At 33.5% G+C, this 72,089-nt stretch overlaps 4 protein-coding genes across 4 annotated transcripts; 1 reads left to right on the forward strand and 3 right to left on the reverse strand.

Moving 5' to 3' along the window:
- Positions 1-14,456: 14,456 nt before the first annotated feature.
- On the reverse strand, positions 14,457-17,754 carry LOC107952445 (PHD finger protein MALE MEIOCYTE DEATH 1). The gene is made up of 3 exons (XM_041086013.1): positions 17,314-17,754; positions 16,520-16,763; positions 14,457-16,437 (listed from the first exon to the last, which is right to left on the reverse strand). Exons 1-3 carry the CDS (start codon positions 17,603-17,605, stop codon positions 14,871-14,873), a joined length of 2,103 nt encoding a protein of 700 aa, XP_040941947.1. The 5' UTR covers positions 17,606-17,754; the 3' UTR covers positions 14,457-14,870.
- Positions 17,755-19,231: 1,477 nt separating this feature from the next.
- On the reverse strand, positions 19,232-20,182 carry LOC107951993 (urease accessory protein F). Its single transcript, XM_016887196.2, has one exon. It carries the CDS (start codon positions 20,180-20,182, stop codon positions 19,325-19,327), a length of 858 nt encoding a protein of 285 aa, XP_016742685.2. The 3' UTR covers positions 19,232-19,324.
- A 194-nt stretch (positions 20,183-20,376) lies between these two features.
- LOC107951992 (chaperone protein dnaJ 10) lies at positions 20,377-24,672 on the forward strand. Its single transcript, XM_016887195.2, has 11 exons — positions 20,377-20,473; positions 20,582-20,746; positions 21,250-21,309; positions 21,429-21,511; positions 21,848-22,001; positions 22,550-22,679; positions 23,075-23,233; positions 23,349-23,527; positions 23,717-23,797; positions 23,955-24,098; positions 24,467-24,672. Exons 2-11 carry the CDS (start codon positions 20,660-20,662, stop codon positions 24,545-24,547), a joined length of 1,158 nt encoding a protein of 385 aa, XP_016742684.2. The 5' UTR covers positions 20,377-20,473; positions 20,582-20,659; the 3' UTR covers positions 24,548-24,672.
- Positions 24,673-29,489: 4,817 nt separating this feature from the next.
- Positions 29,490-30,828, reverse strand: LOC107952642 (uncharacterized). The gene has a single exon (XM_016887834.2). The coding sequence runs from the start codon at positions 30,112-30,114 to the stop codon at positions 29,728-29,730; it is 387 nt and encodes a 128-aa protein (XP_016743323.1). The 5' UTR covers positions 30,115-30,828; the 3' UTR covers positions 29,490-29,727.
- Positions 30,829-72,089: the final 41,261 nt, after the last annotated feature.

The raw sequence follows: 72,089 nt of genomic DNA on the forward strand, positions 1-72,089 counted from the left end.
AGCAAGTAGCCTAGACCGACAAGTCACCATATTTTGTAATCCGAGGTAAGATGTAGTTATTTTATGTGCTGAACTGATATAGCATGAAATGCTTGTTTGTGGAAATGAGAATGCATGATGATAATTAAGATAGTAGAATTCCCAGTTAAACCATAAGAAATAAATCGGATATTCATGCCATGACATATGGGTTATTGTGAGCTAGTATAAGACATGTCTGGGACATGCATCGGCCACATTATGAAAGCCAGTGTAAGACCATGTCTAGGACATGGCATTGGCATTGAGATGAGAGCTAGTGTAAGACATGTCTAGGACATGCATTAGCCTCGTGAAGTAAGTTAGTGTAAGACATGTCTGGGATATACATCAGCTATGAGATGTGTCAATGTAAGACCATGTCTGGGACATGGCATCGGCATAGACATGCGAGAGCTAGTGTAAGACCATGCCTGGGACATGGCATCGGCCTCGATGATGATAGTCAGTGTAAGACCATTTCTGGGACATGGCATCGGCCTCGATGACAATAGTCAGTGTAAGACCATGTCTGGGACATGGCGTCAGTATTCTACCCCATGTTTGAGGCTTACTGAATATCTAGTATTGTTCCGAATGATTTAATGGTGAGAGTTTCAGTTTAAGTTAATGAGAAAAGTATAACCTTGTTGTGAGTGGTACAGGTACCTATTTAGTATGTATGAGATGTGAGCTCAATATATACTATATGATTTGTATTGGATAGTGATGAATAAGTTGTGCTTATGCCTTCTTTTGTATTATGAACATGTTGATGAAAGGTAGAGTTGTTGTTATATTTAATTGCATGCAACTTACTAAACTTTATACTTACTCCCTCTCCTTTCCATTTTCTTATAATGCCGCCTAATTTGCTCAAGGTTCATCAGACGTCGGAAGCATCGATCACACTATCAACCGAAGCACTTGGTATAGTTGGTTTTACTATTTGAAATATGGCATGTATAGGGCTTAGACTTTTGATGTTTATGTCATGTTAAATTGGAAAAATATGTTGGCTTGGAATGAATTCCTTCATTTTGTATTAAGCGTTGGAATAGTGGCTAATGTTCATTATTGATATATGCAAATGATGATATTTTCATGAATGAGATAATGCCTTGTGTGGCTAATTATACCTTGTATTTTTGAATGGATGTTGTTATATTGTGTTTCAGGGTGGCAAAGGGCTTGTTAGATAGCCCTATATTGTCCACATGGGTAGACCCATGGGCGTGTGTCTAGGCCGTGTGTGACACATGGCCAACCCCATGGGCGTGTTGTCCAGTCGTGTGTCCCCTACACGTAAAATTTTCAAGTCAGTACGCATGGTAGTAAACACACGGGCAGAGACACGGTCGTGTGTCTTAGTTGTATAAAGGGCACGGTCTAGTACACAGGTGTCTGCATGGCCGTGTGGCCCTTAAGAATTGCTGACGTCAGAAACAGAATGTCTAGGTTTTTTTCACATGGTTTAGGACACGGACGTGTCATGGCTGTGTGAGTGACATGAGCCATGGACACAGGCGTGTCTCAGGCCGTATGAAAACCCCTGTAAGTTCAAATTGGGAATTAATTCCACACGGATAAAGGACACCAGTGTGTCCCTAAATGCTTAAACCATGTGAACCACAACGGCCATCAGCACGACCATGTTGATATGGTCACACGGGCGTGTGCTCCTGTGTCAAGTGTTATTTTTCAAAGTTCTTTAAATGACCCAAATGGTTTCAAAGGAATGTTGTGAGCCTCGTAGGCCCATATTAAGGAGTTTATGGTGAATTTTGGAAAAGCTTTAAATTTGACCAATTCTTGGTGACTCGGATAACGTGTGAATGTATGTGTTCAAGTTAGGTAACGCCTCGTATTTCGTCCCGGCGTAGGGTACGGGTGTGGGGTGCTACACTTACACTGGCTCATCCATCAAGTCGATGCCATGTCCCAGACATGGTCTTACACTGACTCTCACATATCAGTGCCAATGCCATGTCCCAAACATGGTCTTACACTGACACATTTTGTAGCCAATGCATGTCCCGAACATGTCTTACACTGGCTTACATCTCGAGGCCAATGCATGTCCCAGACATGTCTTACACTAGCTCTCGTCTCAATGCCGATGCCATGTCCCAGACATGATCATACACTGGCTCTCATAATGTGGCCGATGCATGTCCCAGCATGTCTTACAATAGCACACAAATGACCCAAGTGTCATGGCATGAATAACCTATTTATTTCCTAAGGTTCAACGGGAGTTCTACTATCTCAATATTCATCATATATAATTATTTCCACAAATAAGCGATTTATGCCATATAAAATTAAACATATATAATAACAATGTAGTTGTATTATTTACATACAACTTACCTCGGTATACAAAATGTAGGCGACTAGTCAGTTTTAGTCCGCTAGCTCTGCTTTTCCCTGGTCTAGACCCGGATTTTGCTATTCTTGATCTATAATGATAAAAATTCACAAATTTAACCATTTTAATGATCTAGGTACTCAACAATTTATAATTGGGAAAAATGACCATTTTGCCCTTATACTTTTGCAAAATGACCATTTTACCCCTAGTTCCGAAAATTGATTTTTATCGAATTTTCTCATTAACCAAGCCTAGCCGAATACTTTTCATGCTAGGATCAGCCTACAATTCTCATTATTTCACACATTTATCACCTATTTTACAACTTATGCAAAATGGTCTTTAGTTATTAGGGTTTCCATAAAAACTACTTCACAAAAGTTGTTTATTTCACAACTATAACTCATATTCTTCCAAAAAATTTCAGAAATAATCATGTCTACTATCATGGAAAAACCCTAGACTTTCAATCATTTTGCAAAATAGTCCCCTTGTTAGAAAGCTCATGCTACAAGGATCTCCAAAGTACAAAAATATTCAAGAAAAACCCTCAAATCACTTACTTGCAAAGACTTTAAGTTGCTAGAAATTTTTCAAGCTTCCATAGCCATTTTCTTGGAGAAAAATCAGTGAATAAGAAAGACAAAGATGAAAAAAAAATTGACAACTTTTACTATTTATTTTATTTTATTTAATTTCAACACCTAATTCCACCAAATTTTTTACTTTTGACCACCTTTGTCTCCTACAGCCGGCCATGTTGTCCTAAAGGGTCTAATTGCCCTTTAAAAACCTCCAATTTAGGTTCTCTAGCTAATTGACACCCTTAGATATCAAAATAGAACTTTTGCACTTTATGCGATTTAGTCCTTTTTCACAATTAAGCATGCAATCACTAAAATTACTTCACCAAATTTTTCATGCACTAATATAAACATGTTCTAAATTAAAATTAATAATAAAATAATTTCTTTGACTTCGGATTAGTGGTCCCTACATCACTGTTCCGACTAGACCCAAAATCAGGTTGTTACAGACCATCAATCCAAATTTTAGAAACAAGAGGGTGTCTCAAATCAACATAGATTTCTATTTTAGTGAAATGGCTACAAGAACCACTATCCATCTTGTAATCAATACGAATGACCTTTCCAGCCAACTCTTCTTGTACATTGCTCCTCATAATTTTGGAAGATGAGTCAAAGATTTGATATTATGGAGAAAATTATACGATGTCTTAGAATTTGGAGTCCATGGATACACTATTAAGTAATGATAAAACACCACCCGAAGACCCCTAGAAAACACCTCAACATTGTAACACCCCTTACCCGTGTTTGATGCTAGAACAGGGTATGAGGCATTACCGGGCTTAAACACAAGAAAACATACATTTTCAAGTTATAAATTTTCATCCAAATTAAAACTTTTTGAAATCGAGCATAAATTCCCTAATACGAGCCTACATGACCCAAAACATGCTTTGGAAGCAGTTCGGGACTAAACCGAGAACTTTAGAAAATTTCACAACACTCAAAAAAATTTTCTTTCTTTAAGAGCCATACGCCCGTGTGGCTTGGGACACGCCCGTGTAGGCAGGCCGTATGGTCACACACGCCCGTGTCCCTACCCTGTGTAACTCTCTGTTTGTCACCCAAGAGCAAATTAAAGACACACAGCCAAGTCACACGCCCGTGTGCTAGACCATGTGGTCAATTTAAAAATTATGATTTTTCATAAAACAGGTGCAGACTTCACACACCAGGGCACACGCTCGTGTCTGAGGCCATGTCAAACATAGTTTTCTTTTTAATGGAATTTAGCGATACAATAACCTTTTTCGAGATACTTAAGTTGGATAGTCTAGGTTGGTTCAAAAGCGCCAAAATCTTACTTAACAAGGCATTAAAACCAATGTTTTATCCTAGCAACTAGACAATAACCATTTTTGACATACTATCCACGACAATTTGTTGAAGTCACTCTGAGAAATTTATTAAAAGGATTTCATTTTCGACATTTTTAACAACATTGTCTTCTTTCAATTTAATATCTTTTTCATTAATACCCTCTCTATTTGGTTGCATTCCACCCGAATGATTCATAAGTGTGTCATGAAAGGAAACAAACTCCTTTTCTGACATTGCCCTACTCCCACCAACTCCATCATCCTTCGTCGGCCTTTCCATATTGATATAACCATCGTCTGAAGGATCCTCCTTCTAGAGGCGGACCTTCTTAGTTTCTCTCCCAAAATTTTTCCTGGTAAATAATGTAACACCCAAAATCCGATCCTTAAAGAGGATCCAGGAATGGCATATCACTACTTTAAAAACACTATCTCTTCAAAACCATGTAGGCCGCAAACCACAACTTAAACACAACATTACTCATGTACATATATATATTTACTATAAGATACTTGAAACATTGATCAATCGAAGTTAAATAAATTTTGGTTTTATATAAAACATAATAAATTTACTGAATTTTTATCGAACCTACGGTTTCAAAAGCATAAGCTCAAATATACAAAGTTCATTATTCAAAAAGACACCGTCATGACAACACTTCCATGCCATACATAATACAAAATGCTTAGAAATCTCACGGTGATGATTTATCCTCTGATTTAGCCTTTGAAGGTCCCTTTTTACTTCGTTAGCAAGCCTGAGAAGGAAAGGTAACTAAGTAAGTTCGAAGAATTTATTGAGTTCCAAAAGGAAACAATTCAATAATCATATACAATTCAAGTAAGTCATTCCATCCCAGCACAATCACACAATTCGTCAGTTGGCGAATACCAAACACAGATAGATATTACGCTAGACTTAATCCATTTGATGTGTACACTACTCCCATATAGTCGTACACACAACCTTCTTTGTGTTAGCCAAAAACCATAGTCCATATTCAGAGTCATATCATTCATTTGTTTCTTTTCTTTTGTCATGTCTTGCCAATCTGGTTTGCAATAACACTTTCCCTACCTGATGCTACACAATCATTTTTATGTATCGTGATCTACCAGTTCAATGCTCATTTAATTGAAGGCATCACCATGAATCCATTTCCTTTTTCCTTTTATGTAATAACCCGATTTAGGTCCTAGTCTAAACTGTGGTCTCGGGACCACAAATTCGAAGATAAAAAAATTATTTTTATTATAATTATGATATTATAGCATGATTATATTAGTGCATGAAAAATTTAGTGAGTTAATTTTAATGTTTTCAAGCCCGATTGCGATAAGGGACTAAATCGCATAAAAGGCAAAAGTTACCTTTTAGTACACAAATGTGTTAAATAGTTAGAGAATCAAAATTTGGAGTATTTAAAGGGAAATTAAACCCTTTTTAGAGTGCTTGGCCAGCCATGAGAGATAAATTGGTCAAAAAGTCCAAGTTTGGTTGGGTTTGGTGGCTAATTTGACTAATATAGTAATAAAATAAGAAAAGATGATATCACCTTCTCATCTTCTTCTCTACCACCAAAAATATTAGCTAAAATGGGGGTTTGAAAGCTCAAAAATCTGTAGCAACTTAAAGCACTCATAAGTAAGTGATTTTAATGAGTTTTCTTCAAGATTTTTATATTTTTGAGACCCTTGAAGCATGAGCTTTCAAATGAGGGTGATATCTTACAAATTAGTCAAGAGTTTAGGATTTTTACATGGATGTATTTGTGTTATATGCTGAGTTTTTATGGAAAATATGAGTCCTAGTTGTGTTATAAACAACTTTTGTGAAAGGTGTTAGCATGAAAACACCTAAAGGGGCTAGTTTGCATAAGTTGCAAATTAAGTAATAAGTGTGTGATATAGTGAGAATTTGGGATTACCCTAGTAGTAAAAAGAGTTCAGCTAGGCTATAAATACAAAGAAATTTGATAAAAACTTATTTTCGAACATAGGGGTAAAATGGTCATTTTGCCAAGGCCTAGGAGCAAAATGGTCATTTTACCAAATTTGTAAATTTATGAATGTTTAATTGTGTTTAGTGACTAAAAGGATGTATATTGTTAATATAGATCAAGATTTGCCGAGACCAAGCCTAGATCGAGGCAAAGCCAAGCAATCCGATTAAGCCATTTAGTCAAGCACTTTTTGTAGTCCAAGTAAGTTGTTTGTAAATAGTACAACTACATTGTTAATACTTGTATTCATATTGTCATTGAATTGATATTGTACGAATTGTTAAGTTATAAATTGAGAATGCCTTGTAATATTTGAGATAGTAGAAATATCCCGTTGAACCTTAGGATATGAATTAGATATTCATGCCAAGACATTGGGTGATTTGTGCGCCAGTATAAGACATGTATGGGACATGCTTCGGCTGCACTATGAGAGCCAGTATAAGACCATGTCTGGGACATGGCATCGGCATCCAGACAAGGGCTAGTGTAAGACATGTTTGGGACATGCTTCAGCCATATTATGAGTGCCAGAGTAAGACATGTCTGGGACATGCATCGGCGTCGACAGAGATAGCCAGTGTAAGACATGTCTGGGACATGCATCAGCACGCATATATGAGAGCCAGTATAAGACCATGTCTGGGACATGGCATCCGCAATTTATCCCATGTCGAAGGTTCATAGAATATCCAGTAGTATCCCAAAATGGTTCAATGGTGAAAGTTGTAGTTCAATTTTGATAAAGAAAGGATGATCATGTTACGAGTGTTATAGGTACCTATATGATAAGCATGAGAAATGAGCTTAATTTAGAAATTGAGACTTGAGTAAGTTAAGTTATGTTTACCTTTGAGCTATAAGCATGATGGCAAATGGTGAGAATGTTGTTGTATACTTATTATATGCAACTTACTTAGCTTTATGCTTACTCTCTTTCATTTCCCTTTTTCTTTCAGTACTGCCAATTTACTCAAGGATCCTTTGAAGTCAGAGATATCGTTCACACTATCATCCATTATACCCGGTTTAGTTAGATTCATACTTTTTATTGTGGCATGTATAAGGCTAGGCTAGTAAGTTGTATTATTGAGAAATTGTTCATGTATTTTGGTTTAAGATAAAAGCCCTTCATTTTGATTAGGCCTGGAATAATGGCTATTATTCATTTTGATGAATGCATATAATGTTCTTTCTTTGAATGAATTGGTGTCTTTTGCGGTGAAATTTGTATATTGACATGATCTTGTGTAGGTTGTACAAAATGGGTGACAAAATGGCTTGGAAAATAGCCTAGTTTGTCCACACGGGTAAGACACACGGGAGTGTGTCTAGGCCGTGTGTGACACACGGCTCACACCCATGGGTATGTGTCATGGCCGTCGTCCCCTACACTTAAAACTTTCAAGTCATTTTCATACACGGGTAGGCCACACAGGCGTGTTCCCAGGCCGTGTCATAATGTAACACCCCGTACCCGAGACCGTTGCCGGAGTCGGACACGAGGGGTTCACAGACTAAATTCGCTTACTATCGCAGTCCATTTTAAAAATTTCCAGGCAGTTGGCTAACTGTGACACTGTCACCTTAAAAATCATATCTTGAGTTTCACAACTCGAAAATCAGTTTCGTAATTTTTCCCTGAAACTAGACTCATATGCCCATCTACATATTTTTCTAGAATTTTTGGTCGGGCCAATTAGTACAGTTTATTAGTCAAAGTCTCCCATGTTACAGGGATCGACTACACTGACCTTTGCGCATTACGACTTGGATATCTCCCTACACAGAGCTTCAATACTGATGTCGTTTGTTTCTATAGAAACTATACTCCGAGAGGAATCTATACATATATAGCATGACTCCTAATTATCTCTGGTTAATTTATAATGAATTTCCAAAGTCGGAACAGGGAATCCAGAAACCGTTCTGGCCCTATCTCACGAGAACCTGAATATCTCTTAACATACTATCCATATGATCATTTCGTTACTTTCCTATGAAAATAGATTCATCAAGGTTCATTTACATAATTTATTCATTATTTAATTGCAATCCTACTATTTTTAGTGATTTTCCAAATCTACATCACTGCTGCTGCCAGCATCTGCCTTTAAGGTAGACTTTACCTATTTCATAGTTTCCATGATTCAACTAGCCCTTTTAGCATAAATAGCACAAATTATGATAGTGATTAACCATTCCATACCAAATGATTATAACATTATGCTCAAACATATATAAGCCATTTTCGCATGGCTATATACATTAACCAAAATATTCTTCCGCCACTAGTCTATTTTATACATGCCATAAGATAATCCAAAACATAGCAGTACCAAACAGTGGATAATGATAGTGTGACTAGTTGCTGACGATCCCCGAGCCTGTAGCTTCGCAATGAGATCTATAAAACAGATGAAACAGAGTAAACGGAGTAAGCATTACAATGCTTAGTAAGTTTTAAGCAGTGTCAACAGATAACAATCAAATTATAACATAGTTGTTCGTATTTTTATTTCACTCTTCCTTCGGGCATACCATCCCTTTACCAAATATGCACATCTCATCATATACAATAGGCAGATAAACTTTCACATAAAAGTGAGCTCATGTGACATAGATATATCGTATGATTTCACATAACCTCTCACTCTGATCCGATGTCACATAATCATAGGAATAGTCTCATAGATTGCTCTCGTATGCGTCACATAACTACCTTATGATTTAGTGCAAATCAAGCTCACATATAAACTTGGAGTACATACCTATTTAACCTTTCGCATTGAATATATTTATAAGCAATTCTTATTACGAAGTCTTACCCGGACATAATCTCCACACGAAGTTATCGGGTCTTACCCGGACAAAATCCCCACACGTAGTCATCGGGTCTTACCTGGACAAAATCCCCACACGTAGTCATCGGGTCTTTAGAGCTCGGATATAGTACGAGCACGAAGCTTACGGACATTAATTAGTGATAATATTCTCGCATAAAGCCTGCGGGGTTTTAACCCGGATATAGTACTGACACAAATGCCCTTCGGGACTTATCACATTTATACACTTTCACATCCATCACGTTGGCCACTCGGCCCTGTCACATATATACACTTTCACATTCATCACATCGGCTATTAGGCCTTATCACATATATACACTTTCACATTCATCACATCGGCCATTAGGCCTTATCACATGTATACACTTTCACATTCATCACATCGGCTATTAGGCCTTATCACTTTCGCATTCATCACATCGGCCATTAGGCCTTATCTCATATATGCATGTTCACATCCATCACATAGAATCCTAAATCAAAATATAGATTTTCATGTATTCACATCACAATTATCCAAATATACTTCACATACCACATATACTTTCACGTATACATACTGTCTTGGCTGAATCTACATCTATCATTTTCCAATATCACAATTTAGAATTCACGTATGGGTTTAATCAATAGCTTATGAGCAACTAAAACAAGTTTATCAAGGTTTACAACACAATCTCAAATTCAGCACAAGCTGTTTTTCCTGAGCAATAGTCACTAAATTATTTATAACTGGAGCCACAAAACTCCAAATCACTTTCCGTTAATTTTTCCTGAATGTAGACTTGTATATCTTCCATCCATAAAATTTCCAGAATTTTAGGTTTGGCCAATCAATACCAGATTTTTCTTAAAGTTTCTCCTGTTTCACTGTTTGACTAATCTGACCACTCTTCACTACGAATCAAATTTCTCATTTTACAGAATTCAAAATGTTTTTATTTGATTTCATTTGAAACTAGACTCATTAAGGAGTCTAAGCATATAAATTTTATCTTATAACCATTTTTGTACAATTTATAATGATTTTCTAAATACAGAACAGAGGATTACAGTGTCATTCTGCGCTGTCTCACACAACTTTAAGTATCTCATTATCAGAAATTCCTTTGCTTTCACGGTTTCTTTTATAAGAAACTAGACTCATTAAGCTTTAATTTCATGTCTCATTCAGCCTCTAATTCAAATCCATAAATTTATGGTGATTTTCTAAAGTCACGTTACTGCTGCTGTCCTAAGCAGACTATTTCAAATTACCCTTAAATTCCCAAGCTCAAACACTTAAGAACTTACCATTTGAGCTTAGAACATATCATGGCCACATCATATCTTATTAAATCAACTCATCATGTCCTATTATAATTGAATTTACTCAACGTTTAATCACTTAAAACTTACCTCGGATGTTATCGAATTATCACGAATCGACTATTCAGCTACTTTCTCTTTCCCTTATCCGAAATTTGTGCCCCTTTTTGTCCTTGAGCTTAATTAAACAAATTCAACTTATCACATCTCTATTATTCAAAAAAAATCACATTCAGCACATTTAAAAAAACATTGATAAGTCTCAAAACACAAGCAACACTTATCAAAGTCATGTAATTTACGCACTTTACAAGGCACTACTACATTTATAATCTTACTTTCATACAACCATTCTTCTTTGACCGAATGCTTCCACACTCATGTCTTCATTAACAACCTCTAAAACTACAATTTATTCACATCCTTATTTATGTTACATTCGGCTATCATAATAAAAATATATAAATAGTTACACAATAACCACTTTAGCCTAAAGTCATTTTAGCATATAATGCACAAACATTATACCACCACCATTAAATACATGACATAACCGAATCAACAAAATCATGAGCAACGTGTCAAATATAATTCACACTTATCATTACACTTTGGTCAATTTATCAAAATCATTAATAACCATCATTTGATGAAATCACCATAACCAACTTAACAATATAAACAAGCCATTTAAACCCCCAATTTATCAACTTTGACAAGTTTAAAACTCACCTAATGACTAATTACAAATTAAAGCTTCAAGCAATCAAATTTAACTCATCAAGAACTTGGCCGAATACACATTCTTTGACCAAAATCGAAATTCAACGTGCGGTTTATAAGGGATTGCATCTAGCTCATAAATTAAGTTCACAATTTCCTATTCATATGAAATTTAACCTCATGGAGTCTATTAAGTACTCTTAATCCCTTTTCTAACAACAAATTTCAAACATAGGATTTTCTATACAAAACCGTACATGCTTCCATAAAAAAAATCTAAGAGAATAACTCATGGTTTAAGATAGAACTAAGATACAAACTCAATTTCACAAGTTTTCAAAAAAAATGACATAAACTCATACCTTAGAATCAATCTATGCTAATGGCCAAATGTGTCTCAAGCTTTTTTTTTTCCCTTCTTTCTCTTTTCTACTCACGGCAATGGAGAAGAAGAAAAAGATGAACCAACTTTGTTTTTATCACCCATTTCTTTTAATATATGTTCATATTTCATATTATTTATTCATTTAACATTTAGTTTATTAATATAAAAGGCATATATTTTGTATCCCATACTCCTTATTTTATTGTTCCTAACATCCATCACTAACATAACATGTTTGTGACATGTTTCCACTCATAGCATGGCCGGCCACTATGCCTTAATTTGGGTAAATTGACATGCAAACCCATCATTTTCACAATATGCATTAATAGGCCACTTTGCAATTGCCTAGCACATTTCTAAATTTTCTCACATAAGTCCTATTTGATAAAATTCACTTACAATTAACAAAATTCAAACATGAAATTTTCACACATGCACATGTACATATAATGAGCATCAATTATGACGGTTAATTATTTTTATGACTCGGTTTAGTGGTCCCGAAACCACTTCCCAACTAGGGTCAAATTAGGGGTGTCACACATAAAGTCAGTATGCATGCTTGTAGCACATGCATAAGAGATACGTCCGTGTGTATCGGTCATGTGAAGGACACGGTTATAGGGCAATGGGTGTGTGCTTGGGCCATATAGATTTGGCAGAATGCCCAGGTTTTTAGACATGGGTTCAGGACATGGGCATGTCCCTAGCACACGGTCGTGCGTTCTATACCCACACGGGCATGTGGAGCCTTGATGCATGAAATTTTCTAAGTTTTTCATAAGGTCCCGTTTGGGTTCCAAATCACCCAGGATCTATGTTTTGGGCCTCAAAAGCTCGCATACGAGATAGATTGCTTGTGAAAAGAGAAGTTTTTAAATTGTTTGAGATTTCACGGTCCAGTTTTATTCAGTTCGTTGAGTTTAAGGCAGGTAGCACTGCGAACCCTCTCCTAGCGTCGGATATGGATGAGGGGTGTTACATTTTAGACCATATGGTTCATTTCAAAAGAAAAAAAAAGGGATAATGACTTAACACAAAGAAAGGCCCTTACATCTTTCACACAGACATGCCAAAACAGACTATTAACAACAACTTTTTCCTCACTTGCACAAACATTTCATTTTCACAAGATGGGTATACTTACCTTAAATCAAATATAAACGAAAGCATACAGACACATGGAGTAAGAAAGAACCCACCAATAAAGTGCACCTAGGTTACACAACATGACCTTTGCCTTATCTCGAGAGTTTTCGTGAGTATCTTGAACTATAATATAAAAAGTTAACCTTTTTAGATCGTTTTAACAAAAAACTATGCAAGTTATCAAGAACATTAACAGGAAACTCAGAATCTGAATATTTCGTTCCTTACAATTAAAACTAACCTTAAAACATGAAACCCTAACGCTTTGTAAGCAACCGTGAAATAACCTGAGTTTCATCGATTTTTACTAAGTGCTAACAATGATAGAGTTGGCTAAGTATAGCTAACCTAACTCTTCCAACAAGCCTTAAATCTAGGGTTTTTGAGAGAAAAATGCAGAAAGAACTAGGAAGAAAAATATGGTGGCCAAAGAAAGCATAAACTTGCTTAGGATGTTAAGGCTCACTTTATACAGAAATACACGAAAGGTAAACCTAATGGGCATGCTAAACTACCCCACTACCCTTCCTTCAGTACTTGTGACTAAAAACTTTCTCTCTCATCTTAAATGTATATCCTGACATCTACAGTAACTTGTCCCATCTTGTCCCATTTTAACTAGTTTTCATCAGGCTAACTAAATCGTTCAATCAAAATAATAAAATAATAATAGGTTCCTCCAAATTGAGGACTTAACAGTAAGGACTTAACTCTAAAAGCTTAACATAAAGGATTCAACGTATTCGTCTAACCACTAGGGTGGTGTATACTTTACAAGAGAGTCTGCCAAACCACTGAGCTCGCCTAACACAAACTTCACCTGAAGGCACATCCATAGATTTCTTATACTTGTCTAGATTTAATACCATACTCATTCAGAACTTACTCTACATACTTTATTTCTATAAACAACGCTCAAACACTATGGTTTCATCAGGTGGAATGTTACAGACAGCATGACAATTCAAATTTAGCATGTTAATCTTTTTACAAACTTTCTTTATGGTAAAACAAAGGGTCATATTTTGAATAGTTTAGAGTTTCATATGGGTATCTAAAACAAATTTCAAGATTTTCTTTAATGACATGCAATCATGTAATATCTAAAATTGCCAATTAAAAGTCGATTGAGTCTAAATTTAATTGGCATCGTTGTTGTAGCAACAACTTAAGAACGTGGGTTCGAAAATATCCTCCACTCTAGGGAAATATCATACAACCGATTCATTTGAGTTAAGAGGGGAAATATAATGTAAATTTAAAATATTTAGATGGAAAGAAGTCAAACCCTGTTACCTTGAACGAAACTTGTTTTAATAGTTTAAATGTATTTTTAGTATTCTGATTAATAAAAACTTTTAGATATATAACTGTTTCCACAAAACATCGTGTGCAGTTCCATTATTTTGTTTCGAGAAGAGGGTATGAATAAAACTGAAGAAGCGTTCATAAATGGAGAAACTGTTTATGATGAAAATGATTGATTCATCTGCACAACTCAATGATTTGCAGAAAAAGCCTATGTAAATGCTTTTCGCTTATATTAAAAAGACTGAACCTATACCTGCAGGGGAGCTGTTCGGCATAGAAGTTGACTCTTTATTTTGATAGGGGATTGATCCTTGTGTTGAACGATCTTTTGGATATAATAATGTTTATGGATGATATGGCCATAAAAGACCAATATCCATAGCCAGATAGAAACAAAGAATGAAGGGCATAAAGGTGGAGGCTTGCACAATACAATTTGCTATAAAGAATCTTCAGAAGTCAAAAGAATTGAATTCGTTACATGAGTTTTACTTATCTCTACTGCCCAACCAAAAGGGCAAATGAACAGTAGCCGTTTCCCATGGCTCATGAGATGGTACAACAAGCTGTTGCCCAAGACTTCTGCCGGTTTATTCTTGTTTCAGTTGTTGAAAAGTATTTGAACGCCCTGTCTAGTGTAAGCCAACAAGCAGATTAGTATCTTTGACTATGATGAATCAATCAAAACTGTTCAACTCTGCGCTATTCCTATCTATGCTAGTGTATGACAAGGTGAAACTTCATAAGATGCCACCCTGATGAATCACCATGTTATGGAGATCACTCACAACGAGCTGCTGCGAAAGATCATTTAGTCCTTGGCTAACACTCCATGATCATTGTAGTAGCCCAATGCAGTTGTCATACTCGTAGTCCATCCCATACATAGTGGCCGAGTCCAATAGCAGATCATCAGAACACTGAAATTCTAGGGGAGAGTTGGTCATAGGTGGTCCAAAAGAAGTGCAGCACCCTGGGCACACAAACAATGGTGGCACAGCCTCAGAGTCCTCTATGCCACAGCAGCGTGTGTGCTGCCACACCTCACAAATGTCACATGCTATCATCCTCTCCCCATCATCATCTCGAGCCCCACATTCACATCTGACAATCCAATTGTCCGCACCGCCTTCATGCTTCAGATTACTGTCCAAATCTATTCCACTCCCTCTGACCAGAATTTCTGCACCTGACTCAAGTGCTCCAAACAGTACATCCCTATCTTCCATTTCACCTAGGTTGTCGACCTCTGTCACCACAAACTTATCCATAATACAATAAGTATCCCTCAATGCTTTTTCAGCAGCTTGTTTTAGGTCAAAAACTGTGGCATGTAATGGAACCATGACAAGTTCACCAGCAGGTGATGTCTCAGTTGCCATATTCTCTGCATCAAACAAACCTGGCATGACTTGGCAAAAGAATCTCAACAACTGGTCATCTTCATCTCTAAATGGCCGATCCTTCACGAAGTGTTTGCTATCTAGAACTGCCTGGGTGGCAAGTTCCAGCAATTCTGATTCTGGATAGTTCAATAGTGTGTTATTATACAAATACACCACATCATTATAAACATCAGTTCCAGGGACAGGAGCAGGAGCAGGCAAAAGTTCTGGTAGAGGTTTTTGATGTATTTCCTCTGTTGCTTCTAACAACTTAAGGTCCTTAACTGGATTGTCTACGTCGTCAATTGTGTATTCTAAAACCCGAGCTGAGTTAATTCCACGACGCACAATGTGACATCCAACGATTACATTGTTCATTGATTTCAATACGTAATCCAGCAAACCCGTATCACCAATATGCATCCGAGCTGCATCTCTTAGATCCTGCCTTGTCATCCCACCATGACCGACCTCAGATTTATGTTGCTTCAAAGCATCTACAATCACCTCTGCTGCAAATTCTAGCCTTTTTGCGGGCCATCTGCTATCCATATGAGCTATGACACTAGTAAACCTCTTGCATCTCAAATATTTTTCCTTCGAATTGTCCTTCTTATGGAATGATATTCTGATGGAATTTTTCTGTACAGAAGCTGAAGGAGAAGCAGTAGCTGCTACTAATTTCTTCTGCAATGCACTACGAGATTTGATAGTGAGCATAAACTTGAAAAGATCTCGGATTGTGACCAACTGGCTCTCACTAAGATCTCTATAATGCTGAACCATGCACTTGATTTGTCTGCTTTGCTCCCTGTCACTGAAATCTTGAATGATTTTGTCAAGTTTCTGGGAGCTGAGTATTTCAATTGCTCTATCATAATTTTCCTCTGAAACACCATAGCTTCCACGGCAGAACTTGTAACCCCAACGTCCAAACCATGTATGTCCATACGCGACTCCATGAAGCAAACGTAGATCCATACCGTGCTTCTTCGATGCATCCTCCACTGAGATTTTCCTGAAAAGCATGAAATGGTCATGAAGTCGCATCCTTAAATGTTTACTAGGCTAATTTGAAGCTAACACTTTTGAAGTTTTACCGAGCCTTAAGAATTTCACAAATACGATCCCAGAGATCCATGATTTCTCTGCCATAGAGATACTTAGAACCACCTTCAATTCCGTTGATGCAGAGTAGATGACCAAATCCATTACAGTGAATCAACCCATGTAAGAGATGGGAATGGATGTTTAATACATTATCCTCTAAAGGCTTATTCCAGTCTCGATCATTTGGTATTACCACATGATACTTCCTCTTGGAAACTAAATGGTTGCCCCAACCTTAAAGAAAACGAACAGCAGGAACAATAAATATCAGTTCCTTACTAGAAGAGCACGGCATTGGCCTCAAACTAAGAATAATTTAATCAAATTAGAGACACAGATGACGGGAAAATTTTGCAGACACTAGGAAATTCCAAAAGGAAAATCGAAACGTTGGTGGGATTGATTGGCATAAAGTTGGTTTCTCATGCTAACTACACTTGAACAATCAGAAAAGGTGAGGAATCAAGAGATTTATCTTTTCATGCATTGATCTATCAAAAGCAAATAACAAGTTATAAAACTCACCTTTTGCTCTCATGGAAAAGATTTCAGAAAAGCTAGTCTTTTTCTATTTTATCTAGCAGTTCCATTCTTGATTAAAACTTCTTGTTTACTACAAGTTTCAAGCTATCTTTAGATAAACAAAATTGCAAACTATCCAACTGAAAGATAAACAAGAAATCGAAAATTCAACAAGTAAAAACCCCAAAACCTGAATCATATAAAGAAACAAGAAAACCCCATTTAGGGAAGAAACATTAAAAACCTGAAAAAAGGGGCAAACCTGTACACCTGCAGTGATCACAGAAAGGGTTTAAAGAGTGGTTAACACCCTCTTCAATGGTGTAAAGAGGGACGACGCAGCTCTTGTCACGAACAAGAAGGGTGCACCAAAGGGGCATACCTTTGGCACAGTAATCTTCGGGCTCAGCACATTGTTTAAGGAAAATACGGATGTTATCTCGGAAGGGACCGGTGGGGTTTATTGGGCAACCAGGTTCTGCAAATGAATGTAACCCAAATAACTTTGGCCTTCTCTTTCTTTTCCTGCACGTCTCTAGGATTGGGATCGACATTGTTGAATGAAGCAATGCCTTTGGGGGGTCTTTCGTTTCTCCTCCTCCTTCTTCTGTAGAGTATGAGAAAGCTGAAGAAATCTTCTACTTGTACTTTTATGGGGTTTGCCAGTAACTGACTGAAGTTTGCAGTCAGTTCGTTAAGACTGGGGACTTTCCCCGCTCAAAATTTGAGTCGACTTCGTTAAGAAATGAAAACAAAAGAAGCCCATTTGTCTTATAATTTGGACTATACTGTTCAAGGTCTATCTAACAACTCAGGACCCAATAAAGAAAACCCTTTTCCCCCACATATTTTGCCTTTTAAAATAAAAAATATTTTTTAATTATTTATATTAAAGATTAATTATATATATATATGTGTGTCTGTGTGTATGTGTATGTGTATGTGTATGTGTATGTGTATGTGTATGACAACGCTTTTTTAGTATTGCTCTCCCTGGTGATGGAACTTCTTGGTACCCCACCAAAGGAACCCGCTATACCTGCCTGAAGCAAGTTTTAATTGTTTTCTTTTGCTTTAGAATCAATCTACAAGTTGTAAATCCATATTCCATTCCATATAGGGCTGCTCAATGCGGACAAACACCTAGCATCTCCCACAACACTGCAGGTTGTGCTTGCGTACCATGGAATTGTCAAATATTATATCAGGATGAAGATCAACATAAGTGAAACAGGACGGCAAAGTTTAAGACGAATAATGGTGTTCTAATGATTGCATCAGATGAGATAGGGGGTATTGGGGGGCAGCCGTTTCGGAATTTTGAAGAAATAACTCTAGAACCGAATGTGCATCCACTTGTGCAAGTCATTGCATTGTTCTTAACCCATTTTGCTCCCAAATGGTTGCAAATCCCTGTGAGAGCTCTATGCTGCATGTATTCTCCATGCATCCAAGACATTTTAGGCAAATATTAGTTGTATATATTGTTGCTGATATAGCGGAGACAGTTGAGCTTGCACGGCTATAATAAGTGCTTTGAGAATGACAAATCATCATCAAACTTGTTGCAAGAAGACCATTATGAAGGTTGATTCCTGTTTTGTAGGGGCATTTTATCACTCAATGAGCATGCATTTAGTACCAAACTGCTGATTTATTTTATTTATTTGTGGAAAGGCAGTAGAAGTTTGATGTCTCAAACTAGTCATCATGCACCACTCCAATAGAAAGATATATCCCATGCAACTGAGGCAGAAAGCAAGCTGATAAAGTGTATTATTCAATTCTCAAGCGCCTAAAGGGCTACAATTTTGATGCTAAAAGCAGGAACAGATGATGTTTTATATTGACTTCGAGCCATGATGATGGGCCATCTTTCTCTGACTTTTATGCAAGGAAGTATAATTACCTTTCTTTGGGGCCTCCCACAACCTACAGCTAATGGGTATGGATTATGGGATAATCTGTATAATTTTTATTTCTCCATCAGTTCTAATGGAAAAGAATTAAGAAGATCCTAATAACTTTCAACATTGACAATGGACTGATGTGTAAGCATTAGTTTCATTCAGGGTCAATATCAGGCAAATTATTTGTGATGTTCAGTTTCTTATGTAGAGTTGACTCATCTGTCTTCTTTTTTTCACAGAATTGTACACTGGCCACAAAAATTCCAGGGATTCAATTAATAATATGCTGTAATCATTTTCCTGTATCAAAATAACACTCAATTTCATGCAGAAATTCAAAAGTTTACACCCAAAGGTACAAGGTTAAGAACAGAACAACCTCGAAAACAAGTAGGTATGGCAACCTTGAATGGTATCAAGTAGAGGAGCCGTTTGGCAAGCATCCTCAACCGAACGGTCCATCCATTTCTTGACCATAGATTCAGCAACAGAAGCAACCCGATGCTGCAACACCGCAGCACCCAAAGGTCCAACTAAATTCAACCTTGTAGCAGCTGAAATCACATCTCTCATAGTCATAAAAATATAAGCTCTTTGACTGGTTCCACTGTCCATCCCTAGAAGTCCACAGATGATCCCGAAGACAGGAGCATGGTGGAAAGACACAACGCCAGAACCAATACAAACATCTCTCATAGATTTAAGTGATGGAAGTTCCGTGAAAACAGAGGCAGCCACTCGCATGAGAGAAGACCCTTGTGAAACTGATGCCTTTCGACCGACTTCATTGCTTAAAGTTGCATCCAAGATTCTGTCAAGTTTCTGGCAGTTGTCTAAAGTAGGGTTCATAGTTGCGGAGTAAACAAAAGGGAGGAGTAAACTCCCAGTATTCTCTAACAAATGTATGACAAAATTTTGGAGATCATCAGGGCCTGAGACTAAACGTGCCTGAATTGCTGCCTCAAGACCAAAGGAATGAGCAAACCCACCTGTAGGAAGAATCGAATCAAGGAGTTGCCATTGGCTCCACTGCAAACCAGGGTCTATATTTATTTCTCTCTTCCTTCTTTTCTCTGTTTCAACCAAATCTTGATCCATTACAAAACACACCAATAATCCCCCTTCCAGGGAATCAATCTTCTGGGAAATTTTTTTTTTTTTTTTTTTTTTTTTTGAGAAATGGGCATGTATGGTGAAGATTGGTGAGGCTGGCAATGGCATGTCATTTGGTAATTTAGTTTATTTTTTCCTCTGCAATGCTCTTCATTGACCCAAATGAGTAAACAAGGCCCGTGCCTTTCCGCAAGATAAGCATCACATGTCACTATTTTTGGTTTGGGATGGTCCAGCAAAGATCAAACCCGAGCCCACTAACAGCTCTGATTACTTAAAAAGCAATCCAGTAAGCATTTTTCATATGATAAGCATCACTACACTGACAGTTAAAATACTGCTTTGCTCCCGCTAAAAGCAGTTTTTAGTATTTGTTTATTACTGTGAAGAACTGGAAAGGCAAGATAAGCTCGTGGCCATCAAGAACTTTGCCCACCTCTTTCATTCACACTCCCCCCCCTTTTTTCCTTTCTTCTTTCTTATTCTTTTTCCTCTTCTCTTTAACAGTAATATCCCAAGCTTTGCAACTCTGTCCTCCAAGAAACTGGGGCCTTGTACTCACCATTGAGACTAAGATCAAGAAAAATGGTGAAGGAAACTGAGTACTATGATGTTCTAGGTGTTAGTCCATCAGCTTCCGTAGAAGAGATTAGAAAAGCTTATTACCTTAAGGTTTGGACTTTTGGGATTTTTTTTTTCTTTTGTTGGTAATTGGTTTATATTTTTAATGGTTGAATAATTTATTTCTCTTATATATCTCAATTCTCACCAGAATAAGCTTTAGTTTCTATGGCATGATCAAATAGGAAATTTCATTTGTTTATACTTAATTATCTACTGTTGTACTTTCTTATGTATTTATGGAATCTTGATCCTCTTTGATGATCATGCATATTCTGTTCTCTTTTTCTCCTTTCTTCATTTTCCTTTTGTCTTTTCAATATATTTTGAAGCTAGATTTTGATGGACTAATAGAACATGTGCCATATGGGAGAGGTAGAGATTGTTAAGGGAGGATTGAATGTTGAAAGGTGAATGAAATTTTGATTGTTAGATGATGACTGGACCAGAGAGGTTTAAGTAAACTGCTTCATGCCTTTTTAACATAAACACAAACTTTTCATTAACTATATAGTAGTCAAGAATTTTATAAATAGATGCTATGCCCGGTACAGGCAAGGCAAGTTCATCCGGACAAAAATCCCAATGACCCTCATGCTGCTGAGAGATTTCAGGTATGTATACTAATTTTGTTGCTGATTTGGTTTCTTTTCCACCGAAGTTATTTTATCCTACATGTCCAGCTAGTTAATGAAAGGGATAATTAATGTATTGACAATCTTCATTTTTCCAGGTACTAGGTGAAGCTTATCAAATTCTGAGTGATCCTGTTCAAAGAGATGCTTATGACAGAAATGGAAAATACAGCATATCTAGGTACGACATTCACATTCAGTGTTGATCATACACGTTTAGGATGACATGGTATGCAAATTGATAGTTGGTTTTAAGCTCCAGATGCTTAATTACAAAGCTCTTAGATAGCTTTATTTTGTATTCCTTTCTTAGAAAGCCAGTGTTATCTACTAAAGATCAGTCAACCAATTAAATCCTGGACACCAGAAAATGCTTAATCTATGACTAAGTTTACTATTTTAACCTTGTAACTATTTTAAATTTTGCAATATTTTGTTGAGCATCCAAACAAATTCTATTCTTTCTAAAGAAAGTCCAAGTCTCCTAATTATTTGAGGACACCATTTTGGTTCTCAGGGACACCATGCTTGATCCAACAGCAGTCTTTGCTCTTCTCTTTGGAAGTGAATTATTTGAGGACTACATAGGACATGCTGCTGCTGCATCAATGGCTTCTTCAGAACTAGCCAATGAAACAGACAATCCTGAAAAACTGAACGATAAGTTGAAGGCAAGTGTGCTCCCATGTTAAACTAATGCCTGAACTTTTCATTCTGTAGAAGTGAAAGGTCAATTCTTATCATACATCAAATCAGATGAATGTGTGGCAACTGCAACATGAATTTTCATCATTCGCCAAATAGTGGTAGCCCTAGTCTGTAATAATGGTAGTACTTAGCTATTAAATAATGGCCTTTATTCTAAGTTAGGGACTTACCTGATATTCTTACAAGGAAAAGGTTGGATGGAATATTATAGAGAACTCCATTGGGATAAACTTTGGTTTCTTAAACTTCAACTTAACAATCAGAAATATTTACAGAGAAGGCTACTTTAAGATTCTGAAAACATAAGTTTTATGCCACAAAGAGAAAAATTGTAATGACTCAATTGCTCCCATACATCTGAACTGAGATTTTGTGAATCATGCTTGGTAGTTGACATGACCAAAACTGATTAAACTCCTCAGTGTTATAGATAAGCAGGTTATTTTTAGTTCTTCAAGCAAATTTTCTATAATTTATAAGAGCAGTTTTTTTTGTGCGACCTTGCATGCAGGCTGTTCAGAAAGAAAGAGAAGAAAAGTTAGCAAAATCGTTAAGAGATTCCCTTAATCAATATGTCCGAGGTGATAAAGATGGATTCATACAGCATGCAGAATCTGAAGCCAGACGGCTGTCTGATACTGGTAAATTGAGTTATTTTAGCATTTCCAGGTTGTTGTTGTTGTTTTTTTTTTTTTTCCTTTTCTACTCGTATAGACATGTTCTGTTAATTAGAGGCTTTTTCTGTGCCAATTAGGTGTTAAACTACTTATTTGGGTCTGTCCTGCAGAATCTTAAATACTGTTATCTTTCTATGTTAAGAATTTTGCAAAATATGCATCTTTAAATGGCAGTGGATGAAATTATACTCTGCTCTTAGCATCGTTTACAGAAATAGCAATAAGTATAGGCTGTAAGTCATGATCCTCTGGCAGTATGGTTCAATGAATTTAAAACCAGCAGATTATTGCACTAGCCTTTTGGTACTTCTCTGCAGTAAACTTTGATGCTAGTAACCCCTACTGGCTTGAATTTGCAGCTTTTGGGGTTGATATATTACACACCATTGGCTACATATACTCGAGACAGGCATCCCAAGAGCTTGGAAAGAAGGCAATTTATCTTGGTGTACCATTTTTGGCTGAATGGGTCCGGCACAAGGGACATTTCTGGAAGTCACAGATCACTGCAGCAAAAGGCAAGTTATAGTAAATCTATAAGCACCCTTTCCGAGTTTCCTCCTCCAACTCTTCAAAAGCAGTAGTTTCAGGAAGTTCTCTCTGCCACTGATACAGTTAGAAATATAACTCCAGGTGCTTTTCAGTTACTGCAACTTCAAGAAGATATGCGCAAGCAATTTAAAATGGATGGTAGTGGCGCTGAAAATGATGTTGAAGCACATTTACGCTTAAATAAAGAAACTCTGATGAGCTCTTTATGGAAATTGAATGTCGTGGATATTGAAGTAACTCTTGTACATGTGTGCCAAATGGTGAGTTTCTTTGTATCTTAGTGACTTTGATACTTGGTTTATATTATAGTAATTCATATAGCTGAATATCTTTGCCACCTGTAGTTTGTCTAGCGAAATTATAGGCTAGGAAATGATTCTTGTTTCAATAGTAGTTTTAAAATTTAGGGATTTTCTTATCATTCTGACGAATGATGATTGGTTTTGCAGGTGCTGCGGGAAAATAATGTCAAGAAGGAGGAACTCAAAGCTAGAGCTCTGGCTCTAAAAATTCTTGGGAAGACATTTCAGGTACAAAATTCATTGAATTAGCTACCTTGTAATTTGCTGCATTCTTTAGCTTTACATACTAAGAATGCATAACAGGGAAGTCTTCGTATATTCTATCACGTGTAATCATTTGTAAGAAATCAAAAGATATTTACGCTTTGGAGCATTATTTCACCAGGAACAAGAAGCTCGAAACGGTGGAACATCAAGGAGGAAAAATGTTGCTGAAATGGATGATGATGACGATGGAAGCAGTTCTGACAGCAGCAGTGAAGAGGAGTCGCCAGGAGCACTTTCGTATCGAACTCCTTTTCTCACTCAGGCATGTTAGAAATCCTTCAGGCCTAACATACGTAAAACGCATGAGATTTTGTCAAAATGTGACACAGATACATGATAATAGCACACGATATAATACACACACAGATACAGACACACACGCACACATATATATATGCATGCATGAATATAGCATATGAGCTGCTGGTATTGGCATGGTTCTTAAGGGGTGAGTATCCTAGAACTGACAAACAAAAATCTATCAAATGCTATTGAAACATTACTTTCATTGATTGTTTGGAGCTCAGAATTGTTCACGTTACTGATTACTCCGAAATTGAAGATCAAAATTTTTTGTGTGTTATCAAATGCAGTATGATATTTATGAGTTGTTGTGAATTGTTGTGATAGGGCATTGGGAGACTGTTCAGATGCCTCTGCAACCCAGCCTTTGATGTGGATGATGATGAAATTGTGTTCAAAAGCAAATGATTGCATGAGAGATGTAAATTAGCATTATTGGACATTGGCAGGCACTACCATTTGCTTACCCCAAAAAAGATGTCTTAGTAACCAGACTCGTTTTGTTGCAATACTAATAAAACCCTTGTTGATGACTGATGACTGTCAAACTTTTTGGTTTATTTTCATGATCCAAAGGATCAATACACTCAGCGGACAACTTCACTACATTTTTCTTTTTCTAAAACTACTAACGATGCCTGTCATCTGAATGCAATCATGATAACGATTTTAGGATGGCAATTTTGGTTAAATAAAGAAACCAGATAGCAGACTAAATCACTACATGATTATCCCACCCAAAAGAATGATTTCAGTTTTGGATTTTGCCATCACATTATCAGAGTTATTATTTGCGATTCATAAATTAAGAAAAAAAACAGTAATTATTTGAATAATAATACTTTAGTATTTAATCACATATATATTTACTATAATAAGACACATACCTTATATTTACGTTAACTTTTTATTTTTATCTAATAATACTAACTCATCATTATAATAAAAATTCTTAAAAATCATTAATAAAATCAACTATAATTATCTTAATATAATTCTAATAAAATCTTAACACACTAAAGTCGTATTTTAATTAAAATCTCAATTAATAATAATAATAATAATAAACATGCACATCTGTTTTTTTATTTTTTTACATTAAATTAATTTTAAATATTTATTTAAAATACTGATCTACAAAAGGATGGATATAGGTTATTGTAAAATTTAAAATTTTAACTAAAAAACTTAACCCCAAAGCATTTCAAGTAAAACAAAATCAATTTTGCACACTCAAGCCAAGCAAACAAACCTCAAGGTAAAATTTCTTTTCTTTTGTTTGTACGTGTCTAAGTTTTTTTTTTAATATTTAATTAAACAAATTTTGAGCAGGTAAAGCGTATTTTTTTAAACAAATAATTTATTAAATTTTAATATGTAAATATAATTTTTAATAGTATTTAAAGAAATAGTAAAATCAACACTACAGCTACAATTTTAATATTTTTTTAGAAACTAATCTTTATAATAATAATTATTTTTTGAGACGATTTCTAAAATTCTTTTAACGAAAAAAAAAAAGAAAGGTTATTCAACCTTACTATCATTAGAGTTTCATTGGGTATGTAATTACCCTCGTCAGAGAAGGTTGATTCTTTTTATTTAAAATAGAAAAAATTAAATCCACTTTAAACTACAAAAAAACTTTGAAAACTTGTAAATTATTTTTAAAAATATGTAATGGTACAATCAACATTATCTTTGTTATAAAAATTAAAAATAAAAAAGAGATAGAGACTAAAGAACTAAAAGAGAGAGCATATTGATCAATCGGAATATTTACAATACTTCTATAAAACTTATCTAATAGCTATTAGAATTTAAATTGCATCAAAACTTATTTTGATCTTTATGGACATCCACTTAATAAAACTCCCCCTTGGATGTCCATTAATAGACAATGTGTCTTGTTAATATACTGTCTCGTTAAAAACCTTACCAAGAAAACTCAATGGGACAAAATCTTGGTTAAGGGAAAAAGAGTACAGCGCGTATTTACTCTCTCTCATGAAAACATTACATAATATCTCATATTATATTTATTTAATCTTGAATACTAGCTTTTCAAATGACCATCTAAACGTATTTTAAGTATTTATATCAATATTCTTTTGAAAGTCATGAGTGAGGGAAAAATTTGAGGGAAAAATATTTTGATCTTTTCAGAAGTTTCAACAATAATCATAACAAACTTTAATCATAATCCCTCTATAAAAATACAAATAGGTATTTTAGATCATTTTATAATCCTCTTTCAACTACTATTGACTAAGTTAAATTTACCTCATATGTAGTCAAATTTACCTCATATGTTCAATTATTTCAATTCATATAAATGAACAATTTCTCAATAATTTCAATATGCTTCTGTTAAACTTTACTATAAACTTTTCTATATAGTGATTCATAAAAGGTTGTAACAACAACAATTAGACACAAGTTAAATCTTTTATAAACGGTTAGTTTAATAATATATCTAAAGGTTATTGCACCCACCACAAAAGAATTTTAGATCATTTCATAATCAATGCTAGGGTTTGGCGAAAAACTTTATATTTTTATTCTGCTTTTGCAAAACTACTTCATTGTACCCTCACCGGCTTTATACATTTAGGTATTTGGACTACTGGTCCAAAAACTCCATGAATTTAATTATACTTAAGTTGCGTTTTTCTATTTTGAACAATTTATTCCGTATCTATATTTCTCAATATAATTATTCAAGATCCCCCTTTTATTTCATTATTTCAACAATAATATTGCATGCAAAACCATTGTCGATCACTTTTATTATCGATTAGACATTTTCTCAAATTGACATAACTTATTGAGATATCTTATTTTCATTATTTTAATCTTCAATTTCAGGTACTTGAATCTTTTTTGAAGTTTTACTTATTAGTTATGTCTTGGGTTTCTTCTGGAGCACCGCCTTCACTATGTGACCATCAAGATTTATTATTTTCTTTTATGAGAATTTTCATATTTGGAACTTATAATAAGTTATCCTTGTTGAACTTCTGGCTCAAATTACTGTCTCCCTAACTCATTACAAGTTATTATTTCTATCCTCCTAATGTTAGGAAAACTATTAAATCAAAATAGTAATCACAAATCATATCATAATTGAATCTCCAAAACATTTAAAACATATAATAATACAAGGAGACTCATAATTAATATATATTCCCATCTTTCTTTGAGTATTCACTCATCTTTTGTTGTGTTAGAACAATTGGAATATATACGCACATACAAAAATTCAAAGATGAGAAATATTTAGCTCTTGACCAAAAATCAATTGTAATGGGGAGTATTTATAACTTATTGACTTGATGCATATAACACGTAAATCAATATAATCTTATGTTGAAATAGGAAGTTTAGTTCTTATAAGTAATGGTTTAGATATTAATCAAATGCGTTCAATCAATACTTTCCCTAAACCATTATGTGCATAAATAACAAACTTTTACAAAAAACTCAATCAATAAAATACTGAGATATAAACTCATTAATGTTAGCAAGATGGATTGTCTTAATTTCATAATCTGAAATTAATTATTTAAATAAGCAATCTTGCAAACAACAAGTTGCAAGTTGATAACACATATGTGATTATTTTGTAGATGCATCTATCAAAATCATATAATATCAAAACCATCAACATTGTGGATGAATGAGTCTATATTCATTTTAGAAATGTAAAACATTAAACCTCAACTTTAACTAGTGAGTTTCTAACAATAAATTTTCATTGTGAACAAGCAACAAATAAGAATTCTTTAAATTAAAGAATCTTCTAGTTCTTTAATAATTCTTTAATGAATAATAGTTCTTTAATGAATGTCTATATGAATTTTTAATTAATTTTAGCATCATATATAATTCAGGATAGTCTAACTAATCACGCCAAGTAGTAAATGCATTTGTATCAGTAAACTTCTAGTTTACTTTAACATGCATTTCAATTTATACTAATAATGTCAATATAAATTGTGACAAATAGATAATTTTACTGTTATTTCTTTTACTTTGTATCCATATATAAGTATTCAAACAATTATATGCAATATTCACTTTAGGGAATATGTTAAAAACTTCAAATATCCAAAAAATATATTAATAGCAAACTTTGAGAGTGGATCTTATTTTCTAGGTGTACAACAAGCATATAACCAATGACTTTTCATACATAAGTTTTCTCGCTTGCAAGTTCTCGTTAGTAATATTTTTCCACGTAATTTTAATTAAGAACTTATTCTGAATACTGCAGAGTTATACTTACAGTTTAAAAAAAAAAACTTGTAACTTCAAGTGCATCCAACCATAACGAGCTTGAGATAAATATTGCACAATCAAATATTTTGTTTTCAACCACAATCAAATATTTTGATTTCAACCCCTTAAGAGGGATGATGATAAAATAAAATCACAAAGATAGTTACAATCAATTCAATTTATAACAAGAGTAATAAATATAAATCAATAATTCAATCCTCTTTTTTATTCATATGAAATATAATCTTTCCCTCATTTACGATCTCAATATGAGATTCATTATAAATATCTTGTAAAACCAATGGATTAACTATCATAATATATTAATATATTATACATTCTGGAGCTTTCAACTAATTTCATACTACCAAATATTGAAATAATATTAGTTTATATTTTCTTTTGCGTTCACTTCAGAGAATGCAATAGATTTATTAGGACGAACTTATAAACTCACAAAAAATTCTTTATTTCATGATCATCATCGCAAACATACGTGGGTTTCAAATCAAAATTTATCTACTTATGTTGTCATAATTAGTCTCCAATTATAATAAACATGATATAATAAATAAATCATAATAAAATATATCTAAAGATCTAAGTGGTTAAAGACGTTAATGATTATCCATAGTGTGCAGGCCTCAATTGAAGACTGAAATTGCAATAGCTATAAAAGGCAATCGACAACAACTTGAGTAGTAGATTTGGAGTGACCGTATTATAAAATAAAAGAGAATTGTGTTGATAACGTGTTATAAAATAAAAGACAAAGAGTAAAGAACAAGGAGAATAAGAGAGCAAAAGAGAGTGTGTATTTTATTAATCAATCGAAATATTTTCCAATGTCTATATTTATAGTCATAAGAAGTATAAATGAAGGAGATATCTAATTTTATTTTGAAACTTAATAAGATATTTACAACAATATCTACAATTTTATTAGCTTTTAGAAACAATTTCTTTTTTTTTCAATCGATTTCTAAAATTCTTTAAAATTAATTTATAATTTACTAGTTAAAACTACTAAATTAACAGAATTTTTTTAAAAAATTTTACCCTATTTTTTTGAATGCAAAGCCGGTTACTTTATTGAAACAAAAACACAGTCCACAAAACAAACAAAATCCAAAGAGAAAAGTGGAAAAAACAGAAAGCAAAAACAGGAACCTCCACACGGAGGATTGAACCAGCGTTATCTATCAAGTGAAGAAAACGAGAATGATGATGAACAAACACTTGAAGATAAAAACTGGGGAAAACACCAATTGAATAAATTCCCCAAAACAGAACACCCACAGCCGGAACTAGGGTGGGTCAAGCAGTCTTCTGCCTTCATCGGTGACAGCAACAACCAACAGTGGTGTCTCCTCTACCCAAAAACGATCCTCCCTCCTTGTTAAACCATACTGAGCCATTGCATGTGCAGCCATGTTTCCCAATCTCGCGGCGCAGATGCAGCGACAAACCTCAAATAGCTTCGAAAATTCCTTCACCTCCCAGATTAATGCACTAATTTCAGAAAAATCCTCCAAACTTGTTCCTAGTTTATGGATTACCAACCTTGAATCACCTTCCAAAATAACCGACTGGAAACCCAGCTCAAAAGCAAATCGTAAGCCATGAATCACAGCTAAAGCTTCCACTGCGAAAGCAGTAGGTACTTGACAGGTAAGTCGACTACAAGCCCCCATAATCTGTCCCTGCTCGTCCCCGATAATTACCCCTAGTCATGCTTTCTTTTGTAGAAGGGAAAAACTTGCTTCAACATTAATCTTCATTAGCGAAGACGGAGGCCGGGACCAGCGAACAACTTGCAAAGAAGGCAACCAATATAGCCCATAGCGTAATTGCAATCTCAGTTCTTCTATTGACATAATACTTCTCAAACATCCATGATAACCACTCAAGAAAATCAATTTGGTCATTATTTCCTAGGCTATCATAGTTCAAAGCAAGCCACACTTCCTTTGCAAAAGCACAAAAACGTAGGACATGGTTCACATCTTCAGCAGCTTGATAGCATCTAGGACACAGAGGATCATTTACAATTTTCTTGTTAAATACGCAGGACCGAGTAAGCACAAATTGTTTTAGAAATTTCCACATAGCAATTCGAATTTTTGGAGGGCAAGAAAGCATCCAAATCTACTTGTACAACCTCCTTTCCAGCGGACACAAATGTATAGGCCTTAGCAACAAACGATAAACACTGCGAACACTATATAAACCCGAATGTTCCCTACCCCATACAACACAATCCTCTTATGGAAAACTTGACAGGGGAATACTTTTAATAACGTTGGCTTCCTCTAAGGAAAACACAAAATCAATCAGCTCCAAATTCCATACCATTGATTCTTGTATTATAAGATCCTAAACCTATGAAATATTACTCACCTAAGGGGACTAAATCTTACATGGGACAGGGCCTGACAACAAAAAATCATTCCAAACAATCATTGTACCCGAGCCTACCTTCCGTATGAAACCTAGCTCTAAAAGCCCACGTGCACTCTAAATACTTCGCCAGATCAAAGATGGATTTGAACCCAACGACGCATTTAGAATCCCTGTAATCAGGAAATACTTGGCCTTGAATATTCACCCTACTAAAGTTAGGCACATTAATAGACACTAACCCTGTTTGGCAAGGAGAGCTATTTTAAACTTCAATAAATTTCTAAAGCCTATCCCACCATCTCCTTTCAACTCACACAATGAAGACCACGTGCACCAGTGAGTGCCCCTTTTCTCAGCAAACTTTTGCCATAAAAAACGAGCCATTAAAGCCTCAATCTCTTTGCAAAACGACTTAGGCAAGAGAAAACACATCATTGCATAAGCCAGTAAAGCTTGAAGAACAGACTTTATGAAAACCTCCTTATCCCCACTGAAAGAGTCTATGCACTCCAAGAAGGAAATCTACCACGTACTCTATCCCTCAAATCTGCAAAAGCCCTCTACTTATTTCTCCCCACTATAGGTGGCAAACTCAAATACTTCTCTAAATTATCCGCACACATAACTCCCAAAATACGACCAACATTCGATCGATTCCCCTCTTCCACATTTGTTCTAAAAACGACACTCGACTTCGCAAAATTTATAAGTTGACCTGAACATCTTGCAGACAGTTGCAAGATCCTCCTAAGCAAATCAGCTCCCATGGCTGTAGCTTCCTCAAAAATGAGACAGTCATCAGAAAATAGTAAGTGTGTAATTCAAGGGGCACCCAGCACAACCCTTGCCCCACAAATTGACCATGCAACGCCGCCATACGTAACAGGGTATAAAGGCATTCCCCAAAAATAAGGAATAAATAAGGACTCAAAGGATCCTTTTGCCAAAGGCCACGAATTGACAAAAACTTCTCACCCACCACCCCATTAACCACAATCGAGTAAGATACTAAAGAAACAAATATCATGATACCATTAACCCAATCAGAGGAAAAACCCATTTTCAGTAACATTTCCTCAATAAAATGCCATTTAACCCTGATTTTAAATAAAAAATTCCTTTGTAATTTAAATAAAAAATTCCTTTGTTAACATTATATAATACATTTTTTTATTTGACGGTAACTTTTTATTTTTTGTCACTTCGTTAATATTATATAATACATTCTTTAAATTCTTCAGTGACTTTATGATTTTTCTGTAACAGAAAATTAAGTTCAAACTTTTACCATTGAACTAAATATGGATTGTAAAATGAAAATGAAGAGTATAAAAAATCATTCAAAATTTGATTTAGTAATTTAACATAAAAAAAAATAATTTATTTAGATTATTAAATTACCAAATTGTATTACTTTTTATACCTCACATATATTTTTTATCTCTTAAACACATATTTAATATAATTATGTAATTTCATATACATCACTAAATTATTTAATTAATAAAATATATTATAATATTATCGATATATTGTTCACAAAATTAAAAAATATTACGTAACTATAATAAAAAAATTCTTTCTTAACTCTAAGGATAATCTTATATACAAATTTAACAATATATAACTTTATTATTTTTCATCCGAAATGGGTTATTTCAATTCATTATAGATGCAAATATTACACAATTTTTACCCCTTTGAAAAATTGATAACGAAACGAAAAAATAAAGGGAAAGGATTATATGAATTAAAGGCGCCACATCATCCTGTATCTTTTACCAATTATTTAATGTCATTTTAGTATTTTTTTCATGCCATTGACACATCATTTTGGTAAATTTTTTAACCTAAACTCTCGACCCTGAACCTTGAATCCATGACTCAAGGTTCAAGGTCTAGGATTTAGGGTCCATAGTCCATGGTCCAGTGTCTAAGGTTCGGGGTCTAAGGTCTAAGGTCCAAGGTTCAAGGTTTATGGTCCAAGGTTTAAGGTTTAGGGTTGAAGGTCCATGGTTCAATGTCTGAGGACCAGGGTACATGGTTCAATGTCTGAGGTCTAGGGTCGAGAGTCGAGGGTTGAGAGTTCAGGTTAAAAAATTATCAAAATCATGTGTCAATGACAATGAAAAAGATGTTGAAATGACATTAAATAATTCGTAAGAGATACATGATGATGTGTCATCTCTATTTTATACGAGCCTTTCTCAAAAATAAATACGATAACAAAAAATTTGTTTTAACTTTAAACCATTTCCAAAGCAACTGATTTTGAGTATGCATCACTTGTACTTAGCTAATTATCCAATTAATAAAAATTATCAGATCGAAATTCACTATATCATTATACTTGACTCGTAAATATCAAATAATAATATTTACGAGCTTAGCCGTCGAAATTGTGGTCTCAAAATCATTGTTTCCGTCACCACTGAAAAATGAGTTGTTATAGTAATAATTTTTATTTCAATTAAAATATTATTAAATATTTAATACAAAGATTTATTACTAATAAAGTTTATCATAAAATATTACAGTCATCAATATTATTTTAATTCAATAAGGGTGAATTTGTAAATTATCATTACATTCCCAGGAAAGTATTTAGTGAATACTTTCCAATGACCAAATGTTACAAAGTAACTTTCTTAAACCATATTTCCAATAATCATATTCCAAGGAATCCCACTTAGAATTATAACATGAAAAAACACCAAACATTATCTAATTGTTTAGTTTTTCATTTGCAATTGGCAATGGGAACTAGAAGAGAGAGTTCATACTAAATGTACTAGTGTCACGAGCCACTGATTTCTAGCCCCGTGACATTAGGGTGGGGTTTCAATTATCCAAGGGTTAGGATTAATTGAGCTTAAATTATTTCTTGTATCGATAGTTTAGTGACGAAATACATTTCTGGAAAAAGCCTAGCAAATGTAAGTTAAGTTTGAACCAGAGTTACCTAAATTGCTCAATCTAATTTGTTTTTGTGTTTTGGATTGCCCAATCCCAATCGGGATCACCAATGATCCAAAACGCTGTATTGAGTGATTTATCTTCCTTTGAAAGATTGAAAATTGGAAATGGATATGTTGATCTTCCCAAAAATGACCAAGAAATTAGTTTTACTGCTTGAGTAATCTATCTCAACAATTGAAAAGAAGAATAATTTTGAAATAGATTAGTGTTGGAAAAATCAGTTAAAAAGACAGTTATTTTAGGTAAAATGGAAGTTTGAAAATTTTCCAAAACTAAGCCATTATGTTATTTATGACAATAAACCTATTGATCGAGATAATACATGTGCTTTGTACGAGACGATTAAGTCGATCCTGGCTTTCCACCGAACAACCTTCTCCACTATCCTCAAACAACGAACTGCTTCGAGTGTGAGCTCGAACAACACAAGCCAAATCAAGAGATGAAAACTTTAATTTAACTTTAAGTATGAAAGTTAATTCTCTATTTAACCAAAAACTGTGTTTTTCCTAGAAAATACAATGTATGAAAAGTGTTGTAAATTGCTTAACACATAGTTCCTATTTATAGAGAAATAGTACCACAGTTCTGTTTGAATAAGGCTTGATTAAATAATATTTTAATTAAAAAATTCACTTCTACTCTAAGTAGAAGGGTGAGGGGTAACAACATGCCTTATATTTCACTTGGGTTTGTCAACCCATTGGGCCTCTTATGTATTGGGTTTACTTATATTTGCTTCCTAAACTTTTATCTAACATTTATAATTTATCAAACCCACTATTTATTTTCCATTACCCAAAATTTTATTTATTTAATCAATTAATTAAATTAACTAAGTTAATTTCTTAATTAAATAATTTTCTCAATCCAATTCTAGTTTTGTTAAAGTCATAGCAACTTTATTTGTAACACCCCTGACCTGTATCCATCGTAGGAATAGGGTTACGAAGTATTACCGGAGTTTACATTTCAAAACTATCTAAAATTTTAAAACATTTAATTCATATCATCAATCACAGCCAAACCAATCAATAACATACATATTGTCCTTTATACAAGCCCTCGACGCCCTAAAAAAACACATTAGAAACAAATCAGGACTAAATCAGAAACATATAGAAATTTCAGGGAAAAGATGAAAATTTATAAACTGCAGGGGTCACACGACTGTGTGGCTATACGCCCGTGTCTTAGGCCATGTGAGCATTCAAAATAGGTACACACGGCCATGTCCCAGCCCATGTCCGTGCCCGTGTAACTCACTAACTTGAGTTACACGGCTAAACTACACGCCCGTGTGCTAGGTCGTGTGCTAGGTCTTGTAAAACCTGACTTGCAACCCTTTGAAAACTATAGGGGGTACATGACTATGCTGCACGGCTGAGACACAAGCCCGTGTCTTTGCACGTGTGGATGAAAATAGGTCATTTTACAAGCCATTTTCTCACCCTTTCAACATGTACTTATAATCCCTTTTGCACATATACATAAGCTCTCATAAGACACCAAAATCATGCATAATCCAAGCCAAACACATATGGTATAATAACATCCAACCAATATGCCCAAAGGCACCTCAAATGACAAATATAAAGACGTTTAACTGTATGCTCAATATAACCAAATGATTAACTAACTTATATGTATATTGCATCAATACACAACATGTAAATAACTTACCAAAACATACCATTTGGTACCAACTGTACCACATAATCATTAGCATCAAAATACATATATGCTTACTATGACAAAACAACAATTCACAACAAGTTATATGTCATATCTAATATGCACATTCAACTACTTTTCTATCTACCTTCATTCAACTATAACAAGTCATATATCGACCATTACAAGGCTACTTATATACACCTTATAATATATATCATTTTACCTACACAAGGTCAAAATGCAAATTAACCAAATGGTTATTTCCACAACCTAAACTTATAGGCTAACATCAGCCAAAATAACCTATAAATTCCATTATAACCCTAATCAAGACATCAAAATCTACCGATATAATCGTTGGATAGTGTGATAAATCTCCGATGAGCTTCCAACTTGATCGAGCTTCCGATAGTCTGAAAAGTAAAGAAAAAAATAACTACATAAGCAATGAATGCTTAGTAAGATCGTATAAACTTTAATCAGATCAACCCATTTCCAATATGAAATTTATACATATCAAGAATAATTATATACTGATACCACATGATTCATGAAACCAAATTCAACAACTCACAAAATGAGTAAATCCACAGTATCACTTATACATATTATCCCTAGCATAGTAGGATTTTAAACAACTCTAGACTCTTTCAAATATCTTTATTTTCCGTTACATTTACTTTCTTTAGCCCAAATGACATCATCAATTCAACTCATCATTCCATTTTATATGCATAATACACAAGACACAAGCATGTCATCAACCATAGCCACAAGCTAGTGCACTTAAACATAACTCTTTTAGAATTTATCACATCATAAACCATTTTATAAGAATTTTGATAAATTTAAACCTTAACACTTTTTCATGAGTATAAATATATTTTCATTTGAGCACTTACCATTTCAATACGACTTGTAAGTAAACATAATACCATTCAACTAATAGCTTGACACTTGCCTAAGCATCAAATAGCAACACATGTTAGCATACTTGAACATATTTCATATAAATTCAACATTGATAACCTTATTTTCTCAACATGTCACACTTGAGTTCATTACTTGTCTCAACTAACATAATTACCATGTATCAACATGTCAAAGATATTCATATATGTACATGTCATGATGCATATCATTATCTTACCGTTTCATCATATACATATATCATCCATTTCAATATATCAATATATCATGTACCATTATTTCCATGTATTTCATGTATATACCTGTATTAGTTCGTTTCAAACTCATATCATCTCGTAACAAAACATATCTCATATTAGTGCTCTCTTTCGAGCCATATATGGGTCTACTCACACAAGCTATCAGTCAGGATGTAGCTACACGGTGCTGCTCACACAAGCTTTCAAGTAACCGCAACACATGCCGAAAACTCAACCACCGATACGGTAACCCCTAATGACATGTCATTTGTATCCTATATATATATATAAGTTATTATACAATTAGCTTATAATGAAACAAGGAAAATTCAACAACGCACGACGACAATCAAGTCCTGTTTCAACCTTAGGAATATTTAGGATACAAAAGATATGTCATTAGGGGTTACAGGACTCGATTGTCGTCGTGCGTTGTTGAATTTTCCTTGTTTCATTATAAGCTAATTGTATCATAACATATATATATATATCATTTCATTTTCAATAAAATTTATATAGTAACATTCAATTTAATCAATAGTATACATAGTATAGTTCATATGAACTTACCTGGCTAAATTGCAGAAATACCAAAGTTTAGAGGCGTTTTGGTAATTTTCTATTTTCCTCGATTTTTCCACCCGATCTTGATCTAAATTAATAATTTCATTCAATATATTAATTTAGACAATAAAATAATTCATTTCATACAATTTGGTCATTTTTGAGATTTTTATAAAATTACCCCTAAAGTTTTACTTTTACTTAATTTAGTCCCTGAGCCCAAAACATAAAAATTAACCATTTTTACCCAGAATTGAGCTTAGCCGAATATTCATGGCATCCAAAATATCCCATTTATGAAAAAATGTCACATTAAATCCTTATACTTTTATTAATTTAACAAATTAGTCCCTAATCAAAAAATCATCAAAATCACTTAACAAAATACTTTTAAATATAAATCAACATTCCAAATTCATCATCTAACATCAAAAATCACAATATTCATCAATGGAAACATTTAAAATCTTTAACTATTTCAAAATCGAAGGTACGGGCTAGCTAGACCTAGTTGCAATGATCTCAAAAACATAAAAATTACAAGAAACTGATAATTTAGGAGCTTATATGCAAGGAATGAAAAATGGCTAAACCAAGCTTTATTTTCTCCAAGTAGAGTCAGCTATGGTGTTTTGGGGAAGATGAACAAAACAAAAATTTGTTTTGTTTTATTAATATATCATTTAATTACCTAATTTACTTTATTAACCTTTATTATATTTAAAAATTACAACATTGCCAAACCACTATCATCTAATAACACATTAATGGTCTAATTACCATATAGAGACCTCCACTTTAAAGTCCTGTAGCTATTTAATACCCTTAGCTATTAGAACCTAACTTTTACATTATACGCGATTTAGTCCCTTTTAATTAATTAACTATCGAAACGTTAAAATTTTCAACGAAACTTTAATACCACCTTAATGACACTCCGTAAATATTTATAAGAATATTTATAGCTCGGTTTATAGAAACGAGGTCCCAATACTTCATTTTTAAAACCACTTGAACTTAATAAATCATTTATATAAAAAAACACTATATGAAAAACCTTTTTAAAATCACAATTAACTTGTAAATATTAAATATAATATTTAAAAACTTAATTGTTGGATTTGATGGCCCCGAAACCACTATTTTCGATACCACTGAAAAACAGGCTGTTATATTATTGCAATAGAATATATGAAGAAAATATATTTAATTGCCTTATTCAACAAACCCATGATAATTACTCAATTTAATTTTCACTTCGAACTTCAATTATTTTATTGCAATTATTTAAAAATAGTTCGAAGATCTTAAATTAATGTCTAAGTCATCTTTTTTACTTTGCGAGAAAACGCATTCAATGCAAACAATGATACAAGAGTTCTATTTATCTTACTTCATTGTTTTCATTTATTTCTAATTATTGGTTCTACATGCAATTCGTTTATGGTTATCTCGAGCTAGTGGAGGGGCTGTCTGGACTTATATAATTAGGGCTTAAATAATTGTAATGACCCGAATTTTATAGTTATCGAAAAAGTACATTTTCGGGTCTTTATTTCTGAAAAGTGGATTCGTAAATATTTATTTAAAAATATTTACAAAGTTAAGTGAATAGTTAATTAAATCTTAATTAAGAGAATTTAGCTTAATTAAGAATAATTAAGTAGAAGGATTAAATTGAATAAAGAATAAAAGTTTAATTATAGAATAAAGAAAAGTGAAGGGACTAAATAGGCAAATAAGCCAAAAAGGGGTGACAAATGTATGGTTAAAATAAGTTAAATGTGTACAAATATAAATGGTATACATGTATTATACATGTGTATTTACTTATTATATAAGTAAAATAATAATAATTAAAGTATATTATATTAATATTATTTTATATTAAATAAATAAATAAATGAAAGTTATAACAAGTGTAAGGTGATAAATGAATACATGTGTATTAATAAATATACACATGTATAAATAATAAATATTATAATAGTTTAATAATAAAAATAAAGAAATAAATGAAAAAAAAAGAAATGAAAAAGAGAAACAAAGCAAACGAAACAGAGAAGAACAGGGGAGAAAGAAAGGAAAGAAAGAAAGAAAGAAATGGAGAAAAGGGAAAATCAAGGTTTTGAAGCTTTAAACTTTAATAGGTAAGTCAATCAAGTCCTTTTTACTTAATTTTGATGTTTTAAAAGCCTTGGAACAAGGTTTTGATGAAATTAAGTTAAGATTTTGAAAGTTATTAGATTTCTAGATATTGTTTATGTTAAATAAAATGATGAATTAAAAGCTAAATTGATAGAAATTCAAGTTAGAAATGAAATAAAGATTGAATTGTAAAGTAATTCATAAGTTTTATGTTGTAGGGGTTAATTTGAGGAAATTTCGAAATTAATGAGATAAGCTGAAATTTTAATAGTTAAATTTGAGTTTGGATGGAATTTGAATAGAAATGGAGAATGAATTAAGTTAGTAAAGTGAATGAATTAGTTAGGACCTAAATGGAAATAAGGTGTAAATTGAATAGAAATTCAATTAATTGTTATAATGAGTGCTGAAAGTTAATGGTATAATTATTTTAATTTCCATAGCTAATGTTGTCTTGGGAAATCTCGACTAAGCAAAGACAAGACAAATACAAGATGAGTTAGCTTGGAAATTACGGTTTGTATCTTTATAAACTGAACTTAATAGTTAATTGTTATGTTAATATTTGAATTGCTTGAGAATGGAAATGCTAAGGTAAGAATTATAATGTTTTATAATTTATTGAATTTGATTATTGATTGTTGTATGATGATTGATATGTGACAAGTAATTAAAGTATGAAATATTTGAATGTGATTATTGGAAAATGAATTAATAAGTATGTTGTATTAAAATTGAATTACATGTAAATTGATAAAGAAAGGTATTGAAATGAAGTGAAAGTAAATAAAGGATGGAAAGTAGAAATTGAAAGTTGACTGAATACTCTATTAACAATGTTGGGCTAGTCGGATATAGTTGGCATGCCGTAGGATTGGAAGTGTTCAGGGATATTTCGATTGTGTGTCGATGAGACACTATATGTGTCGACCACTGTAACTGTTCCAGATTCGTTCCGAAGAGGTACTCCGTACCTGACTTGTAATTCCCTGTACCGGAGACCATCGCCGGAGTCGAACACGAGGTGTTAACAGACTTAATTCATTACTTAAACAGCTCAAACAATTTATTTTTAAAATTTTCAGTCAAGCTAACAATCTGCATCATAGTCGCTTAAAAATTCATATCTCGAGTTACGAAACTCAAAATCCAATTCCGTAAATTTTCCATGAAACTAGACTCATATATATATTTACTAATTTGTTTTTAGAATTTTTGGTAGAGCCAATTAGTACAGTTTATTAGTTAAAGTCTCCCCTGTTTCAGGGTTTGACTGCTCTGACCTCTGTATATTACGAATTAGATATCTCCCTGTACATAGTTTCAATGACTATGCCTTTTGTTTCTAATAAAACTAGGCTCAATAAGGAATCTGTACATATAAATCATGACTTATAATTATCTTTGAACAATTTTTGGTGAATTTCCAAAGTCAGAATAGGGGATCCAGAAATCGCTCTGGCCCTGTTTCACAAAAATTTAAACATCTCATAAAATATAACTCATATACCTGTTTTGTTCCATCCATATGAAAATAGACTCATAATTATTCAATTCCATATTTTATTCACCATCTAATTGTATCTCTACTATATTTAATGATTTTTCAAACTCACGTCACTGCTGCTGTCTGAATCTATTTTATGGTAAATTTTACCTATTTCATGTTTTCCATGGATTAGCTAGTAATTTAGCATACATAACACCAAATATGATCATGATTAGCCATTCCAATGGCTAATCATTACCAAGAATTTCCATACCACTCAATAACCATATCATAAGACCATATATACAAAATGATTATAATGCTATACATGCCATACTCAAAATATGCAAGGCATTATGCCAAGATGGTATACGGATATAGTGTGAGCATGCCTCCGACCGTTCTCGATTTCCGAGCTGGCTTGTCAACACTACAAGGAATGAAAAGGAGGAAGTAAGCATAAATGCTTAGTAAGCTCACATGCAAATAGCAAGTAACACAACTATATAAGCAAACATAAAACATCATTTGCATAATCATCACCGAGACATTCATATCACATTTTCATTTATCATCTTACCATATTGTTGTTATATCGAGTTTTCAACCCGAGGGTTAAGTACATACCTGTTCAAAGTATTCATTTCACAACACGTACCAATACGTCCCTTTCATCTCGAGTATTCCTTCATTTGAATAGAATTTTACCCGTTGAACACATAGGAATATAATTCGGATACATGGAAAGTTTGCACATAAGTGCCACATATGTAGCCAAGCTACCATGTAACCCGCCCATAAGTGAACTCGTACTCAATTCAACGAGCTCGAGGGTTCGCATCCATAAGTGAACTCGGACTCAACTCAACGAGCTCGGATGCCTACTTACATCTCTCGAACTCGGACTCAACTCAACGAGTTCGGACATTCGCATCCATAAGTGAACTTGGACTCAACTCAACGAGTTCGGATGCCCAAACATCCTAGTGACATGTCACTTGTATCCTAATCTATTCCTAAGGTTCAAACGGGTGTTTTCCTCGATCACACATCTTTGCCATCTTCCATGGAATATCGAAATTGATACTTTGGTGATAGTTCATACTCATCAAGTAATTCACATAATTACATATTATTCAACAATAACCACAAAGCATAATATTTCATGATAATAATCAGCATCATATCATATAAACAACATTAAATTGCTTAAAATGACAATTATGTTACTACATTTACACATGAACTTACCTCGTATGCGAAAATGGCTACTTTTACCATTTCGTCCACAACTTGGTATTTTCCCCATTTTAGCCCGAATTTTAGTTTTCCTTGCTCTATCATTTAAAATATAGTCTAATTAGGACTCACATTATTCAAATTGACCCAAAATCATATTTTGGCAAAATTACAATTTTGCCCCTAAACTTTTGCATATTTACACTTTTGCCCCAAAGCTCGTAAATTAAACTTCAGCCTATTTTCTTATGTTTTATGACATGCTGATCATTTTTCCCTTCTATGGCAACATCAAATTCTCACTCTAACATGTACTTATGATTATTAGGTATTTTTACCGATTAAGCCCTTTTGCTAGTTTTCGCTTAAAACCGAGTAGCACAAATTGTTTAACATAATTTAAAACCTCATATTCTATCATAAAACACCAAAATAGACAAATTTCACCTATGGTTATTTTTCCAAATATAAACCATAGGTTGAATTATTGCTAGCATAAGCTAAATCGAGCTACCGGGACTCCAAAAACGTAAAAATCATTAAAAACGAGGCTAGAATGGACTTACAATCGAGCTTGGAAGCTTGAAAAACCCTAGCCATGGTTTCTCCTTGCTATATTCGGCCATGGGGTTGAAGATGAGCAAAATTGGCTTTTAATTTTGTATTTTAATTCATTTTACCCCTAAATGACCAAAATGCCCTTACTACTGAACTTTCCAAAAATTCCATCCATGTCCAATTTTTGTCCATAGACTTAGAAATTGGTAAAATTTCTATTTAAGACCTCCTAATTAATATTTCAAAACAATTTCATACTAGAAACTTCTAGAATGCAAGTTTTACAAATTATTCGATTTAGTCCCTAATTTCAATTTAAGCACTTTATGCATAAAATTTCTTCACGAAATTTTCACACAATCACACAATCATATCACATACCTAAAAATAATCATAAAATAATCATTTCTATCTCGAATTTTGTGGTCACGAAACCACTATTCCGACTAGGCCCAAAATCAGGATATTACATGACTGTTACTGTTACTGTTACTGTTACTGTTTTGGATTTGTTCCGATGAGGTACTTTGTGTACCGCTACTGTTACGTTACTGGTACCCTTACGGTGTATTATGGCTTTGGTCGATGAAACACTGTATACTATTCCCGGTGTGTGGGTTGGATCCGTGTATCCGTCCAGGTTCGAGTCATGTTAATAGGGGTAATGAAAAGTATTAAAGACTGTCTGCTACTGAATAATTGACTATTACAGAATAAACGACTGATACTGAATAAATAAATATTACTGATTAACCGATTATTACTATTGACTTGTACTGAACGATAAAGATCAATTGGTTGTTACCAAAGAATATTAACTGTTATTGAAATGAGATAGTACAGAATATTGAATGAAAGGTGAATAATATTATTACTCAAATGAATTGTAAATAAAAGTATTGAAAAACTAATTGCTACTAAATAATGGACTACTACTGAATGTTTGAATGATACTGAGCACAGGTTATTACTGAATAAATATGAAAAATTGACGAATAATGAATAAACATTGAAACTGTATACATTTCATCGAAAGTGATTAACAAGATCTTAGCATTGTATATCAAAAACAAATGATTGAACTATTAGGAGTAATAGATTGAATTCTCAAAGTTCATTGATATATGATTTATTATTGACATAAGTATCGGTTTATAGAAACACCACTGAGTTCATACTCAGCATACGGTTTATTTCTGTAAGCAGGTTAGGTTAAAAACAGATCATCGAATCAGCATCATAAGCCGATCCCGAACTCAAAAAGGTAAAGCATGTTAATTATCGATAATGGCATGTACCTAGGATGTCTTAAGTGTGTTATATTGGATTGTGATTGTAATAGTGAAATAAGTAAATTGATAATTGATAATGATACATGATAAGTGTTTAAATTTAAGTATTAGATAATATATAAAATGCGTTTGGATTGGTTTAATATTGGTATTTGTATTGGTTATGGATTGAAGTTTACGGGATTGGTAAATTTTAAAAATACAAGGTTCATTTTGTGTTCACATAGTTTGTCACACGGGCTTGTGCCTTGGTTTCCACGGTCGGGTCTTAAATTCAGTTTAGTACATGGGCAGGCCACGCAGACGTGTGTCATGGTCGTGTTTAAAAGTCAGTGTTGCACACGGGTTGAGGACACGGGCGTGTCCCATGCCGCACGGGCATGTTAAATTAGCCACACGGGTGTGTGGTACTGTTTAAAGGATGAAAATTTAAAATTTCACGAAAAATTTACTAAGCTTTAGGATCGAATTCCGGTTTGTTTTAATTACACTTGTAAAGTACTATGGAACCAATAAAATTATATTTAGATGGATATATTGCATTTATACTTGTTTATGTACAAATGTGCTATAATGACTGGTAATACTCTGTAATCCTGGTCCGGTAACGGGACGGGGTTAAAGATGTTACATTTAGTGGTATCAGAGCTAACTGGGTTTAGCCGATTCTAGGATTAAGTTGAGTACAGAAAAGAGTCTAGAGGTACATACCATAATTAAGTCGAAATTGAGTCGGGATCAGATGCTGATATATTTGTTTGATACTATTTTATAGTTGTAAATGTTAAATGAATATATTGATGGTATTGATTATGAAATGTATACTGGAGACGAATAGTCTCGTTAATTAAATGAAAATTGAATCGGTAATGTCAAGTATTAACTCAATGAATAATAGATTACTGAATGTTGACCGATGAAATGATAAGAAAAGAGATGATACAAAATTATTTGGAATTGTCACTGATTCTCTTTAGTGAGTAGAAAGAAACTGTATCTGCTACGACATCTACCCCTCCTGTTTCTTAGTTGGTTCCCGAAATGCTTCAAGGAACAGAGTCTGTTTGAACAAGTAAGTTACCTATTGTTAATACTCCATAAATATAGTGTGGAAGAATTGAGAATTTCAACTGGAAATGATCTTGAAAGAGCTGAAATCTGGTTAGAGAATATTATCAGGATTGTCAATGAATTGTTCTGTTCACTGTTTAGATGTTAGAAAGGAATGATATTTCTGTTAAAAGATTCAACTTGTCAGTGGTGGAAACTATTGATTTATGTTGTAATTAAGAAATGGTTATTTGGAAATTTTTCGAAATGAGTTCTGAAAGAAATATATAACAGTCAGAGATTTCTTGATAAGAGATGTAAAGAATTCCTGAAGCTTAAATAGAGTTATATGGCTGTAACTGTATCTGAAGGGAAAATTTTCTGATAGAATAAATATATTAGAGGATGTATTTTGACAGAGACTATATGTTACAAATTGTTTGAAGACGGTTTAAATGAGGACATAAAGCCAAAGAATGAAGAATAGAGAGTGGGATATGATTCTTTTGATTATTCTCTTAGTGATTGCTTGAAGAAAGTTGAAAAAGATATTATTCAGATTTCAAGACTGAGTAACACAGTTGCCAGAGGTAGATTACTTTGTAACTCCGAAAATACAAGTGATAATCAAAGCGTGACAAAGGACTTCATTGAAAAATTTGTAGAATGAACATCAGCCAGGGCACATGTTAATTGTATATAAGGAAATTTATCTCTACTGGATGTTATTACAGGTACTTTCTTCTTTATCGACACTGATATGATTATTTTAAATTGATCTTGGTTTGACTATTCCTATGATTACATGAGTTCAGTATCTATTAAAGATTTGCCTGTTGAGTTTGCTGAAATTTTTGGGTTGAAGCATTAAATTTTTTGGATCAATATTTATGGGCTGATAAGATCTGCAAGAACTGTTTGATAATGATACTACTATTTTCTGATCGATTTGATGTTATTACTGTTTGATGTGATTTCAAGAATGGAATGGTTAATTCTTCATGACATGGTGGTAAATTATAAGCAAAAGTATATTATATTGCAAAGTTAGTATAATGAAATGATTTGTTTTGAACCAGAGAAGACTGGATGATCTGTCTATTATGATATTGAACATGTCAACACAGAAATGTGCTAGAAAAAGGTTATGGTATTTACTTTGTTTATGTATTGGATATTAAAGTATCTGAGTTAAAGTTTAAATTAGTGGCGATTCTGATATGTTTCCAGAAGTGTTACTCGAATTACTATTGATTGAAGAAGGATTCTGGATAATATGGTTACTACAGAATGATGTGGAAATTGGAATGATCTAATAAACATCAATAAGATTATGATTAATTGAAATTTTCGTTAACTAAAGTATTAATTCCGGTTCAGTCTGAAATTCGGTAAAGAAAATTTGTGATTTACAGGGATAGCAGTGTTTTGATGCAAGAAAGAAAACTAATGAATTATGTTTTGGAAAGTTAGAATTATATGAAAAGAATTATTTGATATATGTTCGGAAGTGGTAGCTATTGTTCTTGCATTAGAAAGATCATGATCTGATAGTTGATTATCATTCAGGAAAGGAAAATGAAGTTATATATATTCAGAATTGAAAGCTTTGTTTTGTGTTATGAGCTATGAACATTGTAACAGCCTAGTTTAGACCCTAGTAAGAACAGTGGTTTCGGGACCACGAATCTGAGTAAAAAAAAAAAAATATATTTTTTAATATTATTTCTGTGTTTAAAGTATGTGAATTGACATGTGTGAAAATTTGAGATTGTTAATTTAGCCTCATGAATGTGAATTTCATTTGATTGACTTAGTTGAGAACTTAAGAAAATATGATAGGTGAATATGTAAGGACCAAATAGTATTAAAATAGGGAGGTTTGGGTTTGCATGTCAAAATGCCAAGTTTATACAAAGTGGCCGGCCAAGTAAGGATTTTCTCCACTAAGTTTATATTATTTATAATTAAATATTGGTAAGTAATTTAAAATAGATGAAAAATAAAGATTAATAAAAGAGAAAATAGAAGAGGGGTGTTCATCTTCTTCTCCACCTTGCCAAAACCGAAACAAAAAGGAAGGAAATAGGGAAGTTTTCATTAAGGAAATTCGGCAACCCTTTTTTCTAGTTGGAGGTAAGTTTTGAAATGTTGGTTTTAACTTCCTTTGTATGTTGAGCTAATTGTTAAAATGCATTTCGGCAATGTCATGAAAAATCAAACTTTTATGGTGGTTTGGGCATTAAGCTATATATCAAGAGGTTAGGAGTAGAGGTTGTTTCATGTTGTATTGAATAAGTAGAGATTATTTTGAGGTTGAAATTTTTGGAATTTTAGTTAAGTAATGCTTGGTACATTCGGCCATAGGGGTTAATGGAATATTTATTTTATTTGTTAATTTCTTTTATGAGAAATGGGTAATTGTTAAAGCCGAATGAATTAGGATGGATAGGAGACTACAAAATTTATGTTATGTGATAATTTAAGTAGTTGACAGAGACATGGAAGAAGGATTAAATTGATATTCTTATGATTTGAGAGTGAAAGGACTAATGAAGATATAGTAAATTTAAATGCATATTTTAGTTTAAATGTTAAGTAGAATTTGGTTAAAATAGCTTGATATATGTGTGTTTGCCGATTATTTTGTTTATCAAGATAATTGAGTGACCAAATTTTGTATTTGAAATTTTGTTTGATTAACTAAAATGGGCATTAAGATGTCGAATTCATGAAATTAGAAGTTTATGAGCTTGATAGATTTTAAATGATTGCTAATCGAAAATGAACTTAGCTACTAAAATATGAAAACGTGAGTTACCAAAGTTGATCTTGTAATGTGTCGAATTATTAGAATAGATGAAAAGTATGTTTGGATATGCATTAAGTTTAAAAGTTAAAATTTAAATTATGTATGGGAAAATACAATCTCTGTGTGTGTGACTATGAGAAAGAAGTATAAATTAGGGTTATGATGATTGAGTTATTTTATTTGCTTAGCTGGAGTTGAAGTTCAAGATCAGAGGGAGCCAAGTTTGTTCAAAGGGAAAGCGAAAGCGGTGGAGTAGCCGATCGGAGTTGTTCATCCGATTAAAAAGGTAAGTCCTTAAGTAATTAAAGTTGATTTGCTGCGCGCTTAAGATTATATAATATGATAAGTAATTATTTGACCTTTACAAGCTCGATTTGCAATAAGTATATTGAATTTCGGCTATAAAGCCGAATATGAAATGGATGATTTATGTATATAATGTGGCCGATTGACTATTAAGTGATGATATGAAAGTGTGTAAAATGTGTATACAATTTTATTGTACTTGTTTGTATAAAGTCGAATGTGAATTGAATGGTATATATGTGGTGACCGAATAGCTATTATGAAACAAAGTCAAAGAATGGGATATTTGTATAATGGATGAATTGTGACTATTGTTCCTACTTGATCGAGGTTGTGTGTGAAATAATTTGTGAATATGGCATATAGCCGAATGATTATTAAAAGTGAAACTGGGATAATGAAAAGATTATGTGTTCTTTGTGTATGATTATTAAACCGAAAGTTAAAGGGTAGGTGTACATTTTGTGCTTATATTCGAATGAAGCAATTGAATTGCTAATGTGATATGTTATGTGAAATGTGTTAACATGTGAATAAATATGCAAGACACTAGAAATGTATCCGGGCTAAAGTCCCGCAAGCTTCGTGCTGGAAATGTATCCGGGCTAAAGTCCCGCAGGCTTCGTGCTGGAAATGTATCCGGGCTAAAGTCTCGCAGGCTTCGTGCTGGAAATGTATCCGGGCTAAAGTCCCGCAGGCTTCATGCTAGAAATGTATCCGGGCTAAAGTCCCGCAGGCTTCGTGCTGGAAATGTATCCGGGCTAAAGTCCCGCAGGCTTCGTGCTAGAAATGTATCCGGGCTAAAGTCCCGCAGGCTTCATGCTGGAAATGTATCCGGGCTAAAGTCCCGCAGGCTTTGTGCTAGTAATATAATTTCATGTTTTATACCTACCAGGCCAAGTGCCGATGAATTTGATAAAAGTATACAATTACAAGATCCTACACTAAGTTGACAAATTGAATGTGCATTACATATTAAGTTGGCCAGGTATGTATCATGTACTCGTATGCGATTTTGATTTGAATTAAATTATAAATATATAAAGTGATGCATCTGTGAATAAGTGTTATGACTATAAATGTGATCGTGATATATTCGGTAAATGTGTGAAGTTATGTGAAGTGATTCTATGTTTATATTCAAATATAAACACTTGGTCCTTGTGGAAAGGTTTGTGGAAGTATATGATTTTATTTTTAGGAGATTACGATCATAGAAAATTAAATGTGAATATGTTATTGTATTTTATTTGTTTCAATTGAACTAAAGCTGATAGTGAAGTATTTTAATGCCTATGTTATATGAGTTCGATTTTGAATGACATGATATACATGTTTAGATAATTTGAATGCAAGGAATGTGTGAAAGAGCAAATTTGTAATAAATCTGCTTAGGACAGCAATAGTAGCGTGATTTTGGAAAATCACCATAAATTGTGGAAATTGAATTAGAAGCTAAATAAATTATGTAATTAAAGCTTAATGAGTCTAGTTTCTTATAAAAGAAACAGTGTAAGCAAAAAAATTGTAGATAATGAGATATTTGAAGTGGCGTGAGATAAAGTCAAAATGACTTTGAAATCCCCTATTCTGTTTTTAGAAAATCATTGTAAATTGTACAATGATGATTATAAGATAAAATTTATATTGCTAGACTCCTTAATGAGTCTAGTTTCAAATGAAATAAACGATAACATATTTCGATTTCTGTATAATGAGAAAATTGATTCGTAGTGAAGAGTGGTTAGAATAGTCAAACAGTGAAACAGGGGAAACTTCAATAAAAATATGGTATTGATTGGTAAAACCAAAAATTCTGAAAATTTGATGGATGGAAGATATATGAGTCTATTTTCAGGTAAAATTAACATCACTTGAGTTGGAGTTTCTTAGCTCTAGTTATAAATAATTTAGTGACTGTTGTGCAGGAAGACTATTTGTAGTGAATTTGTGATTTTGTTGCAAACATGGTTAAAACTAGTTATTGAGATACTTTTCGAGTTCTTATAATCTTATTTCTGATTCCAATATTTGGTTTTAATTGAGTTCAGATTCAAGTGAGGTGAATTCGCTAAATATGCATTATGTTCATGGATACTTGGCCAAAATGGCAATTACCTAGGAATGATTTCTTGAAAATTTGAAATAATCGATCTATAAGTAAATTAATTGTTTTCATTGCTTAAAACTTACTAAGCATTGAAGCTTACTCCGTGTTCTCTTTTCCATTTCTTATAGGTTTATCCTTTAGCTCGAGTTGGAAGAGCCGGAGATATCATCACACTATCGAGTCTTTATGTGAGTTGAGAAGATTGTATATCATCATGGTTTAAGGCATGTATAGGATAGACTATAGGTAGAATGATATTTTGACTTTGTATACATTATAACCATTCGAAGATGGCTTGTGTAACACCCCAAACCCGGCCTAGAAGTTTGGCTCGAATCTGGCGTGTCACATTGAAGTGTTTTTCGGAAACCATGTTTCCATTAAAAACCCTTCTTAATAATTAAAAACTTGTATCTTTTTTTAAACCTTGTTAGAAAACCTCAGCTGAATAACATTCTTAACAACTTTGTAAAAAAATCCTGGCAGTTGCGGAAGCTTAATTTAAAAACAATTGCGGTTACGTGATGTTTTGAACTACAGTAGTTGCTTTGGAAAACCGTGTTCTAATACTAGCAATTATAAGAACAATAAATAAAATTCCAAATTTGAAATCCAAAAAATTGTAACGGCTTTACTACAACCCACATAAAACATTTAAAAGTAATAATCAAAATTGTAACATAAATAGTGTGTGTGGCTTCCTCCGAGCCCCTTGCAGCTCCGATCTGTCTAAGGCTGGAAATTACCTAAAAGGTTAATAAACGGGGTGAGTTTACGAAAACTCAGTGTGAAATCCCCTACTATAAACAGGAACAGTCAGTCATATAAAAGAATTAAAAGTCTGGCCCCAGCCTTACTTACAGTTTCAGTATCAATTGGGCCTTAGCCCACTATAACAGACAGTATCAGATGGGCTTTAACCCATTACAGAATAAGAAACATTATCATAACTAGAATCAGAATCAGAATCAGAATCAGAATCAGGTGACAGAATCAAAATCAGAACCAAAATCAGAATTAGGTAACAGAATCAGAATCAGTATCAGGTAACAGAATCAGAATCAGAACCAGAATCAGAATTAGGTAACAGAATCAGAATCAGTATCAGGTAACAGAATCAGAATCAAAATGTGAATGCAATCCCAACCCAATCCAGCCGTATACACCCCGTACCAACCTTACACCATGTGGGGAGACTACTCGACCCACCCAACCGCTACACACCACAGAAATTATAGCGAGGCTGCCAAATATTGTGACGAAGTCACCAGAACAGATATATGTGGCGAAGTCACCAGATTGCAGCGAGGCTGCCAGATATTGTGACGAAGTCACCAGAACAGATATATGTGGCGAAGCCACCAGATTGCAGCGAGGCTGCCAGAACTCTTCCTCCATCAATATAACCCATATCCCATGCAACAGATATACATGTCATCGCATACAACATACAGAATCAGAATATCATGTCCATATTTGAATCAAACAATCACAGTCAAGTCATTCATATCACCAACATATATTCACAATCAAATCCGTCAACCACACAGTCCAAGTCAGTCACTTGCCCAAAAGGCCAAAACAGTCATTTAACACCTTAGGGGCAAAATGGTAATTTTACCCCACAAGGTATCTCGGTAATTCCACCCTACAGGGATATTTTAGTAATTCTACCCTACAGGGGTATTTCGATAATTCTACCCTATAGGGGTATTGCGATAATTCTACCCTACAGGTGTATTTCGGTAATTCTACCCTACAGGGGTATTTCGGTAATTCTACCCTACAGGGGTATTTCGGTAATTCTACCCTATAGGGGTATTTCAGTAATTCTACCCTACAGGGGTATTTCGGTAATTCTACCCTACAGAGGTATTCGGTAATTCTACCTTACTAGGGTATTTTAGTAATTCTACCCTACAAGGGTATTTTGGTAATTTTACAAACTAGGGGTGTTTTGGTAATTCTACCCTATAGGGGTATTTTAGTAATTTCACAATCGAGGGTAAAACGGTAATTTTGTAAATCAAGGGTAAAACAGTAATTCTGTAAATCGAGGGTAAAATAGTAATTCTATAAATCGAGGGTACTTTGGTAATTTTTACCAGTCGAGGGTATTTCAGTAATTTTACAAATTAGGGGGTATTTTAGTAATTTTACAAACCAGGGGTATTTTAGTAATTTTGTAAATCGAGGGTAAAATGGTAATTCTATAAATCGAGGGTAGAACGGTAATTCTGTAAATCAAGGGTAAAATAGTAATTTTGTAATTCAAGGGTAAAATAGTAACTCTGTAAATCGAGGGTAATATAGTAATTTTGTAAATCGAGGGTAAAACAATAATTCTGTAAATCGAGGGTAAAATGGTAATTTTGTAAATCGAGGGTACTTTGATAATTCTACATGTCGAGGGTATTTCAGTAATTTTACAAACTGAGGGTATTTCGATAATTTTGCAAATCGAGGATATTTGGGTAATTTTATAAACCGAGGGTACTTTGGTAATTTTACAACTGAGGATATTTCAGTAATTTGGTAAACTAAAGTATTCTAAATAGGGATAACAATACGAATGGGCCTAAAGCCCTTCTCGGCCCAAATGGGCCCACACGCTCGTGTGGCCCTTTTAGCCCAAATCTAGCCACAGATAAGAGATTCACCTAGCCTAGTCTAATATTTACTACACAATCAAAGAACTTATCCAATTGGGCTCGTAGGCCCATTGGGCCCACATGACCCCTTTCGGCCCATCGTGGCCCGAAGTAGCCATCCTACAGCTAGAGTAGCGAGAAAATACACACCTGATTGGAGACTGGAGTTAATCCACGCTCCGAGCACTCTTAGCCGACGCCCAACCCAAACGAGCACGCCATAAAACGAAAGGGATCAGCCAAGAAAGGTACCTTTACTCTCCTCATGGTTCTCTATATTTAAAGCCAGCTTCGCATCCACTCTTATGTTAGCTTCCCGATGTGGGATCCCTCCATCATCAGAGTTTAAATTCAACACCAACTCTTGCCGCCCCCTGTTAACAAAATAAATGCTCTTTGCTTGCCATGGGATTCGAACCCATGCCTCCCCTCAGATGCTCCACACGCTACTTGCCACTAAGCCACAAGGCTTTTTGTGTCACAATTTCTCCAACAATATTATTAAGGCCTACCTACTACGCCCAGGGTTGATTCACCTTAAACCAAAATTTTTGCTAGAGTCCAGGTTTGAACCCAGGACTTCTCCAACACTTCTCAATACACTTAACCACTAAAACAAGCCTTCATTAACGAAATTTTCACGCACAACAGAATATTATAAGCTGCCTTCAACCGCTCCCATGCTCAAGGCCCAAAACTTCTAGGCCCAAATTCAGGTTGTTACAGCTTGCTCATGTTGTTTAGAGAAGTATTATAATTGAACTAATGTGTTGAAATGTTTTAGTTATAACTTGATAGTAGTTAATTTGTTATTAGATATTCGGTTATGTTTTGATAGTGAGTCATTTTGCAAATTTATAAGAGCTCTTATGGAAATTCAATGAGATAGGTTTGCATTGTTGATAATTTATGTCTGGTAAGTATCTTTGACCTTATAGAAGTTTTGTTCAGTCAAGTAATACCTCATAACCTTATTCCGGTAACGGATACGGGTTAGGAGTGTTACAAACATCTGATTGTTATCACTTGATGAAGGTTCAATTCTAGTTGGGATAAAAGTTAAACTGACTTTTCTAAATGTGATAATGAGTTATTGGTTATATGGGTATAGAATATAAATGACTATTGATTAAAAACTTCAGATTGGATCTGATGATTGCCTGTTATTTAGAAACAGAAGTTGTACTGAAGAATTCAGAAACTTATACAGAAGATTTTACATGAAATTTATAGTAGTAACATGATATATTCTGGAAGAAATAAGTTGTACTGTCATTTGAAGCAAATGTGTTGACGGTTTGGAATGAAAAATGATATTCTGAACTTGTACAAGAATGGTAAGATAAAACTGAACATCAGATACTGATACCTTCAAGACTGTTACAGCCAGTGATCTTATCAGAATGGAAATGGAATAGTATTTCTATGGGTTTGAATTGTAATTATCCCTATATTCAAAAAAAAAACTGCACAGTATTTGATTGAATATAGCGAGAAAGGGAATATGTGAAGTTGTTTTGATTCGTGAAACTAAAGAAGAGTGGAAGAGATTGAAATAGATTGAAAGTAGCTTTTGACAGATGGAAATTATATATATCAAGTATTCTGCTAGTGATAAGGTATTTCTTAAGTTGCATGTTGGAAGAAAATCTGAGATTTGGTTAAAAAGGTGAAATTGATTTCTCGTTTTGTTTGGGTATCTAAGATTATAGAAAAAGTTAGACTGGTAATGAATTGACTGGTTTTACTTCTACAATTACAGAAAAATTTATGAGATTTTCAAGATTTGGTCTTCAAAAGACATAGATAAGATCTTCTACATGTTGCCTTGGCAAGGGATATTGAAATTTGAAATGATTCATTGTATAAAGAAGAAGAACCGGTTGAGATATCAGTTTGAAAGGTGAAGTCATAATATTGAGGAAGCAACATGGGAACCAGAAGAAACAGAGAGATCACTGAACCCCCACCTCTCTTTCAGGTACATTTCGAGGATGAAATTTATTAAAGGGGGGAGAATTGTAATGACCCAAATTTTTTAGTTATCGAAAAAGTACATTTTCGGGTCTTTATTTCTAAAAAGTGGATTCGTAAATATTTATTTAAAAATATTTACAAAGTTAAGTGAATAGTTAATTAAATCTTAATTAAGAGAATTTAGCTTAATTAAGAGAATTTAGCTTAATTAAGAATAATTAAGTAGAAGGATTAAATTGAATAAAGAATAAAAGTTTAATTAGAGAATAAAGAAAAGTGAAGGGACTAAATAGGCAAATAAGCCAAAAAGGGGTGACAAATGTATGGTTAAAATAAGTTAAATGTGTACAAATATAAATGGTACACATGTATTATACATGTGTATTTACTTATTATATAAGTAAAATAATAATAATTAAAGTATATTATATTAATATTATTTTATATTAAATAAATAAATAAATAAAAGTTATGACTAGTGTAAGGTGATAAATGAATACATGTGTATTAATAAATATACACATGTATAAATAATAAATATTATAATAGTTTAATAATAAAAACAAAGAAATAAATGAAAAAAAAAAGAAATGAAAAAGAGAAACAAAGCAAACGAAACAGAGAAGAACAGTGGAGAAAGAAAGGAAAGAAAGAAAGAAAGAAATGGAGAAAAGGGAAAATCAAGGTTTTGAAGCTTTAAACTTTAATAGGTAAGTCAATCAAGCCCTTTTTACTTAATTTTGATGTTTTAAAAGCCTTGGAACAAGGTTTTGATGAAATTAAGTTAAGATTTTGAAAGTTATTAGATTTCTAGATATTGTTTATGTTAAATAAAATGATGAATTAAGAGCTAAATTGATAGAAATTCAAGTTAGAAATGAAATAAGGATTGAATTGTAAAGTAATTCATAAGTTTTATGTTGTAGGGGTTAATTTGAGGAAATTTAGAAATTAATGAGATAAGCTAAAATTTTAACAGTTAAATTTGAGTTTGGATGGAATTTGAATAGAAATGGAGAATGAATTAAGTTAGTAAAGTGAATGAATTAGTTAGGACCTAAATGGAAATAAGGTGTAAATTGAATAGAAATTCAATTAATTGTTATAATGAGTGCTGAAAGTTAATGGTATAATTATTTTAATTTCCATAGCTAATGTTGTCTCGGGAAATCTCAGCTAAACAAAGACAAGACAAAGACAACATGAGTTAGCTTGGAAACTACGGTTTGTATTTATATAAACTGAACTTAATAGTTAATTGTTATGTTAATATTTGAATTGCTTGAGAATGGAAATGCTAATGTAAGAATTATAATATTTTATAATTTATTGAATTTGATTATTGATTGTTGTATGATGATTGATATGTGACAAGTAATTAAAGTATGAAATATTTGAATGTGTGATTATTGGAAAATGAATTAATAGGTATGTTGTATTAAAATTGAATTACATGTGAATTGATAAAGAAAGGTATTGAAATGAAGTGAAAGTAAATTAAGAATGGAAAGTAGAAATTGAAAGTTGACTGAATACCTTATTGACAATGTCGGGCTAGTCGGATATAGTTGGCATGCCATAGGATTGGAAGTGTTCAAGGATACTCTGACTGTGTGTCAATGAGACACTATATGTGCCGACCACTGTGACTGTTCCGGATTCATTCCGAAGAGGTACTCTGCACCTGACTGTTACTGTTACTGTTCCAGATTTGTTCCGATGAGGTACTTTGTGTTCCGCTACTGTTACTGTTACTGTTACTGTTACCCTTACGGTGTATTTCGGCTTCGGCCAATGAAACATTGTATGCTATCCCCGGTGTGTGGGTTGGATCCGTGTATCCGTCCAGGTCGGAGTCATGCTAATAGGGGTAATGAAAAGTATTAAAGACTGTCTGCTACTGAATAATTGACTGTTACAAAATAAACGACTAATACTGAATAAATGAATGTTACTGGTTAACCGATTATTACTGTTGATTGGTACTGAACGATAAAGATCAATTGGTTGTTACCAAAGAATATTGACTGTAATTGAAATGAAATAGTACAAAATATTGAATGAAAGGTGAATAATATTATTACTTAAATGAATTGTAAATAAAAGTACTGAAAAACTAATTGTTACTGAATAATGGACTACTACTGAATGTCTGAATGATACTGAACACAGGTTATTACTGAATAAATATGAAAAATCGACGAATAATGAATAAACATTGAAACTGTATACATTTCATCGAAAGTGATTAACAAGATCTTAGCATTGTATATCAAAAACAAATGATTGAACTATTAGGAGTAATAGATTGAATTCTCAAAGTTCATTGATATATGATTTATTATTGACATAAGTATCGGTTTATAGAAACACCACTGAGTTCATACTCAGCATACGATTTGTTTCCGTGCGCAGGTTAGGTTAAAGACAGATCATCAAATCAGCATCATAAGCCGATCCCGAACTCAAAAAGGTAAAGCATGTGAATTATCGGTAATGGCATGTACCTAGGATGTCTTAAGTGTGTTATATTGGATTGTGATTGTAATAGTGAAATAAGTAAATTGATAATTGATAATGATACATGATAAGTGTTTAAATTTAAGTATTAGATAATATATAAAATGCGTTTGGATTGGTTTAATATTGGTATTTCTATTGTTATTGGATTGAAATTTACAAGATTGGTAAATTTTCAAAATACAAGGTTCATTTTGGGCATAGTTTGTCACACGGGCCCGTGCCTTGGTTGCCACAACTGTGTCTTAAAGTCAGTTTAGGACATGGGCAGGCCACGCGGACGTGTGTCATGGTCGTGTTTAAAAGTCAGTATTGAGCACGGGTTGAGGACATGGGCGTATTCCATGCTGCACGGGCATGTTAAATTAGCCACACGGGCGTGTGGTATTGTTTAAAGGATAAAAATTTAAAATTTCACGAAAAATTTACTAAGGTTTAGGATCGAATCCTGGTTTGTTTTAATTACACTTGTAAAGTACTGTGGAACCAATAAAATTATATTTAGATGGATATATTGCATTTATACTTGTTTATGTACAAATGTACTGTAATGACTAGTAATACTCTATAATCCTGTTCCGGTAATGGGACGTGGTTAAAGGTGTTACAATAATTAGAAATAAGTTCTAGATTTTTGCCTATTATTTACAACATTATTAGGTCACAAGTCATTCCCTTAAAGTATCGTGAATGAGTACTCTTTTATTATATACCATTATGAAAGCTACTTATTGAGTGCTCGTCCAATGACCATGCCATAAGTGTGTTACCATCATAGGATATCCTTAATCTCTTTTGTATAAATCAGTTCTCCCAATATGATCATATTTTATCTCACAGTAACCATTAAATTTTCCTTCATGAAAAGTCAATTACTATCAAATAGTTCAAATCATTTATCACAAAGAAAAATTACCGGTGGCCATGCTACTTTGCATCTATCATGTAATGTTGATGAGAGGGCACATTTACCCTTTATTGAGCCATGAATTCCACTGTTGTGAAATGCTGCTATATACTACAGAAGTCGTATTCCCAAAGCATCAGCAATCAATTCCTAATCTGATACGAGCAACTCGGTCCAATTCAAAGGCCATAATAGAGATGGACTTAGTTTCCCTCAAGGCCCAATCACGACATCCAAATCCAAGCAGCTAAAGTTAAAACTCAACTTATTCATTTAAGACTTTATCACAAAAAAAAAATTGAGAAGAAGAGTTGAAACTTCAAGACGATAGATTTTGGAGCTATAATAAATTAGAATGGATTAATTTTATTCGTGGGCCTAAACTCTCAATCTATGATGACAAGCCCATATGGAAAATGTTAACAAACTTAGGTGTTTCACTTCAAGGATCCCAATCAATCCCACAAGCTTAGGCGTTTCATATTGGGTTCGGGTTCCAGGCTTAATTTTTATTATATATGAGTCCAATATTGTAATTATCAGCTATTATTATTTTATTCCAAAATTTTTTATAATTATTAAGTATTTTAAGTTATTTGGGAGTTTTATGTTAACAAGAAAGTTTAGTTTAAAACTTATTTAGATTAAATTAGAGTTCTAGTATACTTAAAAGTTTTATTTAGATTTATTTAGCTAGCCTATATATAGGCCTTTGCATTCTATACAAATCATTCAATTCATTATTACTCAAATTCTCTTTGAGTTTTCTTTTTAAGAATTTTTCTTGAGTTTCTTTTAGAAGAGTTTTAACAATCTTTTTAGATTGTGGGGGATCAAATTCAAACTTTTTCTTGCCAAGTTTTCTTTCTTGGAGGGGAAATTAGAGCCGCTTGAAAGGGGTTGTGAATTCTTCTTATTTTTAATGCTCCTTAGGACTTTTACACGCCACGTTCCATCTTTTCCATCAATCTTCCTTATTTTCTTTTTTATTGTTCTGTTGTTCTATATTACTTATCTTAGTTTATTTATTTCAATTTTTTTCTTCAACTTTTTTATTTGAGTTGGATTCTTTTGTGTTTCAGATTGTTTCAAAATCCAAGTTTCTTTCCAAACGTCTAGAGCCCTAAGTGAAATCCACAACGTGAACAAACTTTACAATTTACTTCCGCATTCATCCGCCTCATTCCTTATCATAATCTATTTAAACTTAGGCTTTCATTTACATCAAAGTATACAAGTTGCACATACATAGTCCATCATCCACTCAAGATTAAGGTATGTCACACTATGAGCGTCACAAGTGAATGAATCCACAAACGGATCTATGATGTATTCTACTTTGATCATGTTCAGTGTACTGTCAGCCTAATCAATCACAATGTATCTCCCCATTTGGACTTGGTAGGTGGCACATTAGTCTTTCAATTGATTTGCTCAATTCTGATTAAACTAAGGACATGTTTAGATTATTTACTAATATAAGTTTTTCTTCTATATTATGATCTGACAACATAATACCGCTTTAATATTAGTTAAACATTAGATAATTAATAAGTAAATATTTGCTTTCATTTTATTTTGCGTGCAAAAATCATTAAGGATAATATGCAAAGAATATTAATGATTATAATGTATATTTTATTAAACTAATTTGTTCAAAAAATACAAGTACATATCGATGAAATCACTACACTAATGAAACTAGATCCCAATAGTCTCTCATTTTCATATTGATGTAGTTGAGTCATGTTTCGAATTCACATACTCTCTACATGTTTTTCAAAACTCCTAGCCACTAGAGTCTTGGTAAATTGATTCACAAGGTTGTCATTTGATGTGAATTTGAGTACGCCCATTATTATATCTGCTACTACCTACCTTATGATATGATACTTTCAATCAATGTGTTTTATCCTCTTGTGGTTTCTGGTTTCTTTAGTGCTAGCTATTGCCACACTATTATCATAATACACTATGATAACTTTTTTCCATATCATGAATGACTTCGAGATACGTAAGGAAATCTGAAGCCATATTGCTTCCTTTGTTGCCTCAAAAGCAGCCACATATCTGACCTTCATAGTAGAATCAATAGTGCAACCCTACTTGACACTCTCCATAGTATGGACCTACTGCTTAGGACAAAGACACATCTCAATATCTATTTCATCAAATCCTTTCACGTCTAGAAGTCAATTTCTATATAATTGATAAGAGTAAGATCTCCTTCGAAATACAAAAAAAATATAATTCTTTTTTCTCTACAAATACTTGAGTATATGCATAACTTCTTGCCAATGTCTTAGACTAGGATTCGCCTGATATTAACTCACCAACCCAACTATAGTCATGATTGTTCCAACATGAGACTTTTGCTTATCAAGGTGAATGTGAGTATACCTCTGATTCAGACACACTAGATGCCAATATGCTCGAATTAATTAATATTTAAGATAATGGAAGTGAGTTTATTAGTGATGAAGAGTTGGCGGAACCATCGAAGGAGCGGACAAATTCCATGAACCCCATTGTTTAGTAGTGATGTACACCCTCAACATTCAAGTGAGGGATGATCATGGTCTTGAAATGACTAATATCTTCTATTCTTGGAAAAACATCAACCGATAAGGTGTCAGGGACTAATATATAATTTTCCCTTTTTCGCGAATATCCTCTGATTGGTTTAAATTTTGATCTAAATTATAATTTAATTCAATTATCAACTCCAAATATCATTTAATAGCATACTATAACTATATATCAATTCAATTTCATTTATCAGATATTCCTTAAAATTTTGCATTTTATTCAATTTTGTCCTTAAAACCAAATTTGTCATAACTTTCAAATTTGTGCTTTGCTTTCGAAATTGATCTTAATTTCATCCTTCTATAGCCCTCTAATATCTAAAACTATAGAAATTTAACCTTAATTTTTAAATATTTACACTTTAGTCCTTATGTTTAAAACTAACAACCTTCACTTTACAAAATAATGTTTTTTCATATCTAAGCTCAAAATTTATTAATTTAGTACTAAAAGCTTCAAGATTCAATGAAAATTTTTATAAAATTTAAATTTTTTGCAAAATAGTTCCCAAGCTAACTAAATCAAGCTCTCAAAATCTCAAAAATATAAAAATTACAACAGACATGCTTGAAATTGCTTACCAAATTTGAGAGTTAAATGTTTGAAGCCCAACCCTTATTTTTTTCCTTTTGGATGGTTGAAGAAGAAACAGAGATAAAGATGATGACTTTCTATTCTTTTATTTTTCTTTTTAACTTAAATTATAACATATGTTTTTTTTAACCTTTAAATATAATTTCATTTAAACAAATTTTTGTATAATAATGCCACTAACCGTCCATAACTTTCAAGAAGTGACTAATTGCCACTTAAACCCTTGGAGAATTACCATATAAGCCTTTTATCAAATAAAAATATATAGTGATTAACTTTTATTATTTTGTTATTGTACATTAATTAACTATCTGTTCAATAAAATTATCATATCGAAATTCAATATAACTCTATAGTATACTCATAAATATTATTTAATAATATTTATGGATTCAATATTCAAAAAAGGGGTTCCAAAATCACCGTTTTCGGCACCACTGAAAAAGGGGTTGTTATAAGACTATAGTGAAATGACTTCATGACTAAATAAATTTGTAATTAATAGACGAAAAGCTGGAACTTAATTCTAAATTATTTAGGCGCTAATTATATATGTCCAATTTGTCCCTCCGCTAGCGCGTTCAAACCAAAAATGAGTTTTTATGTAAAACCAAATGAACAAAAATGAATGGAAATGATAAAGTTAAAGAAATGGATCGCATTCACAAGTGAATGCACTTTGTATTTAAATGACTTGAGAATTAATTTAAGATTTTCAAATTATTATTTAATTAATTATAATTAAATATTTGAAGTTCAAAATTGGAATTAAATTAATTATTCATTATGAATCCATTGAATATGAAAATTAAATATATTTCCTCATAAATTCTTTTATGGTAAAGTTGCTATGACTTTAACAAAATTAGAATTAGGTTAAGAAAATTTCTTAATTGGGAGATAAATTTAGTTAATTTATTTATTTAATTAATACTTATTTTGGAAAATAAGAAATAAGTATTGGGTTGGATTAAATTATAAAGTGCTAGGTCAAAAGTTTAGGAAGCACATATAATTAGACCCAATATAGGAGAGGCCCAAATCCCCTCATATTACATATGAGGGGCAACAACCCTAGTGTTATTATCTAGAGTGTGCCTCCTCCCTCTTTCTTAGTTGGATTAGTGGAGTTTTTCTATTAAATAAAAATTATATATGTTATTTTTATTCAACCAGGATTCTCCTATCTCTCTCTATAAATAAACACCTTTGATAGAGGAAAGTATACTTGATTCATACATTGTTTTTATGTTTAAAAATAAGGTGAATTTATTATTAAGCATAAATTTTATTTTTCAGGATAACAAACTTTTCAATTTATAGAGAGAGAAGTTATTTTCCCACTGAAAGTAATAATTCAATTTCTTGTTCTACATTTGGTTTGTGTTGCTTAAGCCTATATTCAACATGATTCGGAGTACGATGATAACGAATAATGTAACACCCCAATTTTTGGTGAGTCTGATGTTTTGGCATGAAGTTTTAAAATAATCTGTCTGGCGAAAGACTATTTGCACAATTGTCTCTTTTGGCGTATAGGATCGACGTAAAGAAGTTGTCAGGATTGAAAGTAAGGATTCTTCTTAGAATGCGTCACTTTGCGATGAGTATGATTTTGGCAAGTGTAATGGGGCAATTATGATTGAGTCAACGTCAAGGGTATTGTAAGTCATGTTTGTTTAAGTTATTGTGCTAGTTACGTTGTAAGTATTTGATTAGGAATCAATTTGATAGACTAATTTGATATTTAATTATATTGGATCCTCATTTATGTTTCTCTCAGAATCTATAGACCATTAAGTGGGACAAACTTTGAATTAAAGTGAAACTTGTCATATTATAGTAAGTGAGTTAAGGCTATTTAAATATTTGGAAGAGTTTTTGAGGGGGAGTTTTTCTTCTTTCAGATGTTAATCTTTGGTTCCTCTATTGTGATTCAACGTTATTTCTTCCTATGTAAACGGAAAGCTAAGGATCTGGATCTAATCAGTGGTTATTTCATTCTTGGGTAAGTATTTCAATCCTGTATGTTAAACTTTGAAAGAGTAAGTTTGTATCAAGTACATGAATAGTAAGATGTAAGTATAAGGCTTTGCATGAGTGTTGTCAGTGTTTGAGTTCATGGTAAATTGTATACGAATGAGTTTTAATGAAGTTTCTATGTTCTGTAAGCAGTGGGTGCTACTGTTTCTTGATGGATGTTTGGATATGGAGTTAAACTATTAGAGGTAAGTATTAGGTGAGTCTGTACTCTAATACTTGCATGTATACTGTTCATGTTTAAGCATGTCTAAATAAAAATTAACAAACTAAAAATTTGAAATCACAAAAATTATAGTATGAATATATATATGAACAAAGTTATGTTAGATTTGAACGAGTACATGAATAACTACTGAAGATAGTATGTACATTAAATAGGGGATCTGGTGTGTCCAAATATGTGAAGAACTATGTGTTGAGTTATAATATAGTTAGGAGAATGGGTTTGTCTACTTAAATGTGAGTTCTATTGAAGGTATGATGAGTGATATGAAGTGTTGGGTCTAAGATTTGTCTAGGTTTGAAGAGTTTGCATTATGAGACAAGTCACCGCGGTGATAACAGATAAAGTCCATTAAGACAGTAAAAACAAGTTCTGATATGAAATTATAAAGGAAAAGTCCAAGGCCATGGCACACTCTCTGAAAAGGAACTATTGAATGGCATTTACCTAATGAGGTTCTCTGCATGTCCTAAGGTGATGATGGGCAAACCTCACACAAAGTGAGTTTAGGCAAATTCATATCACAAAACGGCAGTAATGGAAAGCTTTTGTGGCGTATTCTGAATGGAAAGCCTTTGTGGCATATTTTGAATGGAAAAGCTTTTGTGGCATATTCGGATGGAAAGCCTTTATGGTGTATTCTAAATGGAAAGAATTTGTGGCATATTTTAAATGGAAAGCCTTTGTAGCATATTCAAAATGGAAAGCATGTAATATCCCACCTCGCATAGTCTTGTTGATGGTTTGTAGGCTGAAAGTTAGTTAAGATTTATGTTAAGGTAAGATTGGTTTATGTTGTATATGCCAGAGTGGTATTTGTATAAGTTGTGCGCCATGAGTGGCGGACTGTGTGATTTGTAAGTCTGTTATGATTTGCTGTTGGGCAAAGTCTGAGTTGTAAATTTTATGGCCCGACATGGTCGTGGTGAGGAACCCACCAATTAGTGTTTCTTTTGGAAAGTATGTGTGTTAAGATCTTCTATTATGTACGCTCGAAAAGGATTGTGGAATTGTGGATCTGAATATTGTTAGTTTGTGCATGTGTGAGTTCTGTTCAGCTCTAGTTGAGTTTTAACTAAGATCCAGTTAGAATGTACCAAATTTTTATGATTATTTTTTAATGTATTATGACCTGTAATGATTTTGTTGGTCATGATGGAAATTGAGTTAGCTTTGCATGTTAACCACATGTTAACCTTGAGTGTGAAAGCTATGAGATATAAATATCAGTGGAAACCCTTATAGTGAGGGTTTTTCCTTCTATTTTCTTTTGCTCTATTACACTTTGAAAACCTATTAAGAAGAATTCATTAGAGAAGAAGAATCAAGTAATCAATTTTAAAAAAAGAGTTGTGCATGAAGAATTAGAGATGAAATAGCTAACTTCCTTAAAATCACCTATGAGTATCCAGACAGTGCAATTCTTCTCTACGTTGTAATTTGTCTTGTGTAACATTAACGTATAGATGTCATGGATAGAGTCCAAATGAGAACATGAACTTTGAACTTTGGAAATTTGTTATGTATAATTGTCTGTGTGTGCGTATGTGTGCATGATCATGGCATGAAAGAGAAATGACTTCCTTGGAGGTATAAACTCGATATATAGATAAGATAAGCCACTAGTGGGGCATGTTAATTGCAAACCAGAGTGACATATATGTGAGACCACTGGTAGGGCATGCTAATTGCTAATCAGATGGGGATATATGATGGGCCACTGGTAGGACATGGTAGTTGTTAAACATGACAAAGATCCTTGTACTCACAGGAATACATAGGTTTTTGAAATGATATGATATGAAAATATCTATTCTAATATGTGAAATCCGAGGTTCAACCCAAGGAAGGGTATGAAAGAGTAAGCTAATATGTCTCTGTATGTGTTATATGATATGTTATGTATTGAAAGGAATAAACTAATATGATATTGTGTATGTTTGTGTAATACATCATTGAGATGAAAAGAAAGATTAATGATTAAAAAAGAATGTTTTAATTCCTGCTGATGCATTGAGATCAGAAGGAATTTGCCAAGAGATGATAATTGGTATATTGAATCCGCCATAGTAAGTTTTGAAAGCACATTTGAGTTCGCTTGAAGAGAGGTTATGGTACAAAAGTTACTTATAAGAAAAGACTATGTTAATGAAGAAGCAACAGTTTCATAAGTTATAGTGCTATGTGAGGGAAAGGATATAAGTGTACGCCCACTATTATGAAAGATGGTATGCGCCAAATATGTGAGTACGCTTGAAAAGTTATACCCCAAGGTTAAGTGTTCGCCAATGAGATAAGAGTGTACACCCATATGTCATGGCGTATAAATTCTAAAGTATCAGTCTATGTTATGAACTTGCCATGTATCTATCTTTATTTAAGTGTTGAGTTTTCCTTACTAGACTCACTAAGTTCTTTTGAACTTACCTCATTTTCTTTCCCTTCTTTAAGGTGATCTTCGTTATAGGCTTTTTGGAGGGATTAAGCTAGAATAAGCATTCTCTACTATGAGCTTCATCTATTTCTATTTTGTAACATGTATTTGTTTTGGGAGTGGCATGTACCTTTTTTTTGAAAATGAATCTATAATAAATGTTTTTTCTTATTTAGTTGCTGCTTTATAAGAATGTTACCCTCCTTTTGAGGGACTTGTTAAAGTTTATTAAGTTTTGACTTATGAAATGGTTTCAACTTGTATACGCCAAAATGTTTTATCAATAAACGTCACTACTAATATTGTATTTTAAAGAAGAATTTCAATTGAAAGATCTTAAATCCATTTGCTTTTATTCTACGGCGTATACTATTAAACAAACGTATGTTTTGAAGAAGTTTTTTGAGGCTCCACCTAGTAAAGTTAACATGTATCGCAGTTGAACTAAAAATTGAATTGGGCATATGTCTGTTTTCTGTCTGAGTAATGCTTCAATCGACCTTCGAGTATTGGGGTGTTACAAAGCCTTTGTGGCGTATTCTGAATGGAAAGCCTTTGAGGCATATTCTAATAGGTTGCCTTTGTGGCATGTTTTGTACAAAGTTATATGGAGTATTCAGAATATTTCTATAAGTGCTCAATAAAATTAGTATGATATAAGATATCTATCAACTATATGGAAAGAACTATACAAGATTAAGATATGATTGAAGATAATGAATTGATGAGATACAAAGAGGTGATAGGTTAGTATTGAATAGATGTTTTGAACAAAAGTTAGAGTATGGAGGTTATAAGAAGTTATCCGCCAATTCTATTTGTATTAAGACAATATAAGTAGGTAATAGTGTGGGGCTAGATTGTTATTGATTGGGTAAACTGTGATAATATAATATAGATTGTATTGTGATTCGCCAATTGGGTATGTGTTCACCTAAGAATTTGTCTATGAATAATAGTTCTGGGTAATGAATACGTGTGAGATGATAATCAATATGTATTGGCCTTTGAATTAGATTTGGGCAAATTTATAAATAATATGGGTCAGAGAAATATTTGAGGATTGAGGTTGATAGAAAACATAAATGGGAACATATCAAGGTAGGGTAGTTAATGAATATATAAAGGAACGAGTTCAAGGAACTTATTTGTCAGTAGCAAAACCACGTGACAGAGGGCAAGAAGATCGCCATGGCAAACTAACCGTTATCATATATATATGAGTACCAAGTAGTGTAAACAATTTCATTTCTCACTAAGTTCTTTGGAACTTATCCATTTCTATCTTCGTGTTTATGTATTTGATGTTGGGTACGTGCCTGATGGGACGATGCCAAGAGTACGCCGAAAATGGGATGTATTGGAATATTATGCATACAATGTTGTTGTTTTGGTGTTATAAAGAAAGAGTTAAATTATAGAGTTATAAATGTGTAACACCCCGTGCCCGAGACCGTTGCCAGAGTCGAACACGAGGTGCTGACCGACTTAATTCATTTACTTGCACAGTTCATTTTAAAAATTTCCAGACAGCTGGCTAACTGTGTCGCTGTCACCTTAAAAATCATATCTTGAGTTCCACAACTCGAAAATCAGTTTCGTGATTTTTCCCTGAAACTAAACTCATATATTCATCTATAATTAGTTTTCTATAATTTTTGGTTGGGCCAATTAGTACAGTTTATTAGTTAAAGTCTCCCATGTTACAGGGATCGACTACACTGACCTTCGCACATTACGACTTGGATATCTCTCTGTACAGGGCTTCAATACTGATGAAGTTTGTTTCTATAGAAACTAGACTAAAAGAGGAATCTATACATATATGGAATGACTCCTAATTATCTCTGGTTAATTTATAATGAATTTCCAAAGTCGGAACAGAGAATCCAGAAACCGTTCTGGCCCTGTTTCACGAAAACCTAAATATCTCTTAACATACAACTCATATGACCGTTTCGTTTCTTTCATATGAAATTAGATTCATCAAGGTTCATTTACATAATTTATTCACTATTTAATTCCATTCCTACTATTTTTAGTGATTTTTCACATCCACATCGCCGCTGCTGTCAGCATCTGCCTTTAAGGTAGACTTTACCTATTTCATAGTTTCCATGATTCAATTAGCCCTTTTTTTTGCATACATAGCACAAAGTATAATCATGATTAACCATTCCAATGGCTAATCGTTTCCAAACATTTCCATACCTCTTAGTGATCAACATACAAAACGATTATAGTACTATGCTAAAAACGTATATAAGCCATTTTCGCATGGCTATCCAAATTTACACAAAATCCATGGGTACATGACCAACAACAAGAAGGGTAGTCCTATACATGCCATTTCAAAGTTCAACCAAAATTGTACCAAAAGGGGCTTTGATAGTGTGGGAGACTTCGACTTCCAAAAATCCCGAGTCCGATAGCTGACGAGCCAAAATCTATAAAACAGAGAAACAAAGAAACGGAGTAAGCAATTTATGCTTAGTAAGTTTTGAGCAAGGGATTCCAGCACAACAAAAGTATAGCATTCATATAGCTAAACGGATAATTTCATATGCACAAATTCTCAATATCATACTTACTTCACATTACCAACCCTTATGTTCATACACAAAAGATCAACTTAGCCAAAGGCCGGTAGCTCATTTATCGACTGAGCGAATACAGATTTGTAAGGGATCAACTAATTCAAAGCACACACGAAACATACCTCATCGCTGGGATTTTACGAGCGTATTAATTTAAATTTTTACAGTAAGATCGCTCATTCCCAAATCAAGCATCTTCGGGGTTTAGCCGGATATAACCACTCGCACAAGGCCTTCGGGTCTTAACCCGGATATGGTCACTAGCATAAATGCCTTTGGGACTTAGCCCGGATATAGTCGCTAGCACAAATGCCTTCGGATCTTAGTCCGGATGTAGTCGCTTAGCACAAAAGCCTTCGGGACTTAGCCCGGATATCATTCGAGTAACCATGCACATATATCAATAAGTCATGTCACATTCATATTTCTTTTTCATTACCAAAGCTCAAACACAAGACACTTATCACATTTACAATTTCGGCTCAATAGCCACATACAAGAGCATGATTTTGATTTACTTAAGACATAATCTAATCGAATCATAATTTAAGTCCCATTACTCGAAAACTTACCTCGGATGTTGTCGAACGATTCCGATGGCTATTCGACCACTTTTTCCTTCCCTTTATCGGATTTAGTTCCCCTTTGCTCTTGAGCTTAATTTAACAAATAAATTGATTTAATCATTTGAGCATCGAAAAGAGGAACTCAAGGTACTTGGCTCACATATATTCATTAGACATTAAAGTCACATATGTACGGAATCATGAATCAAACTCAACACATTAGTTAATACTCTCCTTAGCCGAATTTTCTAAGTCAAGATAAAGCCTTCAATATGCTTACCTATGGCCGAACAACACATCAACCTATGTACTCATTCATGGGGCCGATTATGCATGTCTATGTTGAGGCCAATTATATACTCAATACCACACACAAATGGCATACCTTTTACTAACTAATGCATTACATATTATAACTCAATACGCATCCATCATGTACTCCATAACCGAAACACCATCATATGTAAATATATACCTTGAGATATTGTATATGTCATACCAATACGTCACGTGCAAACATATATATATATGTGCAAGAGCCGAATCTAAAAGTTGATTATAACTAAACATGAACATAAATCCAAAACACAAATCTTACCTACCATGCAATAAGCATAAATCATACTTATGGATATACCATGGCCGAATACATCACAACACCATACCATTTCAATTTTGGTCATGGTTAAATAAAGAACTTAATGTCTCACTCAAAAATGCTAAAAAGAAAATCCAAGAGTCATCAATCCACCATCACATGTATCATTAACAAGCTTCATATTTAGCATGCAATGGCATTAACACAAAATCCACCTAGGCCGAATATCATCCCCATGACATAGCAAAGATTTGAACCATGGGCTAATTAGAACTCAAGCTAGCAACTAAAAACATGCATGAATCTCATGGCACAACCTCAAACATACCTTAATCTAGATACAAGTATGGCCAAACCTCCTCCTAATCCTCTTCCAAACCAAACATGAAGCAAGAACTCCTTCCTTCTTCCTTAGAATTTTCGGCCAAAAGAAATGAAAAAGGATGAACAAATTTTTTTTCTTTTCTTCACTCACGGCAATGGGGGAACACTCACACACATTCTTTTTTTTGTTTTCTTCCTTCCATTTCTTATTAGTTTATTGCCCATGCTTCTTATTTTATTTTTCCATTAACACAACATGTTTCATGACATGTTTTGCCCATCATCCCTTGTCATGGCTGGCCACTAGTACTTAAATGGGGGAAATTGACATGCAAGTCCACCCCTTTGATTACATGCACTATTAGGCCACTTGCATTTGCCTAGCACATTTCTAAATTTTCTCACATAAGTCCTATCAACTAAATTCACATGCAATTAACTAAATCGAAGCTTAAACTTTCACACATTTATATTCACATATTTTAGGCAATAATAATCACATTCAAATAATTTGGTGACTCGGTCTAGCGGTCCCGAGATCGCTTTCCGACTAGGGTCACTTTAGGGCTGTCACAAAATGTCAAATAGTTGTGTCAGACTCGATTAATTTTGTATAATTATAAGTTTAAATACTCTATTTGTTCTGTTGAAATTTGTCCTAAATTGTAATTTCAAACTAGGTTTGCTTGTAAATTGTGATTGTCTATTTCAGTATTATATATTTGGTTATGTGTTTTGCTGTAACACCCCTAACCATATCCGATGTCAGAATAGGGTTACGAGGCATTACTGAATAACACATCCCATTCACATATATTTATACATTCATTATCAAAAATCATTCACAAACATTCACATTGTCCCTTATAAGGTTCTACAAGACCTCAAAATATGCTTAAGAGTGGTTTGAGACTAAACCGATCACATATTAAAAATTTTCGAACACTTAGAAAAATTTTACATTCATAGGTCACACGTCTGTATAAGCAGGCCGTGTGCCTCACACGGCTACCGGACACGCCCGTGTCCTAGGCCGTGTAAAAAAAGAGCATACATACTGAATTTCACCACACGGCCGGAGACACGCACGTGTGCCTTGGCCATGTGAAAACTAGAGAGGTTACTGACTTGGGTCATATGGCCAACCACACGCCCGTGTGTCTAGCTCGTGTACCCTTCGAAATAGCCACACACGCCATATACTAAGGCTGTATGCCTCACACGATCATCAGACACGCCCGTGTGTCTAAGCCATGCTTGAGACTGACTTAAATTCGTAGGGCTACCTCAGGGGACATACGACCGTGTAACATAGCCATGTGTCGCACACAGCTGAGACACACGCTCGTGTCTCTGCCCGTGTGGACAAAAATAGGCCATTTGAAAAGCCAATTTTGCTACCCTTTTCTCATGCATATCAATTAAAATGGTACCATTTCAAGACATTTATAAGCTACCAAAATGTAACAACCCGATTTTGGGCCTAGTCGGAACAGTGGTTTCGGAACCACTAACCTGAGGTCAAAGAAATTATTTTTAAAATTATTTTATGTGTGATGGCATGTTTATAAAGGTGCATGAAAATTTTGGTGGTTTAATTTTAGCATTTGTGAGCTTAATTGCGAAAAAGGACTAAATTGCGTAAAGTGTAAAAGTCCTATTTTGATAGCTAAAGGTGTCAAATAGCTAGAGAACCTAAATTGGGGATCTTTAAAGGGCAATTAGACCCTTTAAAGAGGCATGGCCGACCATAGGAGACAAAGATGGTCAAAAAGTCAAAGTTTGGTGGGTTTGGTGACTAGATTGACTAAAATAAAATAAAACAAAAGAGAGAATTATATCATATTTTC

Source organism: Gossypium hirsutum, chromosome A02 (genome assembly GCF_007990345.1).
Source record: "Gossypium hirsutum isolate 1008001.06 chromosome A02, Gossypium_hirsutum_v2.1, whole genome shotgun sequence".
In the NCBI taxonomy this organism is placed as follows: Eukaryota; Viridiplantae; Streptophyta; class Magnoliopsida; order Malvales; family Malvaceae; genus Gossypium; species Gossypium hirsutum.

Bases quoted from the DNA above. Each gene is read 5' to 3' on its own strand.
- LOC107952445 (XM_041086013.1), bottom strand. From the start codon at position 17,605: ATGTCGATCCCAATCCTAGAGACGTGCAGGAAAAGAAAGAGAAGGCCA. The intron at 16,764-17,313 runs GTTTGCCCCTTT...GTTTTCTTTAAG, and splicing joins TGATCACTGCAGGTGTACAG to GTTGGGGCAACCATTTAGTT. The intron at 16,438-16,519 runs GTAAAACTTCAA...CATGCTTTTCAG, and splicing joins TGTGAAATTCTTAAGGCTCG to GAAAATCTCAGTGGAGGATG.
- LOC107951993 (XM_016887196.2), bottom strand. From the start codon at position 20,182: ATGCCATTGCCAGCCTCACCAATCTTCACCATACATGCCCATTTCTCA.
- LOC107951992 (XM_016887195.2), top strand. From the start codon at position 20,660: ATGGTGAAGGAAACTGAGTACTATGATGTTCTAGGTGTTAGTCCATCA. The intron at 20,747-21,249 runs GTTTGGACTTTT...TGCCCGGTACAG, and splicing joins GAAAAGCTTATTACCTTAAG to GCAAGGCAAGTTCATCCGGA. The intron at 24,099-24,466 runs GCATGTTAGAAA...TTGTTGTGATAG, and splicing joins GAACTCCTTTTCTCACTCAG to GGCATTGGGAGACTGTTCAG.
- LOC107952642 (XM_016887834.2), bottom strand. From the start codon at position 30,114: ATGGGGGCTTGTAGTCGACTTACCTGTCAAGTACCTACTGCTTTCGCA.